Source organism: Carcharhinus amblyrhynchos, chromosome 4, assembly GCF_965287045.1.
Source record: "Carcharhinus amblyrhynchos chromosome 4, sCarAmb.v2.hapA, whole genome shotgun sequence".
NCBI classification, from domain to species: Eukaryota; Metazoa; Chordata; class Chondrichthyes; order Carcharhiniformes; family Carcharhinidae; genus Carcharhinus; species Carcharhinus amblyrhynchos.
The window spans coordinates 86,345,483-86,417,571 of NC_137327.1; the positions used below are offsets into that span (position 1 = coordinate 86,345,483).

Sequence of the window (72,089 nt, forward strand, 5' to 3'; positions counted from 1 at the left end):
ACTGTTCAGTGCTAGCTTGATGGTGCATTTTCCCCCAAAATACATTTCTGATCAGATATCCCTGCATACTACATACGGTCACCTGCCTAACATCACCTGACTCTGCCCCAGCCTCAGGGTATCTGTTGCTGGAACTCTAGTCTTGTAACCTCCAGAAGACACCATTTAAATATAACCATGTCCAACTTCCCATCTTGCCCTCGATGTTATCCAGAACTCTGCTGCCCCTGGCCTCACTCACACCAAGTATTCTTTAGCTTTCACTGTAACTCCTGCACTGGCCAGTAGGATGTCAGGAATGGTTGCACGTGTGCACTCAGCCTGCACCAGAGCGGCTGATGTATGCACAACTGATTATGACACCTTTCCATTGATGACAGAAGCATCAGTGCCACACACGTTTCAATTCTTGAATTGCCTGGCTCACCCCTTTCATAATTAATAAAGTTCAAGCTCCACATGGGACAACTTTTAAAAAGTATTTTGTTTCTTAAAGTACAATTCTGGTGAGTAAAGACCCTTGTCGCAGGTACAAGGATCATAAAGAGCGAACAGGGGCTTCCTGGGAGTGCCCAGCTACCAAGGAATGTATTCATTCGATTCAGTTATATTAAATGGTTAACATTAATAAATAATTCAATGTCTTTTTGATAGCATCTGCAAAAAGTCCAAATAAGAAAGCAATACCGCAATGTGTATCTGATGACAATTTTGGTAACGATGATGGACGAATGAATAAAACATTTTGGAGGATCCTAACATTTGTTCCTAGTTTCAATTTGCATCTCAAAACTTATTTAATGTTGTCAAGTTACAGATGATGAAATGAGTTACAAGACACCAATTGCACATACCAGCATCTCTCACTTTCTGAGAGTGACAATCCCACTTCACATGTGCAAGGAGTGCTCCCCCTAGTACTATGACGCATATAAACACAGCCTTTATCTATCACCCCTGTTCTCACTTGGCTATAATAGTCCACATTAAGCAATGCCTTAATTTTAAAATTTATATCTTAGGTTTCAAATGGGCTCGCTTATTCCCATTGTAATTTCTTGCAGCCCTCACAATCCTCTAACATATTTTTGCTACTCAAATTCTGGCCTCTTGCACAACACTGGGTGGCACGACAGCACATTGGTTAGCACTTCTGCCTCACAGCGCAAGGGACCTGGGTTCATTTCCTGGCTTGGGTCACTGCCTGTGTGGAGTCTGCATGGGCCTCCTCCAGGTGCTCCAGTTTCCACCCATAGTTTAAAAGATGTGCTGGCTAGGTGAATTGGCCATGCTAAATTCTCCCTCAGTGTACTCAGATAGGTGCAGGAGTAAGGCGACAAGGGGATTTTCACAGTAGCCTCATTGCAGTGTTAATGTAAGCCTACTTGTGACACTACTGATGGTCACACCTTCATCTGTCAAGCCTCTAAACTCGAGAATTGTTTCCCTAAATTTTTCCGTAACTTTCTTTCCTTCTTTAAAATGCTCCTGAATACCCTTCCACCCACCCCCTGCTACTCTGACAAAATCCACTTTAATCTCTTTCTTGGCAAATATTGTCAATAATGTTTGTGTGAAGTGCCTTACATAAAAGGTGCTATATAAATATAAGTTGTTCTTCTTCTCAACTTCCTTCATCACATATTGACAACCTGACAGCCATACTGTCAGCCATCTGGGCTGACGCCTGGGCTGGGCCTCAAAATCCTCTTCATCTCTCATAAAATCTCCCGCTTTGATCAAGCTTTTGATCACATGTCCTAATGACCTGCAAAAAAGTTTAATCTACAGTAAGTCTCCTAATTCAACAGAAAAATACACAATAAGTCTAGTTTACATTTTTTTGTTTTTTATTAATTCATGGGATGCAAGTTGCAGTTATTGTCCGTCCTTAACGTCCCTTGAGAAGGTAGTGGTGAATCTCTTTTTTGAACCACTGCTGTGCGCATGGGGAAGGTACGCCCACATATTGTTCCTAGTTTTCGACCTAGTGATGGTGGAGAAATGACGACATAGTTCCACTCAAGTTGATATGTGGTGTGGAGGGGAGCTTGCAGGCGGTGATGTCCCCAGCGAAGGTGTTCAACAGGTTGGACTGACAGCTTGAGAGCTCCCTGTGTTGGTACGGGTTTTAACATTCAGACATTTTCTGCCTCTGCTTTCACAACAGACCTTGTCATCTTGTCACTTCTCACACAGATATTTCCTGCAAACAAAACCTCAGAGTTATCTTCCTCATTTTGAGTTTCCTGCTGGGGATTTATGGGTTCGATATGACAGTCTTCTGCACTTCAGAGAACCAATTATATCAAAGAAGCTGAAAAACATTTTCCTCATTACCAGATGGTGGTCGGCTTGCCTTCATCACCTACATATCAGACACGGGGCTGAAGCAGTTGCTACTCTTATGGTAAGTTTGACTGTTGGTTACAGCCATGAAGGTATGAGATTAATAGTCATTATCAAAGAATAACGTGCTTTAATTGTTGATGAAAATCTAATAATCAAATGATTATTTTTAAAATGTTCTTGTTCATATTTACTTTTTAACACACTTTCATTAATTTAACGCTCTTTATCTTGAGGAATATCTGTGCTGGGTTATGGAACATTCCACTTTCCTACACAAGTGTCTGCATGAGGCATTACCAGGTTGGGTAGAATAAAGGCTAGATTCAGAATAAAGCTTCAATAACTCTGCTCCAACAATGTGCCTTGGCACAAAATTCAATTTTTACAGAGGCATTTAACAAACTTAAGTATGGCAGAAATGTACATTAAATAATATTAGTAACAAAATATAAAATTAATCATGCATCTTAAAGAAATTTGGTCAAATCCTCTACAAATATTAAAGTAAGGGGAAGAAGATGACAACAATATGGATGTTAGCCCAGGGTTGCAATTATTAGGAATGTATTATGTGTGTGAATATAAATACCAAGGATAAAAAATATTTGCAACACCACAATCTTGGTGTATGCAATGTCTTAATAAGCTTAAGTAAGCCAATAATTAAACATTTTTTCTTGTGTTACAACACAAAATATATTAGTTGTATTTTCTATCTATACTTGCACCACATTAAACCAAAATTGTGACTATTTCTCATAAATTATTCTAAGACTTCTAAAAAGCCATGGATTTGCCTAATAATGTGATTACAATAGCTGCAGAGGAATTGGTGGCTACTTCCCTTCTAGCCAATGTTTGTTTAAAAGACAGAAGAGAAATTTGACTTCCATACTAATATAGAGACTGTAGTTTCAGAGGAAGGACATTTGTGCTCACATAACGGTCCAATTAGTAAAGGTACCACCCACTATAGTGTTGTACCCTGAAAGCAAGGTCTAGATTCAATTACACATCCATGCAAAGTTAACTGCTCACAACTGGGGCAGCAGTTGGTTTGATATTGCTGATCTCAATAGCCCTGGGCTAGGAATAGAAAATATTAGCCAGGGTCCCACTCCTAATTGCAATTCAATGATTCCTGCTGAAAATGAATACATGTATAGACTTTAAGTGAGGATCAAGCTTTCCACAGATAAATAGCCTGCCAGCCCTTATTATTAAGTCTGCAACATGGATACCCTAGAATACCACGAAGGACTGTTAGTGCTTGTGGAGCTATACCTTCAGGAAAACAGATGCTTTTTCAGTTTTAATATAGCTCTCCTGGTAAATATGGGCCATTCTAGAAAGTGCAAACACTGCATAGCATCTATGTAATTTGCAAACATCAATGAAGGTAACCACCCACAGCTCTTATATACACACATATATATAGATTGGAGATGTTAGGTTTTCCTTCGTGAAAAAGGTTGAGGGGAGATCAGATAGAGATGTTCAAAATCAGAAGGGATCTGGACGGGATAGGGAGAAACTGTTCCCATTAAGGAAAGGATAAAGAATGAGAAACACAGATTTTAAATAATTAGTGAAAGAAGCAAAAAGTGATATAAGGAGAAATTCTTTTACCCAGTGAGTGGCTGGGGTTTGGAATAATGTACAGCCTGAAGCAGGTTCCACTGAAGCACTTGAAAAATAATTAGACTGTTCTGCAAAAAGGAAGAATGTGCAGAGCTATGGAATGGTGGAATGGTACTGGGTGAATTGTTCATTCGGAGAACTGGTGCAGACATGATGGGCCAAATGGCCTCCTTTTGCACTGCAACAATTCTTTGATCCTGTGATGTCATTGTGTGCATTTAACATGCATCCAGTTACTCTTCTTCATGGATGATTTCATATTTGTCCTCAGAATAATTGTGCGGCACTTCTTCGCTTCCTTACCGGTTATACAAAAAACTTTCTCCAGCCTTAATATATGCACATTAACACAACTGCTGCTCCAAGACTACTTTCAGCTAATTTATTATTCCTGTACAAAAATCACTTGTTTTTTCTCTCATAACTAAATTACTAAAATATAGTTTCACATATCTGATAAAACCAAAGGATTAAAACAATTTCGTAACTTCTATTTTATCACTATTTAATAAGGCAGTTGGAAATTTTGAAATTCTAAACAATCAGGATCATCTTTGTTTTAATTTGCATTCATTTTTCATTAGGGAACACCATGCTACAGTGTCTGTTTGCTTTTATTTCAGATATCAAGGAACGAAAGACAAATTCACAGTAACTTCTCATCAGTGACTCAACTGATCACAGCTTCTACACTGAGTGTATTTGACAAGCTGAATTCAGACACTCAATTCAAAACAGTGTCAGTTTGTCAAATACCCCAAGTGCAGGGCTGAAAAGCAGCTAGACATTCACCAGAACTGCGCAAGGCTCAAGAAACAAGCACGCAACTGACAAGACTCAATTACCTGCATGTATGTGTATATATGTGTACATACGTTTAAATAACCCAGAATTAAATAAGCACACTGTGAATTAAATGGGTGTCTAAATGGTTATCTTTCAAGATGTTGCATTGAGTTTGCGCATCTAACGTGGGGGTATATTTCAAAATGGATATTCAACCTTAGGTTAAATCAAAGGGCAACAGACTTGCTATCAAGATAATATTCATGACTTTGTTAACTACATTAAAACTGCCAAAGAGAGGTATAAATAAAAAAACGTATTTTTGGCACCCATCCAACACATACTTGCCTCCATGAACAACACAAGTGTTCAGAGTCTCTAGAACACAGTAGTTCAATTGTCATCTTTCACTGTTGCCACTTATCACCAACATAAGACCACTCCCACCATGTGACCTCTCCAGGAGACACACTCTGAGCCTTGTCATGGGTTGACATAAATGGACCTGACAGACCCTGAAACTTCTCTCTGGAAAGCAATGGTTGATAATGTTCAACAGAGGTCTAAACCATTTAAATTTATATTATCCGCTAACACCAGTAATGCTGAAATCACTAGGAAATAAGGAAGTTGACAAAATAGTTACAGATGTGCTCACCTTAAGTCTCACACTGTCTCTTTAATGATTCCAAGATTTTGCCTCCGCTACACTACCTTAGATTTAATTGCAAGTGCTGATCCCCTTTGCATTTTAGTTGCAATGGATATGTTAATAAGCCTATAATGAATGATCCAGATCATTTTAAAGAAAACTCTCTCTGTTCAAAGCTGCTGTTTTTTTTGCTGCTGTCTGGTTCTATGGAGACTGACAGCCATTTGGTACTTCACTCAGTAACCACTTGTCATGTGCAAGCATCAATCTATATTCTGACTGCAATAGACAATGCTGCCAATCTGATATTCATCTGATACCCAGACGTTCAAGAATCATTACAGCCTTGAGTTCTACCCACTCAATAGCAATGAGAGGTAGGACCCATGACTTTTCCCAGTCAAACCTACTGAAGCACAGTACCTTACCCTGCTATTGTAATTTAGGGAAATGCAGAATCAATTTGCACATGGCAGTTCCCTTGGTTAACAATGAGTTAAATGACCAGGGAATAATTTTAGTGCTTTTTGTGATATTGGTTGAGAGATAGGTGTTGGCCTGTACACCAAAATTCTGAAGTTCTTCATCAAAGTGTATGGGATATTTTACAACCAGCTGAAAAGATAGGGCCTCATTGCAGTGTCCCATCTGAAAGGCAGTACCTCTGACAGTGCAGCACTCCCTGAGTACTTCGCTGAAGTGTCAGCCTTGATTATGTGCTCATATCTCTGGACTGAGGCCACGACATTCACACTCAGAGACATTGAACTAAGGCTGATGGTGTAAATTGGAACAGGAATCGGTGAGTTAGTTCCTCATTGACTGGCAGATCTAAACACAATCCAGTTTAGCACTAAGTCATACAGAACAAAATGACTCAGGCTTGAGTGCAGCTTTGCTGATCTAATTTGGTACAAAGTATGTGCCCCTATAACTGGGGCTTCTGCCTTTGCGTTAGACAGGGAAACACTCAGCCTTGGTCCTCACTTATGTTCACTGCCTAGTGAACTTGCAGGAAAGAAACACATTATTAATGTCAAGTAAACACAGGATTGGGCTCTGTTTCGTTGCCATATAGAGTAAATTAACCTGCCATAGTCACTGTTAATGTTCTTACATGAAGAATGATCACTTGCGTGCGGTATCAGAAGTTATCGAACTGATTCTTCTCAGCATCTTCATTCAGGATGGGAGCATTAAGGGAAAAGGCCTTTATACTTCATCAGGGTGTGACTCGTATAGTCAGTAGGCTACATAAGAATGAATGAGCAATAAATGCTATCCTGGCTATAGTTGCCCACTTCCTGTGAAAGAAGAAGTAGGAAAAAAGAACATAACTAATAAGAGCAGGGGTGGGCCATACTGTCCTTCCAGCCTATTCCAAACAAGGTGGTTATTGACCTTAACTCCACTTTCCTGTTTGGTCCCAAATCCGTTCATTCCCTGAGAGACCAAAGGCTTGTCTATATAAACCTTAAATATATTCAGTGATGGAGCATCCACAACCTCAGGGGTAAATAATTCTAAATAGCCACAAGCCTCTCACTGAAGAAACCTTTCCCCAAATCAGTCCTAAATGATCGGTCATTTCTGCTGAGGCCATGCCCTTGTGTTCTAGATTCGGCAACCAGGGGAAACAACCTTTCAAGTGTCAAACCCCTTCAGAATATTTTATGTTTCATTGAGGTCACCTCTCACTCTTCTAAATTCCAATGTATAGAGGCGCAATTTACTCATAAGACAACCCTCATCCCAGGGATCATGTTAGTGAAAACTGCAGTTCCACCTCCAATGTAATAGGAATAACAGATGTGTCGAGTATAGGGCTAACGGGAGGACTTTGAATAGTGTGGAGGAGCAGAGGGATCTAGGTGTATGTGTACATAGATCCCTGAAAGTTGGGAGTCAAGTAGATAAGGTTGTTAAGAAGGCATACGGTGTCTTGGCATTTATTGGCAGGGGGATTGAATTTAGGAGTCGCAGCGTCATGTTGCAACTGTACACAACTCTGGTGCGGCCGCACTTGGAGTACTGTGTGCAGTTCTGGTCCCCACATTACAGGAAGGATGTGGAGGCTTTGGAGAGGGTGCAGAGGAGGTTTGCCAGGATGTTGCCTGGTATGGAGGGGAGGTCCTATGAGGAGAGGCTGAGGGATTTGGGGTTGTTTTCGCTGGAAAGAAGGCGGCTAAGAGGGGATCTTATTGAAACATATAAGATGATTAGAGGTTTAGATAGGGTGGATAGTAATAGCCTTTTTCCTCTGATGGAGAAATCTAGCACGAGGGGGCATGGCTTTAAATTAAGGGGTGGTAGTTATAGGACGGATGTCAGGGGTAGGTTCTTTACCCAGAGGGTGGTGAGGGATTGGAATGCCCTGCCTGCTGCAGTTGTAAATGCGCCTAGTTTGGGGGCGTTTAAGAGATCCGTGGATAGGTTTATGGACGAAAAGGGATTGGTTTAGGTTAGTGGGTCATTGTTTTGTAACTGGTCGGCGCAACATCGTGGGCCGAAGGGCCTGTTCTGCGCTGTAATGTTCTATGTTCTATGTAAGTGCTTCCTTTTTTAAGTACGGGAGCAAAGCCACTGAGATGTGGTCTCACCAAAGCCCTGCACAATTGTAGCAAAACCTTTTCTCTATTCTTGTACTTTAATCCCATTCATAACTGTTCATAATCTTGTTCAGTAAATAAAAATGAAAGTGCATATAATTGACACCTGGGACATTCCACATTTTTCAAGATGTCATTTTACGATTGTCTGCAAAGAGAAGTTACTACTTCTTAGAGAAAGACTTGGAGGAGATTTTTTTTTAAATTCTACTGCATAACTGTTTCATCAACCTCTGAAACGAGAAATGACAGGTTAACATTTCAGATAGACACTGTTTGCCAATTCTAAAATTAATTCTGATATGTAGGGTTTCTGCTTTTGCTTCAAATATTCAGATTTACAATTTATTTGTTCATCTCTTATATCAAAGTCTTCATAGAGTTGCCAGAGTTTCTGACTTAGCAAATTCATAAGGTGCTAATATATAAAAAGCAGAACTGTATGTCAAAAAATAAACACACTGCTCTTCTAAAGATGGAAGACCCTACTTTGTATAAAATGATACAGAACTAACAAGATGAGCAAAAAGTAAAAAGGCTGTAAGTTGATTAAAACCTGTAATGTTAACAAAATTATATTGATGATTCACTCTGTTCATTGTACAGAGTATTTTAAAAATTGTGAAGATAAACACAATCAGTTTTGCAGATAAAATGACTCATTTAATTTGACCACAAAGTTGAAAGATATTTCTGTGCAAACGACACATGTGAAGAGGGCAATTACACCATTATACTTTGAGTAGGTAGTTTACACACAAAATGGAATTGCATTTCCAAAAATTAAATTTTACAATGAATGTAAATTTCACTTCTGAAATCACTAAAATACATAGGATTTTTTTTATAGGAAGCTATAATTGACATGCTTGATTCTAAGATCATGGAATAACAGAGCATGTAATTTGAAGAGACTGTCAAGTGAAATTGGTAACAATGTGTTGCGGGTAAAAGTTACTCGCTTCCATTAATATCTGCAGGTGGGGGTGGTGGGATTTTCTGATGGCCAACCAAGTCCTCCAATGATTTGGTAGTTAAAAGTAAAACAAGCTAGAAGATCCAGATTTATTCAGGTCTCTGCTCAATGAGCTGGTCTCAGTCAGAGCAGCTGCTGAAGTATTGCAGACAATCCTTGGGCCCAGGGAGGGAGAAACTCAGGCATAACTCCCACTCCTGACTGCTACCTCATGCTGGAAAGTAAATACATTTAAAAACCAAGAGAACACATATGATTCAATCTACAATCAATGCTTACACATAGCCAGGATTCAACCATGAATGTCCACCCATGTGTCCAGGGTACTGAACCTCTCTCAATATGTGGAATTGGAAAGAATGGAAGAAAATTGAAATAAAAAGGGAAGAAACTCATTGAGTACTTTGCAAGCTCATGTAACCTTCTAACTCAAAATTAAGTTGGATTTTTTTTGTATGTCTGAACTTTTGCATCCTGCATTGTACTTAACCAACTCAGCTCTTAAACTTAAAGCATAAAAACTGGAAGGGTGTAGGCAAGCTGTTGCAATTATGTCAGCAAAAGGAGAAGCTGTGGGTTTCTGTAATCATCACACATAAGCCATAACCTCAGGCCATACTGCTCAACATCTCCAACAACACATTTGCCACTGGAAATTGAGAAATGCTGACAGTACCAGAACTTTACACCCATTTCCTAAATGTTTCACAAAATCACTTTTGCATTTCTTGTAGCTGCTGAAAATTGTTCAATACACAGTGAAATTTAAGAAGCTGCTCACAATTTGCAGTGAAAGATATTTGTTACCAACTCACTTTAAGGACAGGATTCTTCAGCCACTCCGCAGTATGTTTCTCACCGTGGGAGACAGCATGTCGTTGGCCGGTGGCAAGATCTTCTGGTCCTGCTGTTGTTAATGTGATTTCCCATTGACTCCTCTCTACATCACCAGGAAACCCACAGTGGGAGTGTGCTGTAAGCGGAGCCAGCAGATCCTGCAGAAAGTTCCAGCCTCGCCTGACTCTATATAGATACATTAAATGAGTGGAAATGAGCCCACAACTAATATAATAAAGTTCTAATACCTTGAAGTGGGAATGATCATCCAAAATTTGAAGATTCTGGAAATCAAAAATAAAAACTGAAAATGCTGGGAATGTTCATCAGGTCTGACAGCATCTGTGGAGAGAGAAACAGAATTAACATTTCAAGTCATCAAGGGCCACTTCCTATGTACTCTGGGATATAGATTATTAGGCCCTGGGGATTTATCAGCCCTCAATCCCATCAATTTTCCCAATACCATTTTCCTATCAATATTGATTTATTTCAGTTCCTCCCTCTCACTAAATCCTGTGTTCCCCAACATTTAGAACATAGAACATAGAACAGTACAGTACAGTACAGGCCCTTTGGCCCTCAATGTTGTGCTGAGCTATGCCCAATCCCAAGATCAAGCTATCCTCTCCCTATCATTCTAGTGTGCTCCATGTGTATATCCAATAACCACTTGAAAGTTCCTAAAGTGTCCAACTTCACTATCACAGTCTATTCCACACCCCAACCACTCTCTGAGTAAAGAATCTACCTCAGGCATCCCTCCTATATCTCCCACCATGAACCTTATAGTTATGCCCCCTAGTAACAGCTACATCCACCAGAGGAAATAATCTCTGCATGTCTGCTCTATAAATCCCTCTCATTATCTTATAAACCTCAATTAAGTCACCTCTCATCCTCCTCCGCTGCAAAGACAAAAGCCCCAGCTCCCTCAACCTTTCCTCAGGCAGCATCCTGGTAAATCTTCTCTGCAGTGTCTCCAATGCTTCCACATCCTCCTTTTAGTGAGGTGACCAGAACTGAACACAATATTCCAAATGTGGTTTCACCAACATCCAGTATAGTTGCAGCATAACCCCATGGCTCTTAAACTCAAACCTCCTGTTAATAAACGCTAACATACTATAAGCCTTCTTCACGGTTCTATCCAATTGAGCGGCAACCTTTAGAGATCTGTGGATTTGAACCCCAAGATCTCTCTGTTCCTCCACATTCCTTAGAACCCTGCCATTGACCCTGTAATCTGCATTCAAGTTTGTTCTACCAAAATGAATCACCTTGCACTTATCAGGGTAAACTCCATTTGCCACTTTCAGTCCAGCTCTGCATCCTATCAATGTCTCTTTGCAGCCTGCAAGAGCCCTCCACCTCATCCACTACTCCACCAATCTTGGTGTTGTCAGCAAATGTACTAACCCAGCCTTCAGCCCCCTCTTCCAAGTCATTGACAAAAATCACAAATAGCAGAGGACCCAGCACTGACCCTTGTGGTACACCGCTGGTAACTGGCCTCCAGTCTGAAAATTTTCCTTCCACCATCACCCTCTGTCTTCTATGAGACAGCCAGTTACTTATCCAATCGGCCAAATTTCCTTCTACCCCATACGTCTTTATCTTCTTCATGAGCCTACCATGGGGAGTCTTATCAAACGCCTTAATAAAATCCATGTATACGACATCAACTGCTCTACCTTCATCCACACACTTAGTTACCTCCTCAAAGAATTCAATCAAATTTGTGAGGCAGGACGTAGCCCTCAAACCATGCTGACTATCCCGGATTAAACTGCATCTTTCCAAATGGTCATAAATCCTATCTCTCAGGACCCTTTCCATACTTACCGATCACTGAAGTAAGACTAACTGGCCTATAATTACCATGATCATTCATATTTCCTTTCTTGAAGAGAGGAACAACATTTGCCACTCTCCAGTCCTCTGGCAGTATTCCTGTGATGAGGAGATGCCGGCGTTGGACTGGGGTAAACACAGTAAGAAGTCTGACAACACCAGGTTTAAGTTCAACCGATTTATTTGATAGTAAACTCACAAGCTTTCGTGGTTTCCCTCTTAGTCAGGTGAATGAAGAGTTCTGGCCTCAGACAGAGCATATAGCAGCACAGACAGTTTACAGATTACTGATTAGAATGCAAATCTTTACACCTAACCTGCTATTCAAGTCTTAAAGTGGCTAACAATACGAGTGGAAGGAGCACTGATCACAGGTTAAAGAGATCTGTATTGTCTCCACACAGTACAGTAAGTGAGGTTTTGCAAATCCAGGCAAGTCACGGGAGTTACAGATAGTGTCGCAACCCATGACTTGCCTGGGTTTGCAAAACCTCACTTACTGCACTGACAATACACATCTCTTTAACCTGTGCTCAGTGCTCCTTCCACTCACATTGTTAGCCACTTTAAGACTTGAATAGCAGGTTAGGCGTAAAGATTCTCATTCTAATCAGTAATCTGTAAACTGTCTGTGCTGTTATGTGCTCTGTCTGAGGCCAGAACTCTTCATTCACCTGACGAAGAGGGAAACCTCAAAAGCTTGTGTGTTTACCATCAAATAAATCAGTTGGACTTAAACCTGGTGTTGTCAGACTTCTTACAGTGTCCCCGTGGACAGCGAGGACCCAAAGTTCAAAGCTAAAGGCTCCGCAATCTCATCCCTTGCCTCCCAAAGTAGCCTAGGATGTACCTCATCTGGCCCAGGGGACTTATCAACCCTCAGGTTTTTCAAAATTGCTAATATATCTTCCCTCAGAACATCTACCTCCTTCATCCTATCAGCCTGTATCACACACTCATCCTCAAAAACATGGCCCCTCTCCCTAGTGAACACTGAAGAAAAATATTCATTCAACACATCACCTATCTCTTCTGACTCCATGCACATCCTCCTTTGTGAAGGCAGAAACAAAGTATGTATTCAGTTGGCCAGCCATTTCTTTGCTCCCAATTATAAGGTCCCCTGTTTCAGACAGTAACGGACACACATTTGTCTTCAACAATCTTTTTCTCTTCACATACCTATAGAAGCTTTTATAGTCAGTTTTTATGTTCCCCACACATTTACTCTCATACTCTGTTTCCCCTTTCTTAATCAATTCCTTGGTCCTCCTTTGCTGAATTCTAAATTGCTCCCAATCCTCAGGTCTGTTCTTCTTTTCTGACCAATTTGTATGCCTCTTCCTTGGATTTAATACTATCCTTAATTTCCCTTGTAAGCCATGATTTAGCCACCTTTCTCATTTTCTTTTTCACCAGACAGGAATGAACAATTGTTACAGTTCACCCATGTGCCATTGCATCCACTATCATCCCTTTGAATAACATTCCCCAATCTATGATAACCAATTCATGCCTCATAACATTGTAGTTGCTTTTGTTTAGATTCAGGACCCTAGTCTCAGAATCAATTACATCACACTGCATCTTGATGAAGGATTCAGTCATATTATGGTTACTCATCCCCAAAGGATCTCACACAACCAGATTGCAAATTATTCCTTTCACATTACATAATACCCAGTGTATAATTGTTTCCTCAATGAATCAGTCCAAAAAAAATCATCCCATATGTATCCAGGAATTTCTCCTCTATGGTATTGTTACTAATTTGATTAACCCAATAAAATGTAGATTAAAGTCACCCATAATTACAGATGTTCTTTTATTGCAAGAGCCTCTAATTTCCTGCATAATGCCATCCCCCACATCACCATTACAATTTGGGTATCTATATACAACTTTACTCACATGTATTGCCCCTTGGAGTTTCTTAGCTCTACACATACAGGCCAGAATTCTCCAGCTGATCATGCCAGCAGGATTCCCTGGTCCTCTCAGCAACCCAGCACACAGGTTTTGCAGGGTGACATCAACGGGAAATCACATTGAGAGTGGTAGGGCCAGAGAGTCCCACTGCCAACAAACATCATACTGCCTTCCACTTCCGGGAAACAGGTGGCAGGGAGATTGGAAAATATCACCCAATGAATCCATATTGTTAGAGTTAATATCCTTCCTCGCTATTGCATTAATTTTCCACTTAACCAGCAAAGTAACCCCACCAACTTTTCCTTTTTGTCTGTCTTTCTTAAATACTGAGTACCCTTAGTTATTCAGCTCCCATCCCTCGTCACCCTGGTCTCTGTAATCCCAACAATAGCATATCAATTTACATCTATTTGCCTGATTAATTCACCTACTTCCATTAGGAAGGCAGAAGCACAGGTGAGGTGGCCAAAACTATATTCTCTCTTCCAGCATTAAATGGCATTTTCTTTCTGAAGTCAGAGTTTGTCACCACTCAATGTCAGTTTAGCTGTGCGTCAACTGTATTTTAACAGGAAAGTACAGAAATTGGCCACTTTCCTAAGCCCAGCTGTCATGCGGTCATTGAAATAGGACAGGGCTGTCTAAGAACAGGCAGCTGAGATCCTACCTAGTGTGATAAAAGAAGCACAGCTTTGGGTCAATTTAAGGAATTCAGAGGAGGGCCCAGCTACACTTTTCTTTCTGTATTTCTCAAACATTATCTTTATTTCTTTCAGACGTTGACAAAGTAATTGCATATTTCTCGCATTTCATTTTTGCCTTTTTATCCCTGACTTTTCCCAGGTTGAGTCATACAGATGGTAGTATTTAATTTTAACACCTTGGGCTTCCATATGAAAACCACAGTGAGATTACGTATCAATAATAACACCAGCTAACTTACTTCACAACATGCTTCCACAATATTTTTCTTCTACAAAAATTGATACCATATAATGCAGTGTGCAAATCACATGAAACACAGAAACTGGATCTCTAACCTTTAAGATTGGAGGATTATAGATATAGTGGTTAGCACTGCTGCCTCACAGCACCTGGAACCTGCATTCATTCCCGGCCTGGGTCACTGTCTGTGTGGAGTTTGCACATTCTCCCCATGCCTGCATGGGTTTCCTCTGGGTGCTCCAGTTTCCTCCCACAGTCCAAAGATGTGCAGGTAAGATTAGCTATGCTAAATTGTGCCTTAGTGTCAGGGGGACCAGCAGGGTAAATATGTGGGGTTACAGGAATAGCGCTTATGGTCAGTGCAGGCTGGATGGGCCGAATGGCCTCCTTCTGCACTGTAGATTCTATGATTCTCGGTTCTATAAATATGTTTGACTTGCATGAGAATTAGCAAGACAGTGATAAAAACTTGGTGGCAGGATGGGGAGGAGGTGAGGCCTTGAATCCAATAGTTTTTCATAGACTATGGAAGGATCAAGTTTGATAAATTACAAAGTCTTTTTCCATTCAGGTGTCATATAAAGATACATATGAACATATGAATTAAGAACAGGAGTAGGCTATTTGGTCCCTCAAGAATGCTGTTCTGCAATCTCTCACCATTTAAATAGTATGCTGTTAATCTGCTCTTCCTGCTAAAGTGTTCACATTTTCCCATAGTATATTCCATATGCCACATTTCTGCATACCCACTTAACCTACGTTTCTATAAATTGCAACTACTCGAGTTGCCAGCACTTAGTTGATTTTGAGCTGATATAATTTGATTTATTAGTCACGTGTTAGCATACAGTGAAAAGTGTTGTTTCGAGTGCTATATAGACAGAGCATACCATTCATAGAGAAGGAAACGAGAGAGTTTAGAAGGTAGTGTTACAGCTATAGCTAGAGTGCAGAGAAAGATCAACTTAATGCAAGGTAAGTCCATTCAAAAGTCTGATGGCAGCAGGGAAGAAGCTGGTCTTGAGTCGGTTGATACGTAACCTCAGACTTTTGTATCATTTCCCCAACGGAAGAAGGTGGAAGAGAGAATTTTCAGGGTGCGTGGGGAACTTAATTATTCCTGAGGCACTCCACTTGTCACATATTGCCAACCTGAAAATGATCTATTAATGCCAGAGAGGGCCAGAGTTCTTCCTGCCTGATGGTGAGATGGTAGCTTGCCCGGAGTCCTGTTCTCTTCAGAGGTCAAACAATAACTGCCTATAACTTCCAACAACTTGTTAATTAAAGGAATTCAGACAGCTCACGTCTCAGGTCATGCAACACTGGTTCCAGGTTAAATCTGTGTTGGATATGTTTTGACCATTAGCACCAGCTGGAGAGTAGGAGTTGCAAGCAGCTGCCTTTATTCATTGCTGTTTGGGGTAGACATCTCATTGTGAGACCACTGTGTTGGCTAAGCTGCAATGTTTATGCAATACAAAGAGTGTTACATTCTAGGCGGTATGAGGTGTTTACCTTTGTTCACTTTCAAACTGCTCAGAAACTTCCAGAAACTAGCATGTGATTAGCTGGAGCTATTTTACCATCCCAGCAATCATCCATCTTGAAAAACAGAGAGAACAAATAACTTTATATAGACCACTGACAATGAGATATATATATATTCTATCTAGTTTGTCTGGAACAATTGACTTAAAAAATTCTTAACTGGCTGGAAAAATGCTTGTGGAAATCCTATGAAAGACTATATATAAATGCAAGTTATTCCTTTTTCAATTTCAGTGGGAACTTGCCGAATTCTTCCACTGGAATATAGTTTATTTATTAGTCACAAATAAGGCTTACATTAACACTGCAATGAAGTTACTGTGAAATTCTGTGGAATGTTAATATTAGTAATAGTAAATGGACTTTAAAATCAGATGATTACATGAACTTGTTAGATTATTAGAACTGCTCAGATGGTAACGTGCTGTATACTTATTTGAACTCCAACATTTTCTCTTTCCTGTGTAAATGACATTGAATTAGTTTCTATCTGCACAAGCTGCAGTTCCACTTTTAGTTTTACATTTTGATGCAAGTAAATTTAATACAAAGCTTTATAAAGTAAACATGAAATGATTCTTCAATGTGAAAATTAAGTCAAAAATAATTGTTATTTCACAACCAACCATAGTATGTGATCATACTAATGAATAAGCTTTCTACATTTCAGAAATATAGCATGTCATAATAGCTCGTTCCTGCTATCTGTCCATAACAGCATTATCTGTGACTTCCTCTTCTAGCAGAACAGGGTTTCAGCAAAAAAGGATGTGTGATGGACTGTTGATACTGACAGTTATATTTAGAGTGTGTGTTGGAAAGTTGGGTAATGTAGAAAATTAGTCTTTTCTTTCTCACCACTATATTAAAAAAACAGCAATTTGAAAATATTTTCAATCCTTCTAAAGAAATGCATAACCAGTAGTAAAATTGACTGGGGAGATAAGAAATTCAGCACAAGGCTGTTGCTTGCCTTTGGTTGTTTTTTTGACTTGAAAAATATCTGATGAAACATATGGCCACATATTTAGCAGCAAGGTTTTTTGGAGTTCATAAAGGGCAGCACAGTGACACAGTGATCAGCACTACTGCCTCACAGCACCAAAGACTTGAGTTTAATTTCAACCTCAGGTCACCGTTTGCATGGAGTCTGCATGTTCTCCCTGTGTTTGCATGGGTTTCCTCCCACACTCCAAAGATGTGTGGGTTAGGTTGATTGACCATGTTCAATTGCCCTTAGTGTTAGAGGGACTAGTGGGTTAATGCATTGGGGAGGGGGTTATGAGGATAGGGACTGGATGGGATTGTCATCGGTGCAATGTCCAGTGTGCCCAATGACCTCCTGTTGCATTGTAAAAATTCTATGATTCTACAAGTGAAAAAGTTGCTACCTTCCTCGGGGCTGAAGGGTACCCTCCACTTGAAACAGAAGGTCAAGATGTCTGGATTGCATTTATCCAACGAGTGAATGGAGTCCGCCAGGACCAAGTGAGGAAGAAGTCCAAGTCCAGAAAGGTAATCAAATTAAATGTTTTGCAAAACAAAATTACCAAAAAAAGGCACATAAGCAACATAGATACAAAACTGGCTGACTGATGGGAAACTGAAAGGGTAATGAACGCTTTTTCAAACTGGATGAGGTGAAGACCCTTGCTCTAATATATAGTAATTAACTTGATCTGGAAGTAAAGTGCATAATTTCAAAATTTGCAAATGATACAAAACTTGGAAGCATTGTGAACTCAGAGGGGATGGTGTAGAGCTTCGAAAGGGCAGAGATGTGTTGGTGGAATAAACAGAAAAGTGGCAGATGAAATTCAATGCAGAGAAGTGTGTAGTAATTCATCTTGATAGGAAGAACATGGAAAGACAATGTAAAACAAAGGGCGCAATTCTAAGCATGCAGGAACAGAAGAACCTGGTTGATTATGTGCAAAAGTGACTGAAGTTGACAGAACAGGCTGAGAAAGCAAGCAATAAAGCATGCCATACTCTGGGCTTCATTAATAGGGGCATTGGGTACAAGATCAAGGAGGTTATGTGGAACTTATGTAAAATACTGATTCAGCCTTAAGTGGAGAATTCCATCCAGTTCTGGGCGTCACATTTTTGGAAAGTTGTGAAGGCATTAGAGAGACTTTTAAAAAAGATTGTTGAGAATTCTTCCACGAATGAGAAATTTCAGTTACATAGAAAGATTGCAGAAAAAGATTGCAGAAATGAAAGAATTAAAACAAATATGGCAGAAACTAAAGTGAATAGAGCCAATGGAGAGAGTTGCTGGGGTGGGATGACAAATAGCAAAACAGCATTAAAGGAATGTGCAAAGTCAAACAAATATGAACCCATCCAGGCTTTTGACATTAGCTGCAGTCCTGACTCACAGGGAAGTTTCATTCCTAGTACTGATCTTCCCTTTTTCTGCACACACTGTTGTTGCAGAAGGAAACCGTACATATTATAATGTACATCAAGACCTTCCAGTCCTGCCTGCTGTGGGGAAATCTACCAGTGCTGCCAAAGCCAATGGACCATGCCAGGGGGATTTACCAGTGCTGCCAAAGTCAATAGACTTTTGGCTGGCTTACTGCATCTGCCAAGGAAGGGCCAGAAAATCCCCATCACAGATAACAGAACATTGAACATAACTGAACAATGCTGACATTTACACTGCACACAATTATCTTCACACCCCACTTCATACAACCCCATCATCACATCCTTTATTCCTTTCTTCCTCACCTATTTAAGTTCCCCTAAATTTATCTATGCTATTCATCTTAACTATTACACGTGGAAGTAAGTTTCACATTCTAACCACCCTCTTGGTAAAGAAGTTAAAAGCTTTCCTAGGGCAACCATATGATCTAATAAAAGTTGCAAGACATAGGAGCAGAACTAGGCTACACAGCCCATCGAGTTTGCTCTGCTATTCAATCATGGCCGATATTTTCCTATCCCCATTCTCCTGCCTTTTCTTCATTACCCCAGATCCCCTTATTAATCAAGAACCTATCTATCTCTGCCTTAAAGACACTCAACGACCTGACCCCCACAGCCTACTATGGCAAAGACTTCCACAGATTCACCACTGTCTGGCTGAAGAAATTCCTCCTTATCTGTTTTAAAAGATCATCCCTTTAGCCTGAGGTTGTGCCCTCTGGTTCTAGTTTTTCCTACTAGTGGAAACACCCTGTCCACTCTATTCAGGCCTCACATTATCCTGCAAGTTCCTATAAGATTCCCCCCTACCTCATCCTTCTAAACTCCAGTAAGTACAGAGTCCTCAACTGTTCCTCATACATTAAGCTCTTCATTCCAGGGATCATTCTTGTGAACCTCCTCTGGACCCTTCCCAAGGCCAGCACATCCTACCTTAGATACAGGGCCCAAAACTGCTCACAAATACTCCAAATGGGGTCTGACCAGAGCCTTATATGGCCTCAGAAATGAGATAGAGAATCTGGTGAACTGGTGAACAGGAGAACAGGAATTAGAGAATCTAGTGAACTGGTGCAGCAACAATAATCTCTCCCTCAATGCCAACGAAACAAATTGTCATAGGCTTCAGGAAGCATAAAGAAGAACATGCCCTTGTCTACATCAATGGGGACGAAGTAGAAAGGGTTGAGAGCTTTAAGTTTTTAGGTGTCCAGATCATCAACCTGTCCTGGTCCCCCCATGTCGAAACCATAGTTAAAAAGCTCACCAACACCTCTACTTCCTCAGAAGACTAAGGAAATTTGGCAAGTCAGCTACGACTCTCACCAACTTTTATAGATGCACCATAGAAAGCATTCTTTCTGGTTGTATCACAACTGGGTATGGCTCCTGTTCTGCCCAAGACCGGAAGAATTTACAAAAGGTCATGAATGTAGCCTAATCCATCACATGAACCAGCCTCCCAACCATTGACTCTGTCTACACTTCCCACTGCCTCAGCAAAGCAGTCAGCATAATTAAGAGTTCCACGCACCCCAGACATTCTTTCTTCCACCTTTTTCCTTTAAGAGATACAAAAGTCTGAGGTCACATACCAACCGACTCAAAAACAGCTTCTTCCCTGACGCTGTCAGACTTTTGAACAGACTTACCTTGCATTAAATTGATTTTTCTCTACATCCTAGCTATGACTGTAACACTATATTCTGCACCCTCATTTCCTTCTCTATGAACGGTGTGTTTTGTCTACATAGCATGAAAGAAACAATAATTTTCACTGCGTTAATACATGTGATAGTAATAAATCAAGTCAAATCAAAGAAGTACATCCACTCTTCTACTTTAGCTCTCTCAACATGAATGCTAACATTGCATTTGCCTTCCTAGCTGCCAACTGAACCTGCATGTTAGCCTTAAGAGAATCTTGAGCAAGGACTCCCAAGTCCCTTCGTATTTCTGATTTCCTAAGTATTTCCCCATTTAGAAAATAGTCGATGCATACATTCCTCCTTTCAAAGTGCATAACCTCACACTTTTCCACATTGCATTCCATCTACCACTTCTTTGCCCACTCTCCTAACCTGTCCATGTCCTTGAGACCCCGCTTTCTCAATACTACCTGTCCCTCAACATATCTTTGTATCATCTGCAAACTTAACAACAGTGCCTTCAGTTCCTTCTTCCAAATCATTAATGTGTATTGTGAAAAGCTGTTGTCCCAGCATCGAGCCAAGGCACAACACTAGTCACTGGCTGCCAACCTGAAAAAAACTCCTTTATCCCCACTGTCTGCCTTCTGCCAGTCAGCCAATCCTCTATCCATGTCAGGACCTTACCCTTAAAACCATAGGCTCTTATTTAACAGTATCCTGTACAGCACCTTGTCAAAGGCCTTCTGGAAATCTATATAAATTACATCCACTGGTTCTCCTTTATGTAACTTCCTTGTTACCTCCTCAAAGAACGCTAACAGATTGTCAGACATGACCTCCCCTTGACAAAGCTGTGCTGACTCAATCCTACTTTATCACCCACTTCCAAGTATTCTGCAATCACATAGTTAATAATGGACTCTAAAATCTTGCCAATGACCGAAGTCAGGCTAACCGGCCTATTATTTCCCATCTGCTACCTTCCTCCCTTCTTAAACAGCGGTGTTACATTCGCTGCTTTCCAGTCTTCTGGCACCCTCCCTGCCTCCAGTGATTCCTGAAAGATCACCACCAATGCCTCCACAATTTCCTCAGCTATCTCTTTTAGAACCCTGGGGTGTAGTCCATCTGGTTCAGGTGATTTATCTACCTTCAGACCTTTCAAGTTTTTCCAGAACCTCCTCCTTAGTGATGACCACTGCATTCACTTGTGCCCCCGATTCTCCTGGAGTTCTGGCATCCGACTGGTGTCTTTCACCGTGAAGTAACTATTCAGTTCGTCTGCCATTGCTTTGTTTCCTATTATTACGTCACATTTTCAAGTGGTCCAATGCCTACTTTTGCCTCTCTCTTACCTTTCAAATACTGAAAAGAAGAACTCCTTCTATCTTCTTTTATATTACTAGCCAGCTTACACTCAAGTTCATCTTCTCCCCCTTATTGTCTTTTTAGTTGTACTCTGGTTGTTTTTAAAGGCTTCCCACTAATCCTTGCCACTTTATACGCTTTTTCTTTTGATTTTATGCTGTTCTTAACTTCCCTCGTCAGGCATGGATGCCTCATCCTCCCCTTAATATGTATTATGATTTAAATATTGATGTGAACTGAACCAACATTGTAATTAGAAACTACACTCAGACAAGGAAGGATAAGGCTGGTCATAAGGGCCATCCAGATACTCTGCAAGTTTGTAATATCCAGATACATTGGGCAGTATTTGCCCAAAAAAAAGACTAGTGTCATTTTGGGTGAGAAAGCTGGTGTGATTGCTAGTGCAAATCATTCACCCCCCACTTCAGGATGTTCTGCAGATGCTCAGTGATATTCTTGACCCTTGCATCAAGTGGGAAATATACCAAGCAGATGTCACATCTGTGGCTGCAGAAACATCCATCTTTTCCCCTTACAGTGCCCCCTCCCTCCATCGCTATCACTTTCCCATTCTTCCCCTCCCCCCCAATGCAGCTGAGCCACTCATGCCACAGATTTGGCTCCTGGTGCATTCCCAAGAAACCATCTCCTGCAACAGTATCCAAAACAGAAAACCCATTAGAGGGAGAGACACAAATGCAAATGAACCATTATCTGCATCATAGTATAGGAATGATATGTTGTACTCGATTGAGAAGTTTATCCCCAACAAGAGTATTTAACCATCACACCCTGACATTCAAATGGTTTTATCATCGACGAATCCTTCGCCAACAACATCCTGGGGGTTACTATGGCCAGAAACTGAACAGGTCAATCCATATACTGTGGCTACAAATGCAGATCAGAGGCTAAGCATAACGCAGCTAGTAATTCACCTCCTAACTCCCAAACATTTGTCCACCATCTACAAGGCACAAGTCAGGACTGTAATGGAATACTCTCCACTTTCATGAATGAATACAACTCCAACAATCAATAACCTTGACACAATTCAAGACAAAGCAGCCCACTTGTTTAGCACCCCAACCGCAGATATTAACTCCCACCACCACAAAGCACAAGAGTAGCCATGTGAACCATCTACAAGATGCACTGTGGGAAAACCCCAAAGTTCCTTAGGCAGTACCTTCCAAACTCTCAAACCCTACCATCTAGAACTAGGTTTTTCAAAACGTGAGGGTCATGACCCACAGGAATGTTGAAAATGGGTTGTTGATATCCTGTTTAAAAAACATAATGTTCTATTGTGCTTTTCAAAATGGAGAGAGATGTTCTGTGACCCCATTCAACACATCACGAATGTGTTTAAAACATTGTGGGATGTTCTGTGACCCTGGTTAAAAGTAGGATGTTCTGCTTATAGTATGCATTTGTGGAAGGCAATGAGGATCTCTCGACTCACCGATGGCATAGCCAGCATGAAGAGGAAATGCTTAGCATTGCCTGGTACAATCCAAGTTATGTGCATTTTATGAAAGGAGAAAGGTAAGGTGTACAAAGAACAAAGAACAACCCAGCACGGGAAACAGGCCCTTCGGCCCAACGAGCCCGCGCCGCCGCATCGCCCTACACCTATTCTACCCTGCATGTCTATGAATAGGACCCTACTCAGTCAGATTCAGGGAAGAAATAGTGTCAATTTGGTGGAAACCAATTAGCCTAAGAGCACATCTTTGGGGTGTGGGAGGAAACCGGAGCGCCCGGAGGAAACCCACGCAACCACAGGGAGAATGCGCAAACTCCCACAGACACAGGCCCAAATCCATGTGTCTGCACAGCCAGCAGTGCTAGTCACTGAGCTGTTGTGGAGCCCGTCTATCAGTCCAGGATCAAGCACACACACCGACATGAAGTACTAGGCCACTCCTGGACTTCCAAGAGCAGCCCACGCACGACCCGCCGTGTGCATGCCCCTCGCTTGACACGAGGTGGACCTCCACCTGTGGAATAAAGACAAAACATATTAATCATACAGCCTGCCCTTCCGGTGTCTCCCGAGGTTTAACCCTATTTAATAGCCCCTACCATATCCCTCCATACTCGTTTCACTCATGTGCCTATCTAACTGCATCTTAAACGAGTCCAACGTGCCTGCCTCCACCACCCTACTCGGTAGCGCATTCCAGACCCCCACAACTCTCTGCGTAAAGAACCTTCCTCTTACCTCCAAATTATACCTCCCCCCCTCACCCTTAAGTGATGACCTCTTGTGTTCGTACCCAGTCTAGGGAGCAGTCTCTCACTATTAACTCTATCTATTCCCTTCAGTATCTTATATACCTCTATCATGTCCCCTCTCAATCTCCTTCTTTCCAAGGAGAATAGCCCCAGTCTCTTCAGTCTCTCCTCGTAACCCAGTCCCCCCATGCCAGGCAACATCCTGGTAAACCTCCTCTGCACCCTTTCCAGAGACTCCACGTCCTTCCGGTAATAAGGTGACCAGAACTGGACGCAGTACTCCAAATGCGGTCTAACCAACGTTCTGTATAACTGAAGCATTAGACGGCAGCTTTTATACTCTAAGCCCCTTCCTATAAAGGCTAACATCCCATAAGCCTTCCTAACAACGTTCTCCACTTGTGACGCAACCTTCATGGATTTGTGGACCTGCACTCCCAGGTCTCTCTGTACGTCTATACTCCTAATTTTGAATGTATTTTTGAATGTAGAATAAATCCAATTTAAATTGTAATATAGCAGCAGTACAACAGCTTGCCTGGTCAGTGGGTTACAAGGGGCAGCCATTTTGCAAGAATGGGTCACTGGCAAACAAGTTTGAAAAACACTGATCTAGGATAAGTATGGCAGGTACCTAGGAACACCACCAGCTGGAGGTTGTCCTCCAAGCCACTCACCACCCTGATTTTGAAATATATTGCTGTTCATTCAGTGTTGTGGATCAAAACCCTGGAACTCCGTCCCCAAATGCACATGGGTGCACCTAAATTACATGGACTGCAGCAGTTCAAGAATGCAGCTCAATACCACCTTTTCAAGGGCAATAAATGCCAGCCTAACTAGTGAATCCCACATCCCATGAATGAATTTTTGAAAAAGTCCCTCCTTAACCATCTCTGTTAAGATCTTCCTTAAAATCAATTTTAATGACTAAGCATCTAATGTTTCCATCCTGAGCTTGACATTCATTTTTAACCTAAATTATAATTTAAAGACACTATATAAACACAAGCTGTTTTTGTTGTTCTGACCATTATCAACTGACTCCTGCTGGAAAGTGTAAAGTTGTGGATGTCAAAAGAAGATATAATTTGAGTTCATCAAAGAAATCAAATAGGCTCTGCATATCCTTGGTCATCATGTGCCGAAGTTTCAAAGGGTGCTATTTATTCATTTGGGACAAGGTGAAAGACAAATATCTGCTATTAATTTCAGGCTCCTTTGATAAATGCCAGTAAATTAGTCTGACAGAGTTACTAATTATTACATTAAAAGATAGGATAATAAAGTGACAAGTTCCAATGAAAACATCACAGGCAAACAGAAAGTTATGCAGTATTGATTTTAATTGCAAACATATTATATAAAATGACAAGTGTAAAACAAATCTATCAACTAAGCTAGAAAGACAAAATGCTGAAAGCAATATAAGGAGCACTTATCTTGGTTTAACTAATAAAAGAAAACAATGAAACTCAGCCATTTAAAATCTATAACTGGCCTAAGCCTCCCATAGTTAAATAGGTGAACAAATTAGTCAGATTCCTGCTCTTAGTTACTATCCAATAATGTCTGCTGGAAAATGACACATGGAGGTACCAGATGAAGAGAGTGAGGCTTGGCTCTCCATTATCCTGACACATTCATAACTTTGGTTGATAATTGTAAAACAAGCCACAATATCAAGCCAATAACTGTTCTGAAGAAGATCCATACTAAACTTGAAGCGTTGGCTGAAATTTTCCAGTACACATTTGCAGCTGGGATTCCCCAGTACTGTTGAAAGTGGATGGAGTTTTAATTGGAACGCCAAATTTTGCATTCTCACTCACAATGGATCCCACCACAGACAAGACCAGAGAATCCCACCCATTAATTCTACTCTCTCTACAGATGTTGCCAGATCTGCTGAGCATTTTCTCTCCTTTCAGATCCTCCTGAAAATCAATTTTTATGACTACGCATTTAATGTTTCCATCCTTGGCTTGATATTCATTTTTAACCTAATTACACACTAAAGGTGCTACATAAATACAAGCTATTCTTGCAGTTCTGACCATTAAAACACCTTTTATTTTAGATGTCCCGCATCAGCATGATTTTGTTTTAATATAAAGCTACCAGGACCAATGTCATTATTCCCGAGCAGGAGTTAGCATAGTCATTAGGAAAGTAGTCAATAAAATTGAATAACTAGAAAGGACTTTAAAGCTATTGGGATCTTTCAGGACGGGCTACGTTTCTGGCATTGAGAGCAAAAACAGACTCACAAGCTGCTCAAACTCTGTGTTAATCTGATAACATAAAAATTAGTAATTAATTATGTTGCCATTTCTTTCAGGAGTTGAATTGCAATAAACAGAGTGTGGTGTTGTAATTTTAAGTGTTGCATTCTTCTGAAGTTTCATAGGAAGAAAATGTAAGGCTATTCTTCACACCGAAGCATCTGGTTGTTCAGGGCACATGCAGATCCCCCAAGCATAGCTGCATATTCATTCTCATTCGTTGCGGTCATCACTTCATAGTCGTTACTTTCAGTTAAGACTACATTTACAGGGGCCGGATATGGCAGACTTTCATACCTAGCACTGAAAGAAGAAAATAACTTGAATAATTTTCTACAATCTTAAGAAAAGGCAGTTAGTCAAATAGACAAGGCAAGGAAAAGCCAGCAGTTCCATCCCCTCCGGTCCAATGATGCAGCATACTATCATTTCAACCCCTAACCATGCTTCCGTCTGCGGGAGGCGCAAAAACAGAGGAAGAAACTGTAACCAATTTAGAAAATTCTCTGGGAATTTCCTCTCCATAATTTGCCATAATCAAGTAAATTTTATGATACCAAGTTTCCCATGGTGCATTTAATCATAGCTAACTATGATTGAGGATTGGCTATCTAACAGGAAGCAGAGAGTTGGAATAAATGGGTGCTTTTCTAGTTGGCAGTTAGTGACTAGTGGCATGCTGCAGGGATCAGTGCTGGGGCCTCAACTGTTTACCATATACATAGACGACCTGGAAGAGGGGGCTGACTGTAAGGTAACAAAGTTGGCTGATGACACAAAGATGAATGGAAAGCCAATTGCATGGAGGACACGGAAAGTCTGCAGAGAGATCTGGATAGGTTGAGTGAGCGGGCGAGGACCTGGCAGCTGAAGTATAACGTTAGCAAATGTGAGGTTATCCACTTTGGAAGAAATAATAGTAGGATGGAATATTATTTAAATGGTGAAAAGTTGCAGAAAAGTGCAGAGGGACCTGGGGATCCTTGTGCACGAATCGCAAAAGCTCAGTCTGCGGGTGCAGCAGGTGATCAAGAAGGCGAATGGAATATTGGCCTTTATAGTGAGGGGGATAGAATATAAAAGCAGCAGGTCTTGCCGCAACTGTACAAGGCACTGGTGAGGCTGCAACTGGCATACCGTGTGCAGTTTTGGTCCCCTTATTTGCGAAAGGATAAATTGGCCTTGGAGGGAGTACAGAGAAGGTTCAGCAGGCTGATACCGGAGATGAGGGGGTTAGCCTATGAGGAGAGATTGAATAGACTGAGTCTGTACTCGGAGTTTAGAAGGCTGAAGGGGGATCTTATAGAGACTTACAAGATAATGAAGGGGCGAGATAGGGTAGGGGGAGAGAGATTCTTTCCGCTTAGAAAGGAAACCAGAACTAGAGGGCACAGCCTCAAAATAAGGCGGGGGGCGGGGGGGCACAGTTTAGAACAGAGTTGAGGAAGAACTTCGTCATTCAGAGGATGGTGAATCTCTGGAATTCTCTGCCCATTGAAGTGGTGCAGGCTTCTTCGTTGAATATGTTCAAGTCACGGGTAGATAGATTTCTGACAGATGAGGGAATTTTGGGTTATGGGGAGCAGGCAGGAAAGTGGAACTGATCCACTTCAGATCAGTCACAATCTTACTGAATGGAGGGGCAGGCTCAAAGGGCTAGATGGCCTACTCCTGCTCCTATTCCTTATGTTTTTATGTAACTAGGCTAACTAGCACCTTGTTGCAATTACGATTTATAAGATTATGTTTTGGACTATGTCTAAACCTAGGGTCAGATGCCTCTTCCATTTTATGCCCAACAAGCCTAGCTTAGTCAAGGGACATGGAGAGCAAGGTGTGAAGTTCTCACACATCGGAACGAAGGGCAAGTGCAGCTGTGCTAACAATAAGTAGACTTTTGGGCAGAAAAGATCGAGAGAGGGAGAAACTGTAGTTGATGTGGTCAACAGAGAAAAGGGGCAGCAGCTACCGAAACCAGATGCAGGAGACAGATAGTCTCTAGACAGAGAGATACATTCCACAGCCATCTAAAGAGTCTAGGAGATTGGCCCTGGTGTGGCCCGGCAAGAAGGATCATTGGAACATGATTTACTACTGATGGTGGATTTGGCAAACTCTGCAAAAGCTGAGGGAAGCAACTGGTCACTCAAAAGTTACTGTTCAGTGAAACAGGGAAATGTAAACCCACTGGATGGAGGGAGCAGTAGTGGATTGTTTGAACTCTCCATGGAATTACAGTCCCTATAGCAACGTGTGATCAGTATTAAAGGGCAATGCTCCACTCTGCAATTTAAAGTACAAATTATCTACAAAAGTAGTGTTTAGTCAAATGTTTTGATAATTTGTTACAGGAGACATTTTAAAACTAAAGTGTTGTTGTTTCAGGCGCTTCAACTATTAACTGGAAGTTCATATTTATTTTTAAATATGATTGGTCTCTTCTCGGATCATAATCTCGATGAAAAGAAATTGACCTGAAACACTGTTTCTTTCCCCACTGATGCTACAAGATTTGATGTGGATGTGCCGGCGTTGGACTGGGGTAAACACAGTAAAAAGTCTGACAACCTCTGACCTGCAGTTGGTGGCACAGTATTTATGTGGTTCGTCCAGTTAAATTTCTGGTCAATGGTGACCTGGATTTTGGCGGGAGTTCAGCAGTGGTAATGCCATTGAATGCAAGGGGAAGTGGTTAGATTCATTCTCTGAGATGTTGTTGCCCAGCACTTGTGTAGCGCATGTTGTTTCGATTTTGCTGCATGTGGGGCATTGTTGAATCATTACCTGAAGAATTGCAATAGGAGCTGGGCACTGCAACCATATGCAAGCATCTTCACTTCTGAGCTATCAATGGAGGAAATGTCATTAGTGCAGCGGTCAAAAATAGCTGGAATAAAACAGAAATGCTGGAAATGTATGGCAGATTTGTAAAGTGCTGGGCAACAACATCTCAGAGAATGAATCTAACCACTTCCCCTTGCATTCAATGGCATTACCACTGCTGAACTCCCACCAAAATCCTGGTCACCACTCAACAGAAATTTAACTGGACGAACCACATAAATACTGTGCCACCAACTGCAGGTCAGAGGCTGAATAATTCACCTCCTGACTCCCTCATATCCACCATGTATAAAATACAAACCAGGAGCATGACTGAATACTCCCCAATTGTTTCACTGAGTGCACTCCAATAACGCTCAAGGAACTCGACACCATTCAACACAAAGCAGCCCCTTATTTGGCACCTCATCCATTACCATCAACATCCATTTCCTCCACTACCAGTGCAATAGTGTGTACAATTCATAAGACACACTGCAGGAATTCACCAAGACTCTTTGGACAACACCTTTCAAACCCATGACTTCTACCACCTAAAGGAAGAGTAGAAAGCACATGAGACCACTGCAACCTACAATTCCTCTTCCTCCACCCCACAAAGAAACAGATCACCCTGACTTGGAACTATATGGTTGTTCCTACACTGTCACGGTCAAAATCCTGGATAAATCACCTGATGAAGAGACAGCACTCCGAAAGCTCGTGCTACCAAATAAACCTGCTGGATTTTAACCTAGTGTTGTGAGACTTTTTACAATAACTAAAAGATTCCCTGTACCATCTCCAGGACCCTATACCCTCATTAAAGTACCAAGATGGGAATAGGGCCAGTTCACACGAGAAACATGCAAGAAATGTATAGTGGCACTTGTCTGCTGTATTTGGAGGAATGAGAAGTAGAGGGCAAGAAGTTCAAAATCCACATTCTTGAGCCAGAAGCAAATACAACACCAAACCCAGTTCCAAACAGTAACAAGGTGGTGATTGGCAACTCTACTGACTGTGCACCTTTGGACTTCGAAGCACTACTGAAGTCCATTAAACTTGAAGTTTCCTAACATTAGGGAGGGTGGCTGTGTAGACCCTGCAGATATTATAATGAAGTAGGAACATGGGGCGGAGTTTTGTATTCTGTTCTAAAACCACGAGCTGCTTTTTCCTCTAATAGTTGCACATTTGGTTACAAAACATGCGAGTTCCACTTCCCATTTCAGTCACAGCCGCTTTTAAAACTGAAATGGATAATGGACTCATTTATCAATTGTCCAGGTGTCACAATAGAAGAGGTTTGCATTGTGGAAGAAAGAGAAGGAAATGAGTCAATCGGCCTTGGTAATGCAAAGCCCTCGTGATTTTTTGTGTGAATCAGTATTTAGGTTTCATGAAGGTTGAAGCCCCGCATATTTATTTCTGACTTCCTCATAAGGATGAGATGGCCTTTAATTCATCCACTTAAAGAGATCCTAAAGCTATCTTACTACAGCATGCAATTGTTCCATGAGTAATTCCAGAAGGTTTTCCTGAACCCTTTACAATCTCACACCGTCACTCCTCAGACTTCTTTCTAGGCTGAAAAGACTTTAAGGCCATAAGAGAAAGGAGCAGAATCAGGCCATTTGGCCTGTCGAGTCTCTCCGTCATTCAATCATGGACAATAGTCCAAGCCTATTATGATCAGCCTTATGGCCCTTCTGTACGCTGCATACAGTATTTGAATGATCCTCCAGCTTCTCAGCAAATGGAACATCGGAAATAGGGAGCAGGACTGGGCTATTAGCATGGCTGATCATTTGCCTCAATGTCACTTTGCCCCGCCAACTCCATATCTGTTGATTTTCCAACTTGAACGTGCTCAATGATTGAGTTTCCACAGCTCTCTGGATTACAGAATTCCAGTGATTCACTAGCCTTTGAGAGAAGAAATTCCTCCTCATCTCAATTTAAATAGCCTATCCCTTAATTGAAACTGGACACTTCATTCAAATAAAGTTTGAGCAGAGCACTACAAAATTTAATCATTATCTTGCATACATTCGAGGGGAGGCAATGGCCTAGTGGCATTACCATTAAACTATTAATCCAGAAATTCAGCTAACATTCTGGGGACCTGGGTTCAAATCCCACCACGGCAGATGGTGGAATTTGAATTCAATAAAAAAAATCTCAAATTAAGAATCTACTGATGACCGTGAAACCATTGTTGATTGTTAGAAAAACCCATCCAGGTCACTAATGTCTTTTAGGGAAGGAAATCTACCATCCTTACCTGGTCTGGCCTACATGTGACTCCACAGCCACAGCAATATGGTTGACTCTCAACTGCGCTCCAAGACCAACTAGGGATGGGCAATAAATGCTGGCCAGCCAGTGACACCCATGTCCCATAAACAAATATATTTTCACTTTTTAAACGAGAGAGTTCAATGTCCTATTAGCTAGGTTGTTTAAAATTAAGCATATTGAAACTCCTGGATGAAACACCTTCACCTGTTACTTATTTCACAACATTTAGGCAGTAGGTGTGTCACATATTACTGCATCTGATGTGTAGTATTTCACACCTGTTTGCATTAACTGCCATTTGCCACTGTTCTGCACACCTACATATCACGTGCAACTTATTCAATAACTTCTGAATTGCCTCTTCCGATTCCATTGATTCAGCGGCACGGTGGCACAGAGTAGTACTGCTGCCTCACAGCACCAGGGAACTGGGCTCGAATCCCGGCTTGGATCACTGTCTGTGTGGAGTCTGTACATTCTCCCCGTGTCTGTGTGGGTTTCCTCTGGGTGCTCCAGTTTTCTCCCACAGGCCAAAGATGTGCGGGTTAGGTTGACTGGCCATGTTAAGAATTGCCCTTAGTATCCTGAGATGCATAGATGAGAGGGATTAGTGGGTAAAGATGTAGGGATACGGGGATAGGGCCTGGGTGGGATTATGGTTGGTGCAGACTCGATGGGCCAAATGGCCTCTTTCTTGACTGTAGGGTTTCTATGATGATTTCTATGATTCACTTAATTTGATATCAACTGCATCGAGTTTCTGAAACCAGTGCATTGAATGGCAGTGGTAGAACCTGCCCACTACTCTGATCGAAGTAACTGTTCTTTCCTGCCCTTCAGCTAGCTGGCTGGTATTCAACGTCAGTGTGACTGTTTGGCAGTGTACACATGCTTCCCACCATCCTTCTCAGATGCCTGCATGTGGCAAGGTGCCCTTCAGGCAGCAGAGGAAATAATCCAGAGCAAAGTTCCTATCAGGATTTAGCTGCCTTGAAGGGAATGCTATTTCAACTTCATGAGATTCCTGGAAGGCACAGTAGCCAGTTATCACATGCAATCCTATAACTCAGTACTTAGGAGAAGTACAAGGCTAGTGTAAACACTGCATTCAAAACACAGAAGCACCAATTCAAAAAAAACAGTAGGGATATAAGAACAGTTGCACCAAACAGTAGTTAGCACTGCTGCCTTGCAGCACCAGGGCCCAGGTTCTATCCTAGCCTTGGGCGGCTGAGGAGTTTGCAAATGGTTCTTGTGTTTGTGGATTTCCTCCGGGTGCTTCAGTTTCTTCCCACAGTAAAAAGATGTGCGGGTTAGGTTGATTGACCATGCTAAATTGCCCCTTAGTGTCATGGGGATGAGCAGGGTAAATATATGGGGTTACTGAGTAGGGCCAGGCTTGGATTCCTGTAGGTGCAGGTTCAATGGGTTGAATGGCCTCCTTCTGCACTATAGGGATTCTTGGACTTCTATGACTTGTGTGCCCAACAAATACTTGCATATGGATAGTACCTTTAATAAAGTAAAATAGCTCACATAGGCAGCAACACAAAGAAATAAATGGCAAAACAAAGAAAAAGATTAGGAGGGCTAATAAAAATCTGTCAAGGAGATAGCAAGAAATAAACAGTTACAAGTTACGAGCATCACTGCTAGGATTTCTTCCGACAGGCAAAAAAACAGGGACTGCAATTCAAGGGAAAAAGAGAATTGCAGGTATTAAAAATGGAATTTGACTTATTCAGTCATCTTAAAGCTAAGTGTCCTATAGGTAAATCTTAGGCAATGAAGGAGACTATGCACCTACCTTGGCAATTCATACAAGTGTCCTAAAGAAAAGAACAAAAGTTCAATTAGAATATTAAGGCAACAAGCTACAGTAAACATTAAATCCTTTATAACAGATAATTGGACACAATATGGGACACAAGGATACAATGAATGGAACACAATCAGCACAGTCAGAAAGTTAGAAAGAATTTGACAAAAATGGCACGTTTATTATTTTAAAATTCCAGACAACAGGACAAAGCAGATAAAACAAAGTTACTTCAAAGCATTACACTACGCTGATGTCACCACATTTAGAGCAAGAGGTATATAACACCATGGCAGATGGTTATTCCCAAGAAGATTGGGCACAGGAATATTAGGCCAACGTGGTGCCCATGATAATCAGTGGTGAGGGCACTGGGAATGGAAGCTTGACATAAAGTGTGTGTTAGGCTTATTAGGCCTACACGTCGCATGCAAATAAAATATTTGCATTATTCACCCAGAAGATTTGAGCTGCATTCCAGCCAATTTTTAATTTTTAAAATATTTAGATTACCATCTTTTACACCCATCCCCAAACCTTCACCCGACTACTTTTATTGCCTGTAATTTTTAAGATCTCTATCTTGTGGTCTATAGTTTGTTCAGTAGTAAGAACAGAGAGCACAATAAGCAAACAGATTGGTACTTTGGTAAATGTGGGAGTTAGGTGAAGGGGGAGAGGGTCGTATGTTTTTCTTTTACAGAGGAGGGATTTAACTGAGAAACAACATAAATAAGTGAAGTCCACATCATTCCAATAAAGTAACAAGTAAGCAAAACAGGGCAAAGTAAAGTTAGCATAAAGGAGGAAGTCGTTAGCATTCTTATAGAATAATTTTTTGGTTAAAAAAGGAGTAAATAAGGGGCTTCAAGGTAGTCATGGCAGGAGAGTTTGCACCTGTAGTACGCTCTTCTTGTGCTATGTTGAAAATCATGGAAGCTTCTGAGGTCCCTGAAAAGAAGAGCAGATAGGGTAGTGATAGTGGGAGATTTCAATTTCCCCAACATTAACTGGAGTCATAATGTGAAAGGTTTACAGGGAGCAGAATTCTTAAGATGCATCAAGGAGAACTTTTTAAGCTGGTACACAGAAGATATTATAAAAGGAAAAACCAGGTGCAGTCATGTACTTAATTTTAAATAACAAAGCAAGGCAAGTGGTTGAAGTATCAGTGGGGGAGCATTTTGCTGATAGCGATCATAACGCTGTTAGATTCAATATATGGGAGACAAGGATGATCAGAAATCGAAGTTCTAAACTGGGAGAAGGCTGATTTTAATAAGATCAGATATGATTTGGCCAGAGTGAACAGGGAAGAGACGCTTCTGGGTAAATCTGTGACAGAATAGCAGGGGGCATTCAAGAAGAAAATAGGGAAAGTACAGGGCCAGCATGTTCCAATAAAGAGAAAGGAATGGTGGGGGGGGGGAGCGGGGACGGTTGCAGAGACCAACAAATCCAAGGAACCCTGGATATCAAGGGATATGCTGCATTGGATAAAGTGGAAAGAGAGGTTTATGGCAGATATAGAGGAGTCAAAAACGCGCAGACACAGGGAGAATGTGCATGTGCCACACAGACAGTCACCCAAGCCAGGAAATCAATGAGGAGGAGTTGGAGAAATTTGGTTTGTTTTCACTGGAACAGCAGAGGTTGAGGGGAGAGACCTGATAGAACTCTACAAAATTATGAAAGACAGAGTGGATGGTCAGGAGCTTTTTCCCTGGGTGGGAGTCAATTATTAAGGGGCATACATTTAAAGTGCGAGGGGCAATGGTTAAAGGAGATGTACGAAGCAAGCTTTTACACAGAGGGTGATGGGTGCCTGGAACTCGCTGGCAAGGGAGGTAGTGGAAGCAGATACGAGTGTGGCTTTTAAAGGGCGTATGGACAAATACATGAATAGGATGGGAATGGAGGGATATGGTCCCCAGAAGGATAGGGGATTTTAGTTCAGTCGGGCAGCGCGGTCAGCGCAGGCTTGGAGGGCCGAAGGGCGTGTTCCCTGTGCTGCAATTTTATTTGTTCTTTATTCTTTGAATCTGAGTCCTGATGTTGTGAGGCAGCAATGCTAACTACTGCGCTACTGTGCCACGCAAAGTAATATACTGGGAAAGGATAAACTAGGTAAAGGAATACATGATGAACGGCACCAAAGATCAAAAAGGATCTTGATGCGCATGTACACCAATCCCTTAAGGTAGTAGGGCAGCTGGATAAAGTGGTTAAAGTATATGGTATAGCTGCCTTTATTAGCCAAGGCAGAGTGTTTAAGAGCAAGGAGATTATGCTGGAATTATACAAAACACTGGTTAGGCCACAGAATGTATTGTGTGCAGTTCTGGAAGCCTTATTATAGGAGGAATGTGATAGCACCAGAAAGGGTGCAGAGAAGATTTATCAGGATGTTGCCTGGGCTGGAGGGCATGGAGAGAGATTGTATAGACTGGGGTTGTTTTCTCTGGAGCAGAGGAGACAGAGGGCGGATGTGCATAAAATTATGAAAGGCATAGATAGAGTTGACAGAAAGAAGTATTTTTCCTTGGTGGAGGGATCAATGGCCAGGGGGCATAGATTTAAGCTAAGGAGCAGGAGATTTAAAGGAGATGCAAGGAATATTTTCCCTCGAAGGGTAATGGGAGTCTGGAACTCACTTCCCGAAAGGGTGGTGGAGGCAGAGACCCATAAAACATTTAAGAGTTATTTAGATGTGCACTTACAATGCTGAAGCATACACGGATATAGTTTAAGTGCTGGAAAATGGAATTTGAATAGTTGGGTGCTTTGTTTTTAACTGGCACAGATGCAATGGGCCTTTTTCTATGCTGTTGACCTCAGTGCCTCTAACCCTGTGACCACCCCATGCTCCTTGACCCACAACACCGATAGTGGAATCCCCATGCCACGAAACACATCTTAACTGGCTGTTTGAGAGTCTCACAGTGTCTCGTGAGCACCAGTGGCATATCCTGATCATTCTCGTGGGGCTAGCAGAGCTGACACAGTTCATGTCTCCGCCTGATATGCGTGCACATTTCAGTGGATATTGCTAGATAACGATCAGGCGTGGAAGTTAAGGCTATTTGTTCTTCATTCTAGCCCAAGCACACTGAGATTAAATGCCCCTTCTGTTATCCTGGCTATTGTACCACAGCTATTCTTAGTAGGTTAGTTTCAAAATAACCTACACTCTTACCTATCTGCATCCTTTTCCACAGCACAATGCCGATAACGATGACCGAAAATATCAATATGATCACAGTAACTGTCAGCACAAATACCCAGACTGGAATTTTCATATTGTTGAATTCTAGAAGAGATAGTCATAGTAATTAGTGCAAATACATTCACATACCAAGTACTAATTTTTAAAAAGAAACTATTTATTGGATTAGTTTTAAAAGGGCAATGATACCCCCGAAGGATGATGAGTCCTAGTTTCCAGTGCACATGCTCCAAAGCTGGGATAGTATTGAAGAAGTGCTCGAATGTCCAAAGGATGTTCTCCTGATCCACCAGAATTTCTACAGGTTCACAGAAGCTTCAGAGCAATAGCACTGATGCTGCTACTGCAGAGTTTCTGTAGACTTTGTGAAGTTATAGCAATCAGCAGGACATTTAGAATCATAGAAACCCTACAGTACAGGAGGTAATTCAGCCCAACGAGTCTGTACCAACCATAATCCCACCCAGACACAATAACCAGAACCCCATGCCTTTACCCTGGCTAGTCCCTCTGATACTAGGGTCAATTTAACATGGCCAATCCACCTAACCCACACATCCTTGGACTGTGGAAGGAAACTAGAACATCCAGAGGAAACCCACGCAGACACAGGGAGAAAGTGGAAACACAATATGGATAATGACCTGAAGTCAGGATTCAGCATGGGTCCCTGGCACTGTGAGGCAGCAGTGCTAACCACTGTGCTGCCTGCATCAGAAATTCAACTCCAAAATGATTTTGCCCACATGCATATGAAATTTAAAGAAGATTCTTTCATGAGAAATATCATCCTTAAAGTGGTTTTTGCACTGCATCTGACTTCTGTGGCTCTGTCTGAGGAAAGCAGAAAAAAGTCAGTCTAGCTGTTGTTTACTAACAGAAAACATTTGAGGAATGACTAGAAACACTTAGAATGTATCTCCATCAAACAATGTTACAGGATAGCCTTATTAATTCGTATGGTGGTGTTATATCTGCCTTTCATGTGTGTACTGGTACAGCTGCACTTTACTGACATGTGACTGTCTTAGACTGATTAACTTTTCAAAGAGTAAATTGGGGAGGGCGATTTTGAGCCAGCATTAGCAGTGCATGGGATCACTGACACGGGAGCAAAATTCAGTGAGTGAGAAAATGCGAATCTCGCCAATGAGATCACGATTTCCAATCCTCCTCACCAACAGAGTATTGTGAAAAATGTCGTGGAAGGCCAAGAACCTCAATCTAATACATTACCATATCATTAGCGAGCGCTCACTCCCTGACTTTCCCCAGCACTGAACGTGGTGTTCAGTGAACATGAACATGACGTCATGCCACTGCCACTTACAACAGCGCACCTGGTGACCTCATCTCCAAAGGAGAGCTCTCAGGTCAACCTTATCTTCTCAATGCCAGTCACAAAGGGGACAAATGGAAAGGACGAAGGGGACCCAGAGAAGTCCAACTCAGGGCTGAGGTGCTACCTTTCCTCATGAGATCTGAAGGCCCTCTCACTGGAGGGTACGGGAGTCAATTGCTGAGAGATTTTAACTCCATACTCGGAGTTAAAGCTAAATTAGTTGAGAAGTTTTTAGTGAACCTTGAAAAGCTGTGCTATCATGCGAAATAGGTGTAGCTTAAGGTTCTCCAGTTTGAATTCATCTGTGTTTGCTGGGACAGAGTACTGGTTGCAGTTTGGGCTTCATCTGTTTTTCATAAACAGAGAAGCCCTGGAAGCAATTTTGTGCCAATAGGGCTCAGGAGTGGTTCTGAGGAGCTAGAAGGGTAGTGGAAGGTCGCTGGTTCTATGCTGCAAAGGGTTAGGACTCAGAAGAAGTCCCTAAAGTTACTTATAGCTTCGTATAGCTGGGAGACTGGAATTTGGTGAAACCTAAGGCAGTGTCAACTTAGTAAAGCTAGTGGTATTTGAAAGAGATGGAAGTGCGACAATAACTAGAGGCAGGGGTGCAACTCTGTGAATCCTGTGGTATGCAGTCTCAGGAGAAGAGATTGAACTTTTGGGAGGTAAACAGTCCTTGAGGCAGTCTAAATCAAAAACAACCTTTGAGGGAATTTAGCAGCTAAATCTTCAAAAGTTAAAATCCTTTCAGAAGGATACAGAGTTTTAACAAGATTTTGTGACTCACAGCAGTCACTGATGTCTGGGTGGGTTGCTGAGAAATCCACGAGCTCTGCCTTGGTTACATTTGCCATTTAACGTGCAGTGTGCTGTCTCTGAGCAGTTTGCCCATTAACTCATACTTACCTCCTATTAATTCTGAATGTTAGAGCACTAGATGAATATTGTAGATTGTTTTATTTTTCTGATTTTATATAGTAAAGTTTATATTTATTTAAAACCAGGGTTTTTGTGGCGTTATTCTCCAAGTACCTGGAATTTCAAACTTTGTCCATTTTAAACAAAGTTATGTTCTCAAACTAGATCATAACGATTAGAGAACGGAAAGGGCGCAAAGAAGATTTGCAAGGATATTAGAAAGGAATGGGTATACATAATCCAAAAGGAAAGAAATACCTGCTGCAATGACAGTGACTTCTACCAATTTTCAGTGGACAGGGAAAAAAAATTGTCATTAAATTCTAGGACATCAAAAAATACCTTCAAGCAAAATATCCAAACTGTGGAAAAATTCAGCTCATACAGACCAAAGTTAAAATCCACAATTTCAATTCCTCCAAATAAAAATACAAATGTTCCCCTATTAAACACTGGCTTCTTATCAGCATAGGATGTAGCCAATCCCAATTTGATGGCAGCAAGTTAATTGCACAATGCTTTCCTTATGGAATTGATTTTCATCATTATTCATTATCCACTGTAACACTGACCTGGAGTTGTCACACACTTTGGATAAGGGTGCTTTAAGACATTTCAACTTCAGATAAATGATCACACATTGTGCGCAATAGGTATAAATCTGCTTGAGGATGATCTTTGCCTAATTTCTCAACCCCAAGTCGTTCACTGTAATTCAAAGTCACGGGTTATTGTTCCCAGAATATTTGCTCCTTTGTGTCCTTAAATGTATCTTCTCAATGTCCCTACATCCTTCTACAAATCTTCTTATTTTATTTGCTCCAACTCTTACATGATTTTCCATCTATCTCTTTCATACTGATATTGAAACACTCAATGTTTAATGCAGCATGATCTGGACAACATTGGACTCTTAAATGGCAAGTAACTTCCATGTCACACAAGTACCAGGCAGAGACCATCTCCAGCAAGACAGTATCTAACCATCTGTCCTTGATATTTAATGACGTAACTATCACTGAATCCCCCACTATCAACATCCTGGAGTTACCATTGATGAGAAACTGATCTGGAACAGCCATTTAAATACCGTGGCTGTAAGAGCAGTTCAGAGGCTGGGAATTCCACAGTGAGCCACTCAGTTCTTGACAATTCAAGGTCGACAAGGCCCAATTCCAGACGGTGACGGATGTCTCCAGGTACAGGACAGCCTCTTTCCAGAGGGACTGTTGTGGAGCGCAGACATGGCTACATCTCCTAACAGTCTCTAGAGATACAGTGCGCTCCAGCCCATGCCCCACAACAGTCTCTCAGGATACAGCACAGCCCTGTCTGCAGTCAATCATAGTCCGAGTACAGTGAAGTCCCAATAGCCCACCCTACCCTAGTCCCACCTGCAAGATCAATTTTGCCAGCGACCAGGGGTCAGAGCAGCAGTGAGAGATGGCAGCAACAGTGAAAGACAGGCGAATGCTGTGTGCATGCAGCTCAATGTCGTGCATGAAGTGAAGGTGAGCACTATTTTTAAATTCATTTATGGGACATGGGTGCTGCTGGCTGGCCAGCAATTATTGGCCATCCCTAATTGCTCGAGGGCAGTTGAGAGTCAACTACACTGCTGTGGCTCTGGGATCCCAAGTAGGCCAAACCAAGGAAGAATGACAGGTTTCCTTCCCTCAGGGACATTAGTTAACCAGATGGATTTTTCTGACAATTGGCAATGGTTTCATGGTCATGAGTAGATTCTTAATTCGAGATCTTTTTTGAATTCAAGTTCCACCATCTGCCACAATGGTATTTAAACCCGGGTCCCCAGAACAGTAGCTGAGTTCCTGGATTGAGTCCTGCAATAATAGCACTAGGCCATTGTCTCCCCCTAACTTATGTCCAGTCATAATCAGACTGGTCTAATTAGCTGCTGACATGGTACTAAATTATGGGAGAAGGGATGATTCTGGGGAGGTGTGGTTTTAATGAGTATGCGTAACATGCCAATGAAGGCAAATGGAACTGCCCACATTGATCAGCAAGAGAGTTGACCAGCCATTATGCTGCCAGAGTCCTGAGGGAAGTTCCAACTTATTTTCATGCCAGTAGACAACTGACTTTTGGCCTTGCACCAATTTTGCATTCCTGCCTGCCATGATTCTCGCACTGACAGGGTTGGAAAATTCCAGCCAAAGACTCTGTGGCCAAGAGCAAAAGGCCTGACTTTAAACTGAACTCTGAGTGCAGCAAACACCTCTTACAGCAGCTCCATGCAAAGGCACTTCTCAATATGATGAACTTATGACCATTTTGTTTCAAAACAACTTACTTTTGTTTCAAAACATTTGAGAAATTGTGTTGGCTTTCTTACATCTGGACATTTCTTTTCACTGCTCATCATTTTTGCCAGTGTGCTGTATTTATTGAAGGACACAGCCAGAAATTCAGATGCAGATTGTGAAAGAATTTTCACTTGTTTTGCAGGATCTTCTGTGCAATATCCACCAAATTTCACCGCAAGAAGTTTGGGCCTTGGTTATTTTAATTAGAGTGGCAGTGTCCTTTATGTGCTAAAAGAGTTAAAAACAGGGATTTAACTCCAGACTCTGCTGTAGAAATTGGTATGTATTACAATAAGCCCCTCGAATATGGAAAAAGCACCTTCTTGCAGAACCAGGAGCAGGTGTGCTCTCCCAACTCTACAGAGGTGCAATATTCTTCCCCCATTGGCCTACTCAAACACCCTTGAGATGCAACTCAGTGACAGTGTCAGTGAAGCGGACAACTTAACATTCTCAACTCACAGCAGCTCGCCTCAATCATTCAGATGAGGCAAGAGAACCAGTTTCTATCAATCTTCAGTCCTCCTGCAATGGACCAAAACAAACACTCTGCTGCCGGTGAAAATGCTCAATGGTACTCTCATATCAGACAAAAAGGAAGTGCATCATCTGAAATTGTGATGGAAAATATTAACGTATTGAAGGAATTCTGATTCCTATCCATCAGTTTTAGATTAAATAGTCCAGTCCAATAGTCCAATTTAGGATTTCACAAACTGGTCTGTGAAGCAGTCCAATGATTTCTACTCCAGGTATCAAAATTTTGACTTTTAAAATCAGAGTTAATTTCTTCCACATTATTTTTATCAATTTGCTGTGACTCCACATCCAAGCATATTGAATTCAAAATCTCTCAGTGGCCTTGCTAACTTACTTTATTTTATCTAGCACTACATCCCAAGTCACCTTTCACTCTTATCTCCACAATAGCATCATCATCTGTCAGGCATCACTGCATTCTGAACTCTGTTTCAAAAGAAATCCATCCCTGTAGACCATGATCGTCTTTCATCAGGAATAGTCCCAGTGGAACATTCTATCTCCTGATGTAAGCAAACATGCACAGCGTAAGATTCTTATATCCTTGTCAGCATCACAGGGGGCCTGAGGTGGAGGATTTGCATGGAATAGTGGCCTTTAATCAATATCTCAGGTACTTTACCAATTTCTAAATACGTGTCACCATTTTGCAGCCAAGACAAAGTCATATTCCATCTTTTTCTCATTATCTGGAAAGGGACTGCTCTTTGCTAATCAGGGACACGTTGGTTATAAAATTTATAGAGAAGTGAGATCACCTGGTAGGTCTTCATCTGGGCCTCTGGGAGCTAAATAGCTTATTCCTATCTATGGGTCTGGCAAGTACAAATCCAGGATGCACACAGCCTGTTTCTTTGAGTGTCTTGTCCACACTTGGATGGCTGGCACGCTTGGCCAAGAATTTCGTACCATTGCAGTGCATTCCTGCAAAATGCAGGTGTAAACACGAATAATTCTACTCCAAGTGGTTGAAAACAATTGGCAAAGTACTAAACCACTGACACTACTGATCAACATCAAATAGGATTGTCCACCAAAGCTTTTTCACATCGACATTCACTTCAAAAGCCTCCACAAAATCTAACTTTAATACCTGTGTTTCCCCCAGTAACCTTCCTCCAAACATTGATTGGTGTCTGATCCCCCTTTTGTAAACCTTCATAATCATTTTGTTATATCAAAGGTGCCATGCTGATGAAGATATTATAGCAGCACAGAAACAAGAATAGGCTATTTAGCTCCCTGCGTCAGCTCCACCATTCAAATGAAATCGTAACTAATCTATAAACTAATTCCATATATCAGCCTTTGTCCTATATCTCTCTATATCTTTAATAGATTTTTGTTACCCAAAATCAGATTTAAAATTTACAACTAACCTAGTGCCAACTGCCTTTTGCAGAAGACAATTCGGAACTTCTGCCACCCTTTATATGCAGTAGTATTTCCTAATTGCATTCCTAACAGGTTATGCTCTATTATTTAGGCTAGGCCCCTTAGACCTAGACTCAAGGGCCAGTCTGTCTCTATCTTCCCTATCTCTTCTCACAATACTGAGTAAGAGGGATGAAAGGTAGATAAGTATAGTTCTTGATTTTCAGCAACAGAAAATAAAGCATCAAGAGTCAAACTGTGATCGTATCCATGATACGCTCTTAACCCACCCAAATTGACTGGGCAAAATGAATTGTAAAGCTCCTCTTACTTATTTCTCTTTTCACAAGGAAGGAAATAATTTTAATCTGAACTCAACCAGTGTGTTATTACTGCCCTCTGCTGCTCATCTGTCACCTAACAGTGACTATCATTGAGAAATATCTTACATCAATTCTTCAAGCGAAAAGGTGACATAGAATGGATCACAGTTTGTAAGAGAGTGAATGGTGTAGAAGAACATTACAAGAGGAGGAAAGAATTGATGATGGAAAGTTCCTCTTCAGGCAAAGAGTAGTCAGGGTTTGAAATTAACTCCTGGGTATGGTCACGAAGGCCAAAACCCTACAATCCTTAAAATAAGAAAGAATGGATACTGTAATGGAGGAAGAATTGGAGTAATATTTTTAATGTTCAAGCTAAAATACACTGAATGACCTTCCTCATTTGTGTGTTATCTTGTAAAAGAGCAAGGAATGTCCCTGTGAGAGACAACATAAACTCTCAGATGTACGTCAAAACAATGTAAAGCTTTCATCACCTTCAGACTTTGGTTCAGTAATATTAAAGTAGTAGAAAGCTACATTAGATACAGTGAAATCAGGTCCATCAAACTGGTCCGAAAGCTCAGGGTCTTTCAAATCTATTGCAAATCCAAACTCACATTTGTCAGTATTGTCCATCTATCTTAATCTTAAAACAGTTTGGAGCTGCCTACTTAAATGTCTTCACATCTTTGATCAGTTAATCACTTGCCTTTCAACTCATCTATAACCGCATGAAGGGAGGGCATGTGTAAAAAAAAGTATAAACAACCATAAAACTGGCTTGTCGTTTCGTTTTCCTAACTGATCGACCTTGAGTATTGATTGCTGTATGACAGTGTAGGATTCTCGTCCACTAAACATGATGGGTACACCATCCACTCATTTGGATTAGACAGTAGAAATCTTTGAGTTTTTTGGCAATTTAGAGATGTAAACTCTAAGTAAAATAATATTATGCAACATTAGTACATATTATTGCATATTAAGCAGCATGAGGTGCAACAGCATCTGAATGTCCAGTTGTCATGCCCTTACATTCTGGTCTTGGTTTCAAAAGAAATCTTTCTTTGCACTCGTGCCTTCATTTGCACATCTGAAATGTCTTCTCAGTAGCATGGAGGATCTGGGGTTGAGAGTTAGTCATGCTATTCTGTCTTTTTCAAAAGGAGAAATACCAGTGAAATGACATTTTGAAAATCATGCTAAATGAAATAGAATAGCTGAAATTGAATAACAATCTTACCATGCATAGGGTTAATTACAGGGAGCACGCTACCCGGAGCTCGAGTTGAAGGTAAAGCTGGGGAAAATAATTAAAATACTAGAGAGTTTCATCTTCAAACATAAAGATACATCCCAAGAATGAATATACATAAAGAATCATGCAGCAAAATGCATTATTAAAACACAACTTGAAAGGTCCAGTAATTCTTAGCACTTCATGGTAGAAATGTGGGTTGGTGACAAGAGTTCCCATGTTTTCACGGTAATCTGTTTATTTTAGCAAGAGACAAACAGTGTGAAAGTAAAGAGGAAGGAATGTCACAAAGTCATTCAGCATTCATTCATTAAAATGATCAGCTGTAGTTTTCTACTTTCAGTACTATCAATATACTTGGAACCAATATGCAGCAGGAGCATTTATGTAACTGTGCAGCATACTCGAGCAACCCACTTAATTCATCACGTCAAACTGCATCCAGCATTAGTGCATGCATTGAATTTTGATGGTGTGTATGTAAAACCTGCCCTGAACTTTTCAGCTGTATTAGACTAAGCTGGCAGATCCTAATTGCTGAAGTGATGAACTTGACTGCAGCAATTGCATCTTTTATTGAGGGTTCATCTTTAAGAAGGTACAAACTCTATGACAGGATCAAGCCGGGTTAAACCAGGTCACTTTCAAGTCAAGTTTTGCCTTGCTCTATTATCACTTCGTCATTTAATCCCTCTCGCACTCATTAGATCTCTCTCCTTTGCTCCTTTCCCTTCCAAGTCCTCTTTCCTGGCTCTGCTTAAAAGTTGTTCATCTCTCACATTTATTAGTCTCAACAAGACATTGGCCAAGAATTGCTCAAGGCTGGGAAGTGTGAAGGCTGCTAAAATGGCAGCAAAAGGCATCAGGAAGAAAGCTCGACGTGTTCCCACTGCCAGAAGATATTCTCAAATGAACAGCAGAAGCATGGCCACTGTCAATTTACAGACCTATTATTGGCAATTTTATCACGTTAGGGACATTGAGCAGGCATCAGAACTTGCCTTCACCACATGGAGAGGCTACCAACAGGCAGCCTTCCAATGGCTTCCTCAGGCAGCAACTGGGGTGGCTTTGGTTTTCTGAGGCATTAAAGTATAAGTAAGGAGCCCTCGATGGCAATATTCATCCTAGCCCTGGAGTACTGGTGGGGTTACTCCCAAAGCTTGCCTGCCCTTAAAAAAGAATTTTACTTGCCTACAAGGAAACCTCAATATGGACATGTATCAATTCAGTATGTTAATTGCACCTTTTAAATATCTGAGTATTGTTAATGATCAAAGGGAAAACCCAAGCGTATGAAGCCCAAAACATATACGGGTATTTGAGGGAAATTTGCACTATACCAATACCAAACTTGATACAAGAAAATGAAATTACTAAATTAAAGTTTAGCAGTCGCATAAGCTACGTTTTCCAAAACCTTAAATATTGTATCTCTATCTTCAGTAGTTCTTATGAAGGGTAACTAACCCCAACACATTTATGCTTCATACAGTAGTATCTGTTCATTTCTATAATTAGCTGTAAATAATTATAAATTATGACAGTCTGTCTTTGAGTTTAAAGCATACCAATCCAAATGGATTGAGTGGCATATCACAAATGTGTATGGAACCCAGCAAACAAATTAACACACAGGTAATCATTAACCCACATATTAAGCAGCTTAGCAAAGGCAAGATTATTAAATTGTACAAATTCTATGGGAACTTCCAATATCCAAAAAGCATTCGATAACTTACTGCACAAAGGCAACTTAATAGATAATAGCCCATGGTATTGAGGTAGTATATTAGTACAGTGAGAGGACTGGCTAGCTAATAAAGTTCAGAGAGTTGGGAAAACATGGGCATTTTCAGGACGGCAATCTGCAACAAATGTAATGCACAGGGGTCAGTGCTGGGACCATGATTATTTACAATGTATATTAATGACTTGGACAAAGGACGCAAATGTACCACTGCCAAGTTTGTAATGACACGAAAACAGATGGAAAGGCAAGTGGTGATGATGACAAAGAGCGGGATTTTCCACCACGCTCGCCCCAACATCAGAAAGTCCCGCCTGCGATCAATGGACCTTTGTACGGTCCATATCCTACAATTGTCTTGGCAGGCAGGGCAGCAAAATTCCATCCAAAGAGTCTATAAAGGAATACAGACAATTAAATGAGTGAGCAAAAATTGAAAATAATATAGGAAAAATGTGAAGTTATACACTTTGGTAGGTAAAATAAAAGGAGCTGAATATTATTTAAAATGGAGAAAGAGTGCAAAGACCGCAGCACAGACACATCTGGGGATCCTCGTGCATAAAACATATAAAGCTAGCATGCAAGTTCAGCAGGTAATAGGGAAGGCAAATGGATTGTTGGCCTTTATTTGAAAGGGAATGGAGTATAAAAAAAGGGAAGTTTCATTAAAACTATTCAAGGCATTAGTTAGACCACACCTGGAATAATGTGAACAGTTTTGATCCCCTTACCATAGGGGAAATATACTAACCTTGGAGGCAGTCCAGAGAAGGTTTAGTAGGCTGATCCCAGGTATGGAGGGACTTTATGAGGAGAGGTTGCATAGGTTGGGCCTGTACTCATGGCGTTTAGAAGAATGAAGGGTGACTTTATTGAGACATACAGGATTCTTTGGGGATTTGACAGGGTAGAGACAATGCTTCCCCTTGTGAGAGAGTTTAGGTCCAGAGGGCATAATTTCAGAGTAAGAGGTCACCCATTTAAGACACAGATGAGGAGGAATTTCTTCATTCAGAGGGTAGTGAATCTGAGGAATTCTTTACCACGGAGGGTTGTAGAGACTGGGTCATTATGTTTATGACTAAGACAGGTTTTTAATCAGTAAGGCATCAAGGGTTATAGGGATAAGTCAGCGAAGTAGAGTTGAAGATCGTATCAGGTCTGTCATGATCTCAGTGGACCAGACTCAATGGGCCGAATGGTCTACCTCTGCTCCTACACCTTTTGGTCTTACTACTGCAAACCTATTGAGAAAGAAACCATTGCTAAGAGCTTAAATTTGAGCAAACAAGGTCCTTTTTTTCAGCAATTTTTCTGATCTTGTGTCTTATCATTGGCATTAGAAAGTGAAATAATCAACAGTCAAAAAAACAACTTACCTCTTAGCACTATTAAATGGGCATTCGCACTCTCTTTTGTTTGATTTAACCCATGCTTACTGCGCCACCTTACTTCACAAGTATAGGTTCCTCGATCACTGTACGCCAGATTTTTCAGGGTAAGTGAAACATCACCAGATCCAGGATTATGTTTAATACTTGTTCTGCCCCGGTTCAAATGGTGAACATAATTACCAAACTTATTTCTTCGAGTAATAATGGCATATGTATTAAAATACCAAATGACTTCTTCCTCAATGTACAGAGGAGATGGACGGTAGGTACAAGGAATGCTGACTGATTTTCTCAACTGCCCTGTCACCTCCTCAGGAACAATCAGTGTAAGTGAATTAGCTGTAAAACAGATAAACAGACAATATTATATAATAGACTCTGTGATCCACTTAGGAAGAAACTCTGAAAGAATACACAGCTTGTAGTGCAGTTTTTGCAGGTGTGGATCAGCTGTCCAGCAACCAACGAAGCTACTTTGGACTGGACAAAAAAGACAAATTTCAATTAGCGGTATCAGAGCATACTAGCAGAAAGGGTACCTATCCACGTTATATGGAGATACCGGCATTGGACTGGGGTAAGCACAGTAAGAAGTCTCACAACACCAGGTTAAAGTCCAACAGGTTTATTTGGTAGCACAAGCTTTTGGAGTGTCGCTCCATCTTCAGGCGAGTGAGGAGCTGTGTTCACAAACAGGGCATATATAGACACAAACTCAATTTACACTCCGAAAGCTTGTGCTACCAAATAAACATGTTGGACTTCAACCTGGTGTTGTGAGACTTCTTGTTGTGCATATTCCAGAAAGCCAGTGGTGAAGAAAGTAATTGAGGCCAATCTTCACATACGTTTATAAGCAGGCACGTGGCACTTCAGTTTCGAAGGTGGATTGGAGAATTTAGACTGTTTCCCTTGGAGAAGAGGGCTGAAAGAAGAAGCAATACAGGTATTCAAAATCATGATGGTTCTGGACAGAGCAGATAGGAAGAAATCATTCCATACATGAAAGGATTGAGAAGATGGTTTATCTTTCACCCAGAGGGTAGTTTGTAGCGTGAATTGAATTTCCTGAAAGAGTGCTGGAGGCAGGTCATTTCGAGATATTCAAAAGGGATTGCCACCTGAAAATAATGTGCAAGGTAACAAGATTAGGCAGTGGAGTGGGATAAGGTGGAATGCTCTTTTAGTGAGCCACTGTAGGCTCAATGGGCCAAATGTCTTCCTTCTACATTGTAAAGGTTCTGTAATTTTGATTCCAAGCATAAAAGGGCACAGATTTCAAGTAATTGGCAAAAGAAGCAAAAGCAATATGAGAAAAAACATGTTCCTACAGCAAGGGATTACAGTCTGAAATGCACTACATAAGGATGTGGTAGAGTCAGATTCAATCAAAGCAAAAAAGAATTAAGCAGTTATCCGAGAAGGAAGAACATGCAGGTTACGGAGAGAAGGTGGAAGAATGTCACTGAGGGATTTGCTCATTCGGAGAGCCAGTCAGACATGATGGGCTGAATGGCCTCCTTTTGCACTGTAACAATTCTATGATTCAGTGAAAATGCAAAGCTGTGCACTTCCTTTTCTGCTAAGTAGTAATGAAGTGAGATTCTCCAAGCTGCTTTCTCTGGTTTCCAGGTGTTTCTGCGCTTGATAGTAGCCTGAAAATAATGCAATTCATGATGGTAGTAGGATGCAAATGGCCAAGCTGAAGGGAAATGGATATACAAATTACACAATCACAAATATCAAAATTATCCCACGCTAGTACTTTTTTCTCTGCCCAATATTAAAAACAGAAATATAAAACACACATCCACTGATACTTGACAGCAACAAACGGTACTGGGAAAAGGCCTTATTGTAATTTCTACGTCACTGTCAGATTTTTGAGCTTTTCCCACAGTTGCGACTGCTAGGATGAGGAACTCTCTGCCCTGTGCTATGGGATTTCAGTTTATGGCTTCTGTCCTTCTATCACAGATGATAGAATTTCCTGTAAGAATATTTCCTTACGGAGATGAATGAAGAGAACAAGGATTAGAGAGAAATTCAGTTAGTCGACGTAGGAAGCATCTAGCAATCACCCTAATACCTGCAAAGCATAGTGCTCCAAACACACCTGACCCTGCCATAGCATTTGCTAAGGTTGCCATTCACAAGAAACTCAATGAGTTATGGCATATGTGGAACCTCACCTAGATCATCTCTGTCAATGACACTGCACAAATAGAGACTATAAAAACCACCGCGGTCCTGAGTCTTTATACTGAGGCTAATTCAGGTTGCCCGGGAGTTATCAAAAATGTTGACTAATCAGCCATGTACAAATGCACAGAGTAAAAACCTTGAGCCCACTGTTGTCTATTGATAATGCCCCTCTCCGCCAAACCAATTTCCCACCTTCCCAGAATCAACAATAGGTGGGCTATTTGGCCAAAGCTCCTACAAATCACCCTTTAAACTAAAGTAACCATGGAGTGTAATGGACAATCCAAAGTCTGATTTTACCCTGTGCCCCTATGCACTTCAGCAGATGTATTTGATAGTTAGCAGGAACTGAAACAACTCTTGCTAATTTTAACAGCGTATGTCACATTCAGAATTCTGCAGAGAGAACAAAATGAACTTGGGACCCTCCTACTTTGTTTGCCTGACACAGGATCATGTGTTGAAAAACTGTGACAACTGGGAGGAAGTGAGATGCTTCACTATTTCTGCAATCAAAACACTCCAGACCATCGATGCTGAATTATGGAAACTGTGGTATCCCGCTGCTACAAAAATGAGATATAATTCAGGAGATGAGGTGGCAACTTTGGACGAAGCTAGATATATAGATTTCTATTCAGCAAATTCTACAATCCCTTTCCTATCTCAATATAGCATTCTGCTTTCTCTGAACAGATTCTAAGGATGTGTCTACCAGATTTTTTGGAAGTTTCATTTATCCTTTTAATCAGTACTTCACAAACCACATTCCTTTCTCTTTTTGCATAAAAACAAATCTGGAAAATTGTTCACAACCTCAATTTACACTGATATCAAAATCAGTAATCTATTCCAATTATCTCTGGCAATGGTAGTTATGTTGCTGTATGTCTTATCATACATACAGTGCAGAAGGAGCTATTCAGCCCATTGAGCCTGTACCAACAACAATCCCACTCAGGCCCTATCCCTGTAACCATCTATTTACCCTGCTAATCCCCCCGACACTAAGGGGCAATTCACCATGACCAATCAACTTAACCCACACATTTTTTGAGTGAGGGGGGAAACCGGAGCGCCCAGGGGAAACCGGGGACACGGGGGAAAACGTGCCAACTCCACACAGACAGTTGCCGAGGCCAGAATCGAACCAGGTCCCTGGTGCAATGAGGCAGCAGTGCTAAACCACTCTGCCACCATGATGCCCTGTGTCCTACTAGTAATTATGTCAAAGTAAAAGTGTTATAGCTTCCCAGTTGCATTGGGTGGTGAAACAATTCTGCATGACATTTAGTAACTCTGCTAAAGTCAAATAGGTTAGAATCAATGTATTATGTGTGGGAAAATCCTCATTGTTTTCACATACCCTACATATCGCTCCATAAATAAACTGTCCTCCTTGCACTTGTCGGACAGTCAATTCAAGCCTCTAATGTTACTTATGAACTTCTGCCATTCAAAATATTTACCTCAAGTAGTTTGTTGAATGGTTTTCCTTTTAAAACTTTCCTACAACTTTCATTTATATCGTGCCTTTCCACCTTCAGGACATTCCAAATTGCTTCAGAGCCAATAAAATATGTGTTAAGCGCAATTACTGTTGTAACGTAGGAATTTCAGGCTTCCCATGCATCTTTAAAATATAGTATTGTACCATTTACATTCCAATCCTCTTTTTCCAGAAGACTATAAATTGCTGCATTTCCAGGGAAAAGACTTGTTTCTGATATTCCTATCATACTGTAGTTCCTATTACGTTAGCACTGCTGCCTCTCAGTGCCAGGGACCCAGGTTCAGTTCTTGGCTTGAGTCACTGTCTAAGTGGACTTTGCACATTCTCCCCGTCTGTGTGAGTTTCCTCCGGGTGCTTCGGTTTCCTCCCACAGTCCGAAGATGAGCAGGTTAGGTGAATTGGTCATGCTAAATTCTCCCTCAGTGTACCTGAATAGGCACCAGAGTACGGCAACTAGGGGATCTTCACAGTAACTTCATTGCAGTTAATGTAAGCCTACTTGTGACTAATAAACTTTCTACAACAATCAAAGTTCACACATCTTATTACAAACTTTCTGGTCTATGTAGCTTTAAATAGGATTCCTTCTTTTTGGCTTCCATGATTGCAGAGTACTGATAGTGAGGTCAGAGTTCCTTCACTCAAATCTATCAATTGCCAAACATTCATCTTCATTACTTACATTTCCAGTTTCCTCCCAACTCTCATTCTGTAGCAAATGAACTTAGGGAAGGCAAAAGCCTTGGAGCTTTTAAGCGGCAGTTGAATACATCCAAGGAAGATGGCAATTTTAGATGTGTTTAGGTGAGATTACAATTTTCAATTGCTGCCTTCAAATTAATTTGCATCATTGATGTTTGAGGTAAACTTCCCCTTTACCATGTGCAAGAATTTTACTAAAATACTATTGTACATTACTTAACATTACTTTTGGAACTGATATTTACACCTCATTTACACCTTTGAATACTTTGATATATTGCTATGCAATTAAGCCTGAAGTGGGCTCCCACAAGCAAATCTCATGCTTTCTACATCAATCCTTTTAACCTCTTGCTAATGTGAACAGTAAGCTCCAGGTAAACACCTGGCATTCTGTACAGTCTCTACCACTTATAATATCCACATTTAAAATGAGCAGTCACTTACATCTGCCAAAAAGGGATAAACATTATCCTTTTGCATTCAATGTTGTTGCTCAAAACACCTTAGGTACTCTGGATAAAAGCTTTGACAAAGGGTCATCTGTAGTCGACACGTCAGCTTTTTTCTCTCCTTACAGATGTTGCCACACCTGCTGAGATTTTCCAGCATTCTCTCTTTTGGTACCTCAAGTACTCCATTTATTTCAAGCAGAGAGTTTTGCTAATTATCTGCACCTCACTGAGATGCCCTGAATGCAACAAACAAGATCTTGTTCAATAGAACAATCGAGGGGAAACTCCACAAAAAAAAATCTAGAAGTACTACATTGTTATTACTGTCCATAACAGATTTATAATTCAAAAATAGTGGTGCTGATTTTTGTTGTAGTATGCTATCACAAAACCTTCCCCCTAATAGGGCATTGCAAAAATGATCGTTCAAATGAGCTCAGACAAAACATTAACAGGTTATTTAACATTATGGTCATTACAGCTAAATCCAATTCCATTCACAACTAATGCAGATTTAAAGAGTCAGCACACTGAAAGATTCTTTCCACCCAAACCAAGTACAAAGATCAATCATTGTGTCCTTATGCCTGACCTTATTTATCAGCTCAATCTGCACAGACTGATAGAATCTGGCACCTACTAGACTCTGATACAGTATTACACCACAGTGGTTTTACTGCAAGAGTCAATAAGTGATTTGTTATTTTCAGTTATATAATGCTTCCTTGTCAGACAACTAAAAATAACACATCCAGACATATTAAATCACCAGTTCATTAAATCACTGAAAATACTGGGACAAAAATAATAGTTCACATAGATAAATATTTCATAATCAAAAGTTTTAGGACTTTTTTCAAAGGAAGAATTGAGATAAAATTAACACTTACAGAGATTGAGGAACAAGATAAAAACCAATAATGAATATACTTGCTTCTCCATGTTGCATCTAGCACTAAGCAGTTGCAATTGCAGTAAAGGCTTGGCAAATTGAAAAATACTTCCCCTTTTCTTCCAAGCTGACTGCCCCTTGTGCACTAATGCATTAATATAGTCTATCCTTCATTTCCACTGAGTCAGCGAGTCAGTTATAATTCTGACACAGGCGGTGGTCATTTGAAGCATCAGGTCCATGCTGTCTCTCTGCAGAGCAATCCAGTCAGTCCCACGCCCCACTGTTTATTCTTTCATGGGATTGGAACAGCATTGGCAAGGCCAACATTTGCTGCACGTGAAGACGGTGAAGGTGGTATCAGCCAGGGCACTAAATACAAAGACTGGCAAATTATGTTACAGATATATAAAACTGGGCCAGATTTGGAATATTGTCTCCAATTCTGAACAGCACACTACTAGAAGGATGAGGCGGCTTTGGAGGGATTTGCCTTGTATGGAGGGTATTAGCTATGAGGACAGATTGAACAGACTGGGAATAATAGAGGGATACAGGCAGTTGGTCAAAATATGACAAGATGATCGGCATAGGCTTTGTGAGCTGAAGGGCCTGTTCCTGAGCTGTAATGTTCTTTGTTCTTATCCCCAGTTGCCCAAAATCAATACTTAAACATTTTTCAATTAAATGAAAAATGTGAAAAAAGTCAATTAAAAAGCCTCAATCTAATTAGTCACAAGTCAAAGGCACCAATTTTTCCATCTACTCATGCACTCACTGAAGATGAGCTCCTGGAATTTCCTGCTAGACCCTTGGAAGTGTCTAACTTAATAACGTGCTTGTTTCTTACTGCATGCAAACCTGTTTTTTTTTAAACATTTGATATCTGTATTGCCCTCAGTGCAAAACTACATATATGCCGTGTTTTTCCAGCACTTTGTTTCTTTATCCGCCGGTGCTTGTGCAATATTGTGCAAAACTATAACTATTCTCCATAATCTTTTTCTAACATCACTTCTGGAACTTGCAATTTCATTTGCATCAAGCGTGGGTAATTTATTTTGAGTATTTTTATGGCAATCTTGAATTTTGGGAAGGCAGAGGAGCTCCTGTTAAGAAGGAAGACAGTTACATTGGTGCTTTCTTAGGATACATAAAGTTGTTTGCAGAGACTGTCGGACACCTTGGAGAATATGCTGAATATCTTGGGGAGTTAGGGGTCAATAATTTAAACTTTCTTGCATCTTGAACCAGCAGGCTTTTGAAGATAAACAGGATCAGTAGGATGCTATGAGAAGAAAGCATGGCTCATTACTGGTTGTAACATCCGAGTATTATCTACAACAAATGCTCGTACAAGGAAATAATTGATGAGAACACCAACCATGCGTGAATAAAGTGCAACTTTGATGGCAATACAAAACACAGACAGAAGGATCCATTAATTTTAGTATCGAAAGATAATAAAATGACTCACCAAAAGATTCAAAAACAATTAAAGGCAGAAAGTCTTGATGAGAAATATCTTCGACATAAACAATAATAACTATTTATGAAAGGAGTTTTTTTTAAAGGATTCAGGAATAGATGCATCATGAAGTCTTATCTGTGATAAGGATGTGGATAAAATGAAGTTCATAAAGAAGCATGGTTTTCAACATGCTCTTTGGAGAGCTCAAAGCATAGGGAAATTGTGAGTTACTCTCGAAATAAAGGGTGAATGGTGTGGGCTAATAAATAAGATTTGTTCCCGATACAGTATTATTTATTAATGTCACAAATAGGCTTACGTTAACAATGCAATGAAGTTATTGTGAAAATCCACTGGTTGCTACACTCTGGCACTTGTTCGGGTACACAGCAGGAAAATTTAGCATGGCCAAAGCACCTAATGAACACTATGGGAGGAAACCAGAGCACCCAGAGGAAACTCACACAGACACAGGGAGAATGTGCAGATTCCGCACAGTGACCCAAGTCCCTAGTGCTGTGAGGCAGCAGTGCTAACCACAGTGCCACTGACATCTCCATCATTAAGTGTCTTGTACTTACTCCAAGTGTTGCTATGAACCACAGAAGTAAATAGGTTGATGAACAGTTGTTTCGTACCTACCTTCATGATCTGTTCATGAGTGGAGTCATTAATCCATTTGCTACGATTTCCAGTTAAGTTGTTTCATAGCATAACTCTTGCCTTGGCTATGAAGGTGATCACGGCATTAAATTTCTATGCTACCAACATCTCAAAAGCCAGCTTTGGAGAAATTTGTTCCTTCCTGCATCAAAAAGATGGCAAAGTTTGTTTGCCAAGGGAATCGCTTGCTCTAGCATGGAAAGGAAGGAATGGCACTTGAACCAGTTAAAAGGTATCCCAAAGGGCATGGACTTCATGGTACATGCAAGCACACAAAAGAACAAGAACAGACAATTAACCCCTCAAACCTATGCCACTGAATCAGCTATTAGTGCAATGTTACACAGCATCTTATTAGCCACTAATCATACACCTCGGGAGAAAAAAAAAGCACAAGTAATTCTTCTCTGGCTCCCTCGTGCAACCAATCAAGCTTCTGAAAATTGCAGTTGTCCATTGCTTTCCGCAAACCTAAATGTCAACTTATGCTTGGCAACCGTTTGCTTTAGAAATTTGTCAAGTTCCTTTCAAGAACTTGGGGAGTCAACCCAAATGTAGCCTTAGCGAGACACTGACAGCTACCGTTCCAGAGGCAGCCAATTAAGCTGCTGTCTCTACATAGTCCATTTATGGACAGTGTGTGACTAGAAAAATCAGCAGGCCCAAAGACTGCAGCAATGTACAGTAAAAAGTCTGACAACACCAGGTTTTAGTCCAACCTATTTATTTGATAATATACTCACTAGCTTTCGGGTTAGCCCCTTCGTCAGGTGAAGGGGCTAACCCGAAAGCTAGTGAGTATATTATCAAATAAATAGGTTGGACTAAAACCTGGTGTTGTCAGACTTTTTACTGTGTTTACGCCAGTCCAACGCCGGCATACCCACATCATAGCAATGTACAGTGGCAGTCCCACCAGAAGTGGGCGCTGTTGATGCAGACAGGAGAAAATAAAGGGGTATCTCACACAGAGGCATGCTCAGATGTAAAAATTAAATTTGGCCACATTTATCAGGCCATTATTGTTGAGGGGCTATGCTTCCACAAAATGCAGATGGTGGCTGTGGCTTCTGACTCATTCCCCGCCTTCCCCCCGCAGCTCTGGTGGTGGCGATGGGGAAGAGGGGGGAATTATAGCAGGTGTAATTCACCACCCCCCCACCCCCCACTCTTCTCTATGCTGCCAGGAAACGTCAAAATAGTGGTGAGGCTGTGGCCTCATTGGACAGCCCATCCTCTGTCAGAAAGATCCCAACAGTGTCACCTCTTTACATACAAACTAATTAGGAGTATGAGTAGGCCATTCAGTCCCTCAAAGCCTGCTCTGCCAAGTGGGTATTTCATTGAGCATAACTAGCTACCCACTACTAAGTGGGTAGTCAAGAGTTAGATGCCCACCCTGGCAAAATGACTTGGAGGTGGGAATGTGAAAGGGGTGGTGCTCTGATGTGATAACCTGTCATTTTGCTTCCAGTCTGGCTTCTAACTCACTTCAGCCCTGTGCCTCAGCAAGTTCTTCCCAAAACCGGCAAGTCTCACTATAAGAATATATTCTGTGCATGTGTTCTACCTCCTTGCCTATAGATTTTATATGAATGACCTCCAGACATGCCATTGTGATTTATTTCAAACAACCTATAAAACAAAAAATCATAGCCAATCCACTATTTCAAAAGCTTTACTTAAAGAACAAATTACAGCCCTTCGGCCCTCCAAGCCTGCACTGACCATGCTGTCCAACTGAACTAAAACCCACTTCCCTCCGAGGACCATATCCCTTTATTCCCATCCTATTCTTGTATTTGTCAAGACGCCCCTTAAAACTCTATCGTATCTGCTTCCACCACCTCCCATTGCAGCAACTTCCAGGCACCCACCACCATCTGTGTAAAAAAAACTTGCCTCATACATCTCCCTTAAACCTTGTCCCTTGCACCTTAAACCTATGTCCCCCTAATAATTGATTCTTCCACCTTGGGAAAAAGCTTGGCAGTTCCAGTCCAGAAGTTGGGACATTGTGTTCCAACTGTATAAAACATTGGTAAGGCCACACTGCTGGATGAAGGGTGCTATTAAACTGGAAAGGGTGCAAAAGAGATTCACAAGGATGTTTCCAAGACAGGAAGGTTTGAATTTAAGGAGAAGCTGGATAACCTGGGACTTTTTTCCTGGAAAGTTATAGAAGTTAATAAAATCTTGAAGGATATAGATAAGTTGATTAGCCTAGATCTTTTCCCCAGGGTAGGGGAGTCCAAAACTAGAGGGCATAGGTTTAAGGTGAGAAGGGAAAGATTTAAAAAGGACCTGAGGGGCAACTTTTTCCACACAGAGGGTGCTGTATACATGGAATGAGCTGCTAAAGGTGGTAGCAGAGGTAGGTATAATTACACCATTTAAAAGACAGGTGGACAGGAACATGGATAAAAACCTTTTAAAGGAATATGGGCTAAACTCAGGCAAATAGGACTAATTCAGTTTCAGAAACCTTGTTGGCACGGAAGAGTTGGGCTGAAGAGCCTATTTCCATGCTGTATGTTTCTACAAGGCCAAATCTCCTTAGTCTTCTGAGAAAGTAGATGCGTTGGTGGGCTTTCTTAACTATGATGTCAGTATGTTGATGAGCTGGACACCTAACAACTTGAAGCTCTCGACCCTTTCTACTTCATCCCAGTTGACATAGACAGGGCATGTTCTCCTCCATGCTTCCTGAAGTCGATGACAATCTCCTTCATTTTGTTGACATTGGGGGAGAGATTATTGTCGCTACACTAGTTCACCAGATTCCTCATTCCTGTACTCTGTCTCATCGTTGTTTGTGATCTGACCCATTACAGTGGTGTCATCGGCAAACTTGAAATTGAGTTGGGAGAGGAATTTGGCCAGTCATAGGTGTATAAAAAGTATAGTAAGGGGCTGAGAACACAGCCCTGTGGGGCACTAGTGTTGAGGATGATCGTCGCCTATCTTTACTGATTATTGTCTGTGGGTTCAGAGGCTCAGGATTCAGTCGTAGAGAGAGAAGCCGAGGCCCAGGCCACGGAGTTTCATAGGAATAATGGTGTTGAAGGCTGAGCTGCAGTCAATAAATAGAAGTACCATAGAAAGCATTCTTTCTGGTTGTATCACAGCTTGGTATGGCTCCTGCTCTGCCCAAGACCACAATTAATTACAAAGGGTCGTGAATGATATCCAATTCATCATGCAAACCAGCCTCCCAACCACTGACTCTGTCTACACTTCCCGCTGCCTTGACAAAGTAGCCAGCATAATTAAGGACCCAGGACATTCTCTCCTCCATCTTCTTCCATCGGGAAAAAGTTGTAAAAGTCTGAGGTCACCTACCAACCAACTCAAAAACATCATCTTCCCTGCTGCCATCAGACTTTTGAATGGACCTATCTTGCATTAAGTTGATCTTTCTCTTCACCCTAGCTATGAATGTAACACTACATTCTGCACTCTCGCTTCCTTCTCTATGAATGGTATGCTTTGTATAGCACGCAAGAAACAATACTTTTCACTCTATACTAATAGATGTGACAATAATGAATCAAATCAAAAAAAAAGGCCTAGTGGAATGATGATGGCTGGAATAGGCCTGCCTGAGGCAGCCTGTACCGACTAAAATAGTGTAGCACAATTTGGTGCTCTGCATAATAAGATGTGAAAAAATTAGGAAAAAAAGATGGTTTCATTTCAAATACTTGATAGTCAGACAATTGTAAAACATTTACACATTTGCAACATAGCTGCTAGCTATTTGCATTGTATTTATTCTCCATTTTACATCAAGTTAAATACATACCATTGTTTAAATGCCAGAAAACAATTGTTTCATGTCACTGACAAAAGTTTGAACTGGAGATTTTTGCAACACCTTGGTCAGCAAGGTAAAACTCAACATGTCTTGTAGTTGTTACCATCAAACATTGTTAAGGGTTAAAACAGGTACAGGCGAATCAAACAGGATGAGAATGCAAAACATTACTAAGATAAATTTAAGGACACCATCTGAATGCACAGAGCCTTCACAATAAGGTACAAATAGAGATAAATGGGTATGATTTAATTGCCATTATGGAGATAAGGTTCCAGAGTAACTGAGGCCAATTAATGAATATTCAAGGATATTTGTCATTTAGGAAGGACAGACAAGAAGGAAAAGGAGGTAGCATGGAACTATTAATAAGGGACAAGATCAAAGAGAAAATCTTAGATGTAGAATCATTTGGTTGAGCTAAGAAACAGCAGGGGACAGTAAACAGTTTTGGTCTCCTTATTTTGGTACAGAGAGGCTTACTATTAAGGGAATACTACGCTTACTATTAAGGGAATACTACAAAGATTCTCCAGATTAATCCCTGGGATGACTGGATTGTTTTATGAGAGATTGAGGAAACTTGGCCTCTATTCTCTAGAATTTCAAAAAAAAGTGCTCTCACTGAAACATACACAATTCTTACGGATTGTGATACAGTAGATGTAGATAGGATGTTTGACTTGATTTATTATGGTCACAAGTATTAATAGTGACAAGTATTGTTTCTTGCACACTATATAGACAAAGCATAGTGTTCATAGAAAAGGAAACGAGAGCGTGCAGAATGTAGTGTTACATTCGTAACTCAGCTGTAGAGAAAGATCAACTTAATGCAAGGTAGGTACAGTCAAAAGTCTGACAGCAGCAGGGAAGCTGTTCTCGAGTTGGTTGGTACATGACCTCAGACTTTTTTATCTTTTTCCCGAAGGAAGAAGGTGGATGAGAGAATGTCCAAGGTTGATGGGATCCTTAATTATGCTGGCTGCTTTGTTTCACCTGGATGGTGAGTTTAGAACCAGAAGGCATGGTCTCAGAATAAGGTGCAGGAATTTGGGACTGAGATGAGGAGGAATTTCTTTACTCAGAGAGTGGTGAATCTTCAGAATTCTCTAGCCCAGAAGGCTGTGGAAGCTCAATCATTAACTAAGTTGAAGATAGATATCTCTGCATACCAATCACATCCAGGGATATTTGATTTTGTCACATGTACTGGAACACAGTAACAAATATTGTTTTTGTGCACTATACAGACAAAACAAACCATTCATAGAGTACTTAAGGAAGGAGGAACAGACAGGGTGCAGAATATAGTGTTACAGTGATAGCTATGGTGTTCAAAGATCAGCTTAATATTTGGTAGATCCATTCAAAGTTTGATGACAGCAGAGAAGAAGCTGCTCTCGAGTTGGTTGGTACACGATCACAAGTCTTTTGTTTTTTTTCCCGATGGAGGGTGGTGGAAGAGAGAATGACTGGGATTCGTGGGGTCCTTGATTATGCTGGCTGCTTTTCTGATGCAGCGGGAAGTATAGACAGTGTCAATGGATGGAAGGTTGGTTTGTTTAATGGACTGGGCTAAGTTCACAACCCTCTGTAGTTTTTGCAGTCTTGGTCAGAGCAGGAGCCATACCAAGCTGTGATGCAACTGGAAGGGATGCTTTTTACGTGCATCTATAAAAATTGGAAAGAATTGTAGCAGACATGGCAAATTTCCTTAGCCTCCCAAGAAAACAGATGTGCTGGTGGGCTTTCTTAACTACAGCATCAGCGTGGAATGATCTGGACAGGTTGATATGAGGATAGCGTGGGAGTAGATGATCAACCACTAATCTAACTGAATGGGGGAAGCATGCTCAATAGGTCAAATGGTCCACTCCTGCTCCTTTGTTCCTTTTCAAAGGAAGGTGATAGGTGGACAGATCATTACCAGCTTCTTCTAAGAAAGAAGATGCATTGCCGTTTACATCCACTCATTACAAGCTCACAAGCAGAGAAAGGTGAAATTCTATTGTCTACAAGGGTTTAATTACAAAAAATAACAAATTTAGGTTCCATTTCCAGTTTAGTAGCTTAAAGGATGATTTGATCAAAGCTTCCTAGATGTTAACTGCAAAATGAGCCCTTTTAGGCATGCATTCTACATGCAAAGACTGGCATTAGTTTAGAACTCCCACAAACTGCAATGGATGTGAGTTCCATTGTTAATTTTGATTTGCAGATTGAGATGTTTTTGTTAACCAAAGATATTAAAGGGATATAGTCAATGGCAGATATGTAGAGTTAGGTCACATATCAGTCATGAACTCATTATATGACAGAACAGGCTAAAGGACCTGAATGGCCTACTCTTGTGCTGATTTTCAGCTTTACAATATTGCTTGGTCAAATTTTACATTGACTAATCTGTATTCAAATGCTTCTTCTGCATTTGAGTTGTAGAATTTGTACCGACCGAGTGACAAATTGCTCCAGGCTTACTTTTTAAACTTAGAATGACAAGTGAAGGAGTGAGAAACAAACATGCTCTTACGAGAATATCACTCCCTGGTGTGAAGGAATAGGTCTCTTTTGGTCCTCAACTATTCCAATATCATCTCCACCAGAGCTCAAAAGTACTGAGCAACCTTGGCCATTTCAAACTTCCCAGTGTGATCCGTCTTCAACCATCATTTTCCAATGTTCAATTTCAGCTCTAGCTCGCTATCTCCCACTTTCCTTTTGTTGACCTGCTGAATTTCTACCTCTGCTAGAGGTAGTAGTAGAGGTGGATACAATTGTGTCTTTTAAAGAGCATTTAGACAGTTACATGGGTAAGATGAGTACAGATAATATGGGCCAAATGTGGGCCATTAGGACTAGCTTAGTATTTGAAAAAAGGACAGCATGGACAAGCTGGCCTGTTTCCATGCTATAAACCTCTTGCTCTATTCCCACTCCTGTCTTCGTATCTGCTGCTGCAGCTAACTCAGATTCCAATGTCTTCTCAACTGTGTTGCTGTAGCCACATTGCCAGTGTTTGACGTCCCTCTTGCTTTACGCAATTATTCACAAACTTCCAGTGTGGAAACTGACAAATTGATTTTTGATTCACATCTATTGACATTTATAATACACCACAATTAAATCATACACACATATAAAACATCTATTCCAACAAACTGTTAATCTTTAATATACTTGTATTCTAATATACTATTACACATGAACTTAATTCAAATCCTATTTCTTTAACTCAGTACAGTAATTATACAAAACCTTATTCCAATTTTAGTACTTTAATGACAAATTTATAAATCCTCAAATCATGTCTTACATTAAATTAAAATCCTCATTCCCCAATAAGTTCCAATGAGAATGATCATTTATTACTTCGTCCAATCTTTGTAAACATATTTTCATTTATGTATAATCAGTGTTACATCAGATCCACAATGCATCACACATCAAAATGTCTAAATCGACAGTGGTGTAACAAGTACTCCCAGTTTCTTCTGAAGTTGCACATGTGCTGCAACATTGTATTTGTCTGATAGTTTTCTTTTGATTTTACCTACCTCTTCAGCTCTACATTACCAGAACTTTAGTTACTGCTGTTTTCAATTTATCTTTCAGATTTCCAGTCACCAGCACTTTGCACTGTGGAGACCACCATCAGACCTTAGAAGCACATTTTTAGGTTTCCAAAAAAAATGTGTATTTAACTCAAACTGATAAATGTTCTTTTTGTCACCCACATCACTATTTTTCATTCCTTCCCGGCACATAAGCATTGATGATCAGGTCAGCATTTATTGCCCATCCCAAATGATTTTTGAGAAGTTGGTGAACTGCCTCCATGAACCACTGCAGTCTATGATGTGGAGATGCTGGCGTCGTACTGGGGTGGGCACAGCAAGAAGTCTCACAACACCGGCTTAAAGTCCTACAGGTTTATTTGGAATCACGAGCTTTCGGAGTGCTGCTCCTTCCTCAGGTGACTGTCACCTGAAAGGAGCAGCGCTTTGAAAGCTCATGATTCCAAATAAACCTGTTGGACTTTAACCCAGTGTTCAGACTTCTTACACTGCAGTCTAGGCACTGCAACTGTTGAAGAGTAGAACAGGAACAGTGAAATAGTTCCAAATCAAGATGGTGTATGATTTGGAGGGGAACTTGCAGTTAATGGCATTCCCTTTTGTCCATTGCCTTTATACGACTAAGTGGTAGAGGCAGTAGATGTGCAAAATGCTGTCAAGTTGGTGAGTTGCTGTGGTGCATTTCGCAGACTGCTGCCACTGTGCACAGGCAGAGGAATAAGTGAACTGTTAAGGTGGTGGATGGGGTGCTGACCAAGCACGTTGCCTTGTTCAGGATGATGTAGAGCTTCTTGATCGTTATTAGAACTGCATGAGCAGGATATATTACATTACACTCCTGATTTGTACCTCACAGATGGTGGACAGGCTTTTGAGCAATCCGGAGGTGAATTTCTTGTCGCAGAATTTCTGGCTTCAAACTCTCTCACAGTTGTAATATTTGAAATGCTGGTCCAACTCACATTCCGGTCAATGGTAAATCCCAGGATATTGATAGCAGAATTTAACGTCATTGATCTCCAACAAGGGATAATCTAACGGATTTATTGTATGACAAGAATGTTATTTCTTCCAAGAATGATCAGTCCAAGAATGAACAGGAGATGGATGAAGCAGATGATGATTTTAAGCTCAGGACACTGCTACAAGAAATTCCTACAGCGATGTTATAGCACTAAGATGGATTGCCTCTCATAAATCACAAATTTTATCTTTTATACTAAGTATATATAACTCCAGCCAATGGACATCTTACCCTCCCTGATTCCCATTGATAATGTAAAGAAGAGCAAAGAATGAGTAAAAGATTACTAGAAGGTAAAAATTAAGAGTACAAAAGAAAGCTAGCTAGAAACCTAAAAGAGGAGTTTCTACAGGTATTTAAAGAAAGGGTACGTGAGCTGAGTGCTGGTCCTGGTCCCCCAGAGTGAAAATGGGGAGTTAGTAATGGAAAATAAGGAAATACAGATTAATTAAACAGATATTTTGTGTCTGTCTTCACTAGAGAGGATACAAATAATAACCCAGAAATAAATGTGAATCAGGAGGTGAAACAATTGTCACCAGGAAAAAGGTACTAAGAAGTGACAAGTCCCCAGGTCTTAATGGATTTCATCCTAGGGTCTTGAAAGAAGTGTTGCTAACACAGTAGAAACCCATCTGGTTCACGAATGTCCTTTAAGGAAATATGCCAGCCTTACCTGGTCTGACCTACACGGGATTCCAGATGCACAGCAATGTGGTTGACTCTTAACTGCCATTGGGGACAGAGCAAAAAAAATGCTGGCCCAGCCAGCAATGTTTATAACCCATGAACGGAAAAAAGAAAGAAAAACAAGCAACGTGAATAATGGAGAATCTGTGAATGCACTTAGATTTTCAGAAAATATCTGACAAAGTTCCACATCAAAAGTTACTACGCAAAATAAGATCTTATGGTGCAAAGGTTCACATAAATTAGCATGGATAAACATAAATGGGTCATTTTTGATTGGCAAGATGTACCAAGTGAAATGCCACAGGGACCAGTGCAGGAGTCTAAACTATTTACAATTTATAGCAATGATTTGGATGAATACATGGTTGCTAAATTTGCTGATGACACAAAGATATGTTGGAAAGTATGTTGTGAAGAGGATATTAGGACACCCCAAATTAACACAGCTGTTAGTGGGCAAAAATTTGTTACTCTGACCATCCACATAGATGTGCAATTCTTTTTGGCATTGGCATCACGAAGGTGGAATACACTAGATATGGTTTTAGACAAATTCAATGCAAGATGCCGTTTGCTGCAGTTGCTCATTAACTATGTAATGTCTTCATTAACGATCTGGTCCAGGGTGCTGGAGAAAACAGGGGTCTGAAGACAGTGAACACGGACCAGAGTAACAGCTGCATATGTGTGACAAAAAGAAAATCAAGGAATGATGTCACAAGGTTAACTGGTAAATGACTGATTGATATTACTATGGTCTTCATTGCTCCAAGCAATGTGTTAAACTGAGATATCTGGCAAGTTTTAAATTTGGTATGCTGAACTGAAATCAGCTAAAGTCAAAAGTCTGATTTTATTTAAATTTACCTCCCTGATAAAGTAAGCAACATCAGTACAAGAGAAACAGCTGAATTTATTTAAGTAAAATAACAGAGACATGACAAGTGCCTTAGTCCCATTTGATGCACATCATTTTCTACATGGACTGCTCTGGAAAATCACGTGCAGTAATTGTCTACAGCCGAAGGAGCTTGAGCTAAGGTATTCAGAGCTTCAGCCATAGATTCCATCAGCCAATCCCTATGGTGTATCTGCAAATCTGGTGGTGTGAACAGCACATTTCTGTATGTAGTTACCCTGCAGCTCAAGTGTACACAGGCAGTGAGGGGAAAGATGACCAGCCAAGTGATCCAACAGGATCAGGCAGGTAGTTCAAGAGTTTGCAGAGTGCATCTCATTCTCCAAACAGTATTCAGTTCCAAATACTAGTGGAAATAGTGAAATACTGGTGCGCTCATACAGCCAAAGCCAAGTTCTCAGCACTAAGGTCAGCTGTACTGACAGGTAGGAGGAAAACTGGGAAATCAATAGTGATAAAGAGATTACAAAGGGAAACAGAAAGGCATTTCTGTAGCCACAGACTTGAATCTAGGATGGTACATTGCCTACCTGATGCTAGGATGCCATTGAGAAGCTGCAGACTGACAGGGGAAGGGGAGTGGGGGGTGCAAAGCAGTAGGGAGCAATGTTCTTCCAAAGTGGTCTGGCTGTGTTGTTGAGGAGAGAGTTTAAATTAAGTTGTCAGAAAAATGGGAATCAAAACGTAACATTAGAAAGGGTAAACAAGGTGCACAAAGAATGGGAGATAGATAGCACTTAATTAAGAAATACCAAGGTATTAGGTTGGGCCAGAGTGAATAGAAATGCAAAACCATCTAAATTAGGATTACTATGTATCTAAGTGAATGCAAGGAGCATGGTAAATAAGGTTGGTGAGTTGCAGTGCAGAAATTCAAGACAGAAGATGACAGGGCAGAATTCCAACTCCAGGGTGGAACAATGTCCATGTCAGGACCATTTCCAAGTCCCAATCCCACACTGTGCCAGGTGGCTGCATGGCACAGGCAGTTTGGGTGCAAGTAGTCAGTCCACAATTTTCACTTATGTCATTTGTTAATTGGTTTCAGGAAGTGTGTTTGGCAGCCAACAGCAGTAGCAGGATGCAACAGGCAGGACCCAGTGCCCCACCTAAAGGCATAACAGCAGCCAATACTATGGCAGCTTTTTTTAAAATCAGCATGCAAACACTGGCAAAAGGCAGAGGCCTAGCACCCCAGGTCTGACCCGCACTTCACAGAAGTGGCTCTTAAAAAGTGCTACTGGGAGAGAGAGGGAGCTTCTGTTTCCAGAGTGCTCTGAGAAGATCAACCGGCCAGATAAAGCAGGCATAGCTGGAGTTTGCAGGAACACTTGAGCAGTCATGCAGAGTAACTGGGTAAAGTACCACAGAGGTTTAATGACCCTTCCTTGTTCAGGCAAAGTAAATGCCACAAGAGTCCTGACGACAGGTCTCTAGGTACGCAACCACCAGCTGAGTGGTTCGAGAGATCATGGCACTCCTGACATGAAGAAAATGCGCAGCCACGGTCTTTCCCGACACCTTAGCGATGCCCAAAGCCCCAGTGCTAGAGAACCTGACAGCATTGATGCTTGCAGTTACTTATGTAAATGAGCCAATGACTTTGGTCAACTGCTCTCTGGTTTATCACCACAGAAGGGGACACAATTTCCATATGGGGGTATTGCACACGAGGAGGGAGAAGTGATGGAAACTGCCAGATTGGTTTGCACAATGGGAATGGATAGATATGAATACCTGGAGGAGTGTGATCTGTAGATCAAACGGATGGAATGCATGCCTCCCTGTTTGACATTTTTTTCATTTGCAGGGCATGGACATTGCTGGCTAGTCCAGCATTTATTGCCCATCCCAGGTGGTGGTGAGCTGCCTTTTTATACCACTGTAGGCACTCTCAGTGCTGTTAGGTAGGGAGTTTCAGGATTTTGACCCAGCAGTGAAAGAACAGTGGTACATTTCCAAATCAGGATGCTGAATGGCTTGGACAGGCACTTTAAGGAAGTGTTCCCATGTATCAGCTGCCTTGTCCTTCTAAACGATGGTGGTTCAGAGTTTGGAAAGTGCAGTCTAAAGAGACTTAAATTCCTGCAGCACATGTTGTAGATGGCACCCACCACTGCCACTTTTTGTCACTAGAGGGAGGAAGTGAATGCCTGTAAATGAGGTGCCAATCAAGTGGGCTGCATTTTCCTGGATGCTGTCAAGCTTCTTGAGTGTTGTTGGAATTACATTCAACTAGGCAAGTGGAATTACATTCAACCAGTATTCCATCACACTCCTGGCTTGTGCTTTGTAGATGATTGACAGGCTTGGGTGGGTCAGGAGTGGAGTTATTCAACGCAGAACTTCTGGTGTCTGATCTGCGTTTTTAGCCACAGTATATATATGGCTCGCCCTGTTCAGTTTCTTAGCATATAAGAACATAAGAACATAAGAAATAGGAGCAGGAGTAGGCCATACAGCCCTTCGAGCCTGCCCCGCCATTCAATAAGATCATGGCTGATCTGTCGCTGCTCAGTTCCACTTTCCCGCCCTCTCCCCATAACCCTTAATCCCCTCTCCTATCAAAAACCCATCAACCCGCGTCTTAAAAACATTTAGCGAGGCAGCCTCCACCACTTCAACGGGCAGAGAATTCCAGAGATTCACCACCCTTTGAGTGAAGAAGTTCCTCCTCAACTCCGTTCTAAACCGCCCCCCTTTTATCTTGAGGCTGTGCCCCCTAGTCCTATTGTCTTTTTTGAGCGGGAAGAGTCTTTCCACCTCTATCCTATCCATCCCATTCATCATCTTATACGTCTCAATGAGATCTCCTCTCATTCTTCTAAACTCTAACGAGTACAAGCCCAGTTTATTCAGCCTCTCCTCATAGCTCAACCCCCTCAACTCCGGTATCAGCCTAGTAAACCTCCTCTGCACTCCCTCCAAGGCCAAAATATCTTTGCGCAGGCGCGGCGCCCAAAAATGCACACAGTACTCCAGTTGCGGCCTCACCAATGCCCTATACAGCTGCAGCAAGACCTCCCTACTTTTATATTCAATCCCCTTCGCTATGAAGGCCAGCATCCCATTCGCCTTCCTGACCACCTGCTGCACCTGCAAGCTGGGTTTTTGCGACTCATGCACAAGGACCCCGAGGTCCCTCTGCACCGTCGCCTGCTGCAGTTTTTCACCTCGTAAGTAATAGTCCTTCCTACCATTTTTCCTACCAAAGTGGACCACCTCACACTTGCCAACATTAAATTCCATTTGCCATTTTCTGGCCCATTCGCCCAGCCTATCTAGATCCTTCTGCAGACTCTCCACACCCTCCGCACAATACAATTACATTGTGAAGCCTCAGCACTGCCAAATCCTCTGCTCTCACAGGCTATTTCTCATGATGTCCTCCTCATTTCTTCCAGAATAGAAAGAAAGCGCCTAAGTAAATAAACAGGGCTCTCAAGCATCCAAAGCAGTTGAGGCACCATCACATCATAAAAATACACCCAAACATGGCACAAGTGAGCAGGCGGTGGTGAAAAGGACAGGCCTGCAGGCAGACCCCCACACCCCCAGCCCCCCGACCCCAAACACCTCACAGGTCTGTTTAGCTGGGTGCAAATGCAGAGCCTAGAGAATCACAAAGCTCTACTATGATTAGCAACAAAAGACGTGCAACTGCATCACAGACTCAGACAGTCAAGGTCACTGTTTGAGAATGGAGGAGCTAATTAAACTCACGTGTCACCATGGCTCAGGACTTTGAATGCATGAGCCCTCTATTGAAAGAGGTCAATCTCATAAGAGAGCCATATGTGACAGCTCTGTAGTGGATGTAGGAACAGCACACTGAAATGCACAGAATGCATGATGCACAGATACATGTTGCTACCCAGCTGGTGGTCCCAACTAATGATTTAGGGCGCCACCAAAGGGCTAAGACAGACACTGATGAGAAGGGAGCTATCCCTTTCAGGACACTATCATCACTGGCCTCCTTGGCTCCTCTAACCTGAGCTGGCAGTCCTTAAATTGCAAAGCTCAGAAAAAGGGATTGTCTTTGAAGGGGTTCTGGCCTCTGAAGGGAAGATGTGCATCATACATCATCAGTAAGAGTGGATCTATTCAAGGTTATATCTTCAATGGAAGTGTTCTCAGGCAGCTCGAAGTGCACTTCAAAGCATAGAGTCCAGCTGCATTAGAAACATTCAAACATGCCTTAATCAGATGTTTTCTGCTGGCAACACCATCCCACTGAGATCAAATATTATGCCAACCAGGCCATGCACTGCCTGGACACCTATCTTCCTCTTCCATGTCCTGCTCTTCCTCTGATAAGCAATGTCATTCCAGTACCTCATCCTCTTAAAGGACCACTTCTCTCACGAGGACCATGTTATGGAGAGCTCAGCAGCCTTCACATTGTTATTGAATTCTCTCATCCCTGAAGTCACAAATCTATTCTTAGCTCTCTCTAATGCCTTCATATCTTTCCTTAGGGTGGTGTCTGCAATTGGACAAAATACTCCAACTGAGGCTGAACCAGTGTTTCATAAAGGGTCATCATAGCGTCCCTGCTTTTGTTCTCTTTCTCCCTATTTATGAAGCCCAGGAACCTATATGCCTTTTTAACTGCATTAACATGCCTTGCTACCCTCAAAAATATATCCCCAGATCTATCTGATCCTTCGTCCCATTTAGAATTATATCATTTGTTTTGTGTCACCCCTCATGTTTACACTTAAGTATTCACCTACAATATGTCTCCCATTCTTCCTCTTGAAGTCTGTCACCAAGTTCTATGATATGTGCAAATTTTGAAATTGTGCCTGATGTACCAAAATCCATGCCAGTATATACAAGAAAAATAGTGGCTCGAGTACAGTTCCCAGAGCACCAACTTTATTCCAATCCAAAAAAAACACTGGCATTTATCACAAGTTTCTTGTCACTCAATAACTTCATATCCATGCAGCCACTATCTCGCTTTTCCTAAAGATTTCAACTCTGTTCACAAGCTTACGTAGAAATCTATCAAACGCCTTTTATAAATCCATATGCACCACTTCAACCATGCTATCCTCTACCATCCTAAAACTCCATCAAATTAGTCACACAGAATGCCAACAAATCTGTGCTGGGTTCCTTAATTAATCTCCACTTTTCCAAATTACTGTTTAGTTTGTCCCAGATTAACACTTCTAAAGTTTCTCTGGCACCAAGGTCAAACTCAAAGGTTTGCTGTTGTTGGGTTTACTCATACATCCTTTTTTGAACAACAGTACATACTTACAATTCTTCAGTCTTTTGGCACCACTTAAGGCAAGCACTTCCACAATTTCCAACCTTACCGCCATCAGAATCAATAGAAGCATGCCATCTGATTTTGCTGACTTATCAAAAGCACTGCCTGCCTTTCTAGTTGCTCAATTTTTAACCCAGTTTCTCAACTACCTCCATTTTCACTACGACTCTCGCAGCAACTGCTTCCTTGATAAAGATAAGCATCAAGTCATCATTTAGTACGAAACAATATTGTGGGTGCTGGAAATCTGAACTAACAATATAAGGTGTTAGAAATATTCAGCATATCAGGCGTTATCTGTGGAGAGAAACAGAATTAATATTACATGTTAGCAATCTTACATTAGAACAGAGAGAATTTAGAAATGTAATAGGTTTTGAGCAAGTAAAAGTGGCAAGGTGGGAAAAACAAAGGGAAGATCTGGGATAGGGTGGAGGGCAGGAGATTCAATGACAAAAGGTTTCATGGTGCAAAGCCAAAAGGAATGGTAATGGAAGAAGAAACAGTGCGTTTGAAAGATGAGAATAATTGTAGTCAACAGCCAGCAAAGAAAAACAAGACAAATTGGGAGCAGTGTTGCAACTCAAGCTGACTGGAGGCTATAAAATAATCTAGTCAAAATATGAGGACCTCACGTCCAAAGCTGTACAATTTAGGTGGAATGGCCATGCTAAAATTGCTCAAGTGTCCCAAGATGTGTAGGTTAGAGGGATTAGCAGGGTACGGGGATTGGGTAGGGGAGAGAACCTGGTTGAGAAACTCTGACAGCTGGTCAGTGCAGACTCGATGAGCCAAATGGTTCCTTCTGTACTGTAGGGAATCTATGATTCCATGACTTGTGTTGAGCTTCACTGGATATCAGCAACAGGGCAAGGTCAGAAAGATCCTTGAGAGTGTAAGTTGGAGAATTAAAATTACAGGCAGCTAGAAGTTCAGGGTCATACCTGCAGACTGAACTGAGGTATTCAACAAAGCTGGCACCCTGTCTGTGTTTGGTCAAATGTCATGTGTAGCCAACATAATAATACAAGTGAACAGTTGTTTCACCCATTAGGTGTTCTTGGAGATTTGCATGACGAGAAAGAAAGAACAAGGGAAGTGTTACATCTCTAATTACAAGCAAACCAGGGTACCATGAGGGAGAATGATCCTTTGGAATGCAGAAAGGAATGGGAGGAGAAAATGCCTTTGGCGGTCACAGCACAGTAGAAATGATGGAAGATCCACTGAATACTGAAGCTAGTGGGGTGAAAGGCATGGACAAGAGGAAAAACTTTGTGGTTCTGGAAGCAACTGAAGATGAGAATACTCAATGAGTAAGGCCCTCAGACTGT

The 72,089-nt window shown here is 41.2% G+C and overlaps 1 protein-coding gene across 2 annotated transcripts; it reads right to left on the reverse strand.

Annotated features, from left to right (window-relative positions):
• Positions 1–25,167: 25,167 nt before the first annotated feature.
• On the reverse strand, positions 25,168–53,953 carry LOC145342159 (uncharacterized). 2 transcript variants are annotated; one of them, XM_080187451.1, is made up of 7 exons: positions 53,302–53,953; positions 47,522–47,875; positions 44,375–44,431; positions 36,272–36,385; positions 33,973–34,026; positions 33,064–33,085; positions 25,168–26,432 (listed from the first exon to the last, which is right to left on the reverse strand). In XM_080187451.1, the coding sequence occupies exons 1-7, from the start codon at positions 53,351–53,353 to the stop codon at positions 26,270–26,272; spliced, it is 816 nt and encodes a 271-aa protein (XP_080043577.1). In that variant the 5' UTR covers positions 53,354–53,953; the 3' UTR covers positions 25,168–26,269. The 2 variants fall into 2 exon arrangements, with proteins under 2 accessions (XP_080043577.1, XP_080043578.1); XM_080187452.1 differs by lacking the exon at positions 33,973–34,026.
• Positions 53,954–72,089: the final 18,136 nt, after the last annotated feature.

Bases quoted from the DNA above. Each gene is read 5' to 3' on its own strand.
- LOC145342159 (XM_080187451.1), bottom strand. From the start codon at position 53,353: ATGGAGAAGCAAGTATATTCATTATTGGTTTTTATCTTGTTCCTCAAT. The intron at 47,876-53,301 runs GTAAGTGTTAAT...TCTGTTTTACAG, and splicing joins TATCTTGTTCCTCAATCTCT to CTAATTCACTTACACTGATT. The intron at 34,027-36,271 runs GTAAGAGTGTAG...TCTTCTTTTCAG, and splicing joins GTGGAAAAGGATGCAGATAG to GGACCTCAGAAGCTTCCATG.